Genomic DNA, 72,089 nt, shown 5'->3' with positions numbered 1-72,089 from the left:
TCTTGGAACAAAGCTGAAGAGACATCCCAGGAAAATGTTCATGTCTGCCATGCACAGGTGCCCAAGGCGCTGCTCTGCAGAGAGCCTTGAATTTGCTCGCACTAGCACCACAAGCCGAACCGTGCAGACTTGTTTGGTCCAGGCACATGGGCATGGAGCTACCTCTCAAATTCTGAGTTAAAGCTTTTCTCCTTACAGCTCTTCTTGTCCCACAGATGCTCTCAGACTCACTCTCCTTTTGTGGCCGCCTGCTCCCAGGCAGGTGGATGCTTTGGGGTGGGTTTGTCCAGAGCAGCAAGCCGTGACCCAGCAGCAGGACCATGGCAATGGGGATCCCGCTGCCACCTCCACAGAGATGTGGTCAGAGCCAGCAGGGCTGTGGGTCATCTCTGCGCTCCAGCATCCCTCCCGTTGTGGGCTTTCTGTGAGCACAGCTGGTGACTGGGGTAAAGCCTCCACAGCAAATTTGCAGAAACACAGAATCACAGAATCACAGAATCGCTGAGGTTGGAAGGGACCTCTGGAGATCATCTAGTCCAACCCCCCTGCTCAAGCAGGGTCACCTAGAGCATGTTGCACAGGATTGTGTCCAGACGGCTTTTGAATATCTCCAAGGAAGGAGACTCCACCACCTCTCTGGGCAACCTGTTCCAGTGCTCTGTCACCCTCACAGTGAAAAAGTTTTTCCTCATATTCACATGGAACTGCCTGTGTTTCAGTTTGTGCCCGTTGCCTCGCATCCTGTCGCTGGGCACCACTGAAAAGAGTCTGGTCCCATCCTCTTGACACCCTCCCTTCAGATACTTGTACACGTTGATAAGATCTCCTCTCAGCCTTCTCTTCTCCAAGCTAAACAGGCCCAGCTCTCTCAGTCTTTCCTCATAAGAGAGATGCTCCAGTCCCCTAATCATCTTTGTAGCCCTTCGCTGGACTTGCTCCAGTAGTGCCACATCCCTCTTGTACTGGGGAGCCCAGAACTGGACGCAGTACTCCAGATGTGGCCTCAGCAGGGCTGAGTAGAGGGGGAGGATCACCTCCCTCGACCTGCTGGCAACACTCTTCCTGATGCACCCCAGGATACCATTGGCCTTCTTGGCCACAAGGGCACATTGCTGCCTCATGCTTAACTTGGTGTCCACCAGCACTCCCAGGTCCTTCTCCGCAGAGCTGCTTTCCAGCAGGTCAACCCCCAACCTGTCCTGGTGCATGGGGTTATTCCTCCCTAGGTGCAGGACCCTGCACTTGCCTTTGTTGAACTTCATGAGGTTCCTCTCCGCCCACCTCTCCAGCCTGTCCAGGTCCCTCTGAATGGCAGCACAGCCCTCTGGTGTATCAGCCACTCCTCCCAGTTTTGTATCGTCAGCAAACTTGCTGAGGGTGCACTCTGTGCCTTCATCCAGGTCACTGATGAAGAAGCTGAACAAGACTGGACCCAGTACTGACCCCTGGGGGACACTGCTAGCTACAGGCCTCCAACTAGACTCTGCGCTGCTGATCACAACTCTCTGAGCTCTGCCATTCAGCCAGTTCTCAATCCACTTCACCGTCTGCTCATCTATCCCGCAGTTCCTGGTCTTACCTATGAGGATATTATGGAAGATGGTGTCAAAAGCCTTAAAATTCAGTTTGCAAGTGGGATTCGTCCCACCCCAGGTGTCTTCTCCTCATTTTTGGGCTAGAAATTCCCTTCATGTGGGCTCTACGAGCTGTTTGTCTGGGTGTCACTAACAATTTTCTGACAGAGGAGACTGATTTTTTAATTCAGTGGTTGGGGCATATTAGGAGGCTTGGATGGTGGAGGGTGTCTAGGAGCTCAACTCCAGGGCACCAAGTGCCACCATGGGTTTAACTCTTGAAGGGCTTCATCAGAAGAATAGTATTCATTTTTCCATGGATGTTATAGCAGGTCCAAGTCAGAACTGGTGCGCTGGTGGATGGGAAGATGTATGACAAGTCTGGTTTTAAATCAAAGCTGAGGAGAGCAGTTATGCAGGGACCAGGAAATGGAGGGGATGCAATAGTTCAGAGGGGACAGTGGTCTGGAGTACGCTCTCTGTCTCTGTCATAACTGATGTGATTTAAAATGCATAGTGCCTTTCTAAATTACTGTAGCTCAACCGCGATGAGTGAAACTGTGCCAATGTATCTCCATGGGAGAGCTAAGCGTAATGTTTTGCAGAGTCCTGAAGAAGACAAGAGTGGGAGAAGTGTGCATTTATCTTGCCAGTGCATTCTCTGGACCTCATCCAAAGGGAAAACTTCTGCATGTTGTCTCAGGACCTTTAAATCCCAGCTATGGCTCAGGTTAGAACCCCCATGGAAAAGTCTTAATGAATTTACCATGAAATTTTTTTTTTTTAATTCCTTAACAATATGTCAAATCCAATACACCATGCTAGTCTGTCTGTATATATTTCACTTATCCTATAGAACTTCATAGCAGGGATATCATTGTCTATCCAGCCCTCTAGAGTTAACCAGTTGTGGCACAACCCTGACTGCTCTGCCAGATATGATGTATTTATCCTCAGCAGGCTTACCTCCCAGCCATTAAACAATAAAAATATTTCAGCTGCAATAAATCATTTGGCCATTCTTTCGGTTCTTTGTGATAAGGAGACCACACAGAGCTTCCTTGCATTAAGACAGGGAATACATTGATTGTCACTGGCCACTCATGAAGCCAAGGCAGGCTTTCTATACCTCCATTTGTCCACTGCAGGCAAATATTTTTTCCCTGAATTTGCAGCTATTTTAATGAATGGCCACTGCAGGAATGCTCTTCTCAAATTTCTACCATTCATCCATTGCTGGGGATGGCTGTACTAAATCAGGTGTGGAGCCACTTTGACGGAGAGAGAGCTTTGACCCTCTCCCCAACAGTCACATGTGCCTGTGATGACAGACCATGGGGAAGGAGGGGGCACAATTCCCTACCCTGTATTGTGTAAGGAAACAAAGGCAGAAATAACTTTCCCAATTCACACATGAGAAAAAAAAATGCAGCATTTTGGCTTCCTCATATTGTGTTTATCATAATAGACTAATAAATCTTTAAAGAGCATGTTTTCTTGATGGTCACCCTCACCTGAAACAATGCATCATAACCTAGCTGATACCTAGCTGAATACTTTGCACAGTGGGATTAATAGCAGACTTTTTAAAACACGGGGAAATGCATAGGATAGTTTTTCACCTGGTCAGAGCACCCACTTATTAGGCATTATACCAGATTTCTAAAGACGCTGATCTTAGTGAGAGTTAGAAACTAAAAAATTTACAAAGAACCCTAAAGGCGGTACTGAAGTCATCTGTCAGGATCTTCAATTATTTAAGCATCCTCAAAAATCTGAGTCTTAAAACTTCCCCAGTGAAGCCCGAACTGAATCTTCACAGATAAAAGCTCACTTTTTTTCCTTGCACTACTCTGTCTTGAGAAGAAAACGCATGGAAAGTGGCATCACGTTTAGTTTTGCAGGGTATGTTCCCCTGAAGTTGCCAGGATAAAGGCAGTGCAGTGAACAAGCCACAGTCGCGCCAAGGAGGCTGAGGCTTCTTCTGAGAAATACAACATCTTGAATTTTAAAGGAAATTTAAGTAAAACAAAAAAACCCAAACCATTATTCAAAACTATTCTGAAGTCTGAGAACTTTTCCTTTGGTTGGCTGATTAGCAACAGTGGATAGAGACGGCAGTCTCGCAGGGGAATTTGTAGACCCAGAGGTCTGGAGAGAAGATGCACCATGAAATCCACACGAGGGGCTTTCTGGTATGAAGCGAGTTGACCACCATAAACAATTTGGTGAACATTTTATACTGGAATAACAAATTCAGAGTAATTTAGTTGTACTGAACTGTGGATATTTTTAAAAGAAAAGTGACTTCAGTCTTGAGTAAGTTTTCCTCTTCCAAAGCTACCAAATTGGAGTAATTACTACAGCATATATTTGCTTTTGTGCTGGAATAGACTATCCCCAGAAGGAAGCGGGTTGGAAGAGCGCTGCCCTGCACTTTGCTGATGAAACCAAGCGCTTGGGGAGGGGAAGGAACAGTTGTCTGGGAGCAGTGGACTCCTTTTTATATCACTTCTTTCGAACTTCATGGAAGGAGTCCTTTTTCATTTCTGAGAAGTTTCTGGCTTTTGTGGTATTCAGAGAGAACAGTTAGTCCATAACTGGTAACAGCAGCCAAGTAGAAAGGGGAGGCATTAAAGAGGAATCACTGAGAACTCTCTAAATTGCATTTCCTTAAAATGAAAGAGGACAGGATTATGATATCCTCTGGGCAATCTTGGCGTGGGCCTAAGACCAGAATGGTTCTTCACTGGCTAAATAATTTCATGTTCTGGTTAGACTACAGCCTGCAGCCTTGGGCAGAAAGGAAGCTGGCTTTTCCTTAAATTTTGTCTCTTGCTCTCAGGAGAGCTTGACACTGGGCTAGCACAAAGTAATTCCTTACATTTCCGACCTCGTACTCCAGTTTGATTACCTGCTGCATTAATTTGATGATGCCATGGTTTCAACCCCTTGTTTTATCAATTTAGTCTTAATTGGAACCCTGATGTGATCACTGCATTGTTCCGTTTTTAATTAACCCAGCGAAACTGTAGTACATTAACCCTTGCTGCCCTAAGAGTAAACTCTCTTGCTTATCCTTTCCAATAAAATCCATAAGTGTACCACAATAGTTTATTCTATCAGATTGCAGCATGGGTCAGAAGCCCAAGTGCACAAGTAATTTAAAATAAGGTATTTCCAGGCCACTTGTTTCTTCTTTCAAATTAACACGAATACCTCATAAACTTGGAGAGCGAGAGCAGCACAGAAGGGAGCCATGGAAAACACAAAGCTGACTAGGGAAAAAAGGCCTGTTTTCTCATACTTTCGATTTTTTCTGGAAAAAAACCACTATTGAGTACTGCAATTATTTCTAACTTAACTACTGACAGACAAAAAAGCTTCAGATATATGATTTAGACATGGACAAAATAACTGTTCTTACTGGTAGATGGATTTTGAGGTGATTCAGTAGGATGGCTTTAAATACTGGTCCTTGTTCATATTTATACATTACCTTAGAGCCAGCTTTGCCTACTGTCATGTTTGATAAGTAAATAGTCCACTTAGTGTATTGAAATTTCAACTGTTTGGCTTAGGGGGTAATAATACATTTTTAGGGCATTTTCCATCCCAGCCATCTGGTGTTATTATTGAACTTTTCAACGAATTGCCCGTGCTTTTTGCAACATGATCATACCTTTTATATCTTTCCCAGTGTGCTTTCTGCTAGCTGTTTTTCACAAAAAGCTCTAACACTGAAAACACAGGTACAAAGTAAGTCTGTGCAGTCCAGGCTCATGGACCTCTTTCCTTACTGCCCCCTCATCTTGAGCAGAGAGAACCTACACTTACTTATTTATATCCTTCTGGCACTGTCAAAGATTCTGTTTTCCTCCTTCAGGTTCCCTTGCCCTGTAAGTTTTATCTATTTACATCTTTTTTATATGAAACAGAGCCAAAACAACTCACGGAATACATGCATTTATAAATGAAAAGCTCTATGAGCTGGTTCTCAAATTGGATTTTCTGAATCAAACAATATGTAGAAAGAAGGGGCATAATGGTTGCTTTGTTTGCCTCAAAAAAATAGGATGTCTATAAATGAAAAGATGGGTAAGAAACAACCAGAAATTACCAGAATGTTGATGCAGCTCAATTTCAATCTCCGAAATGAGAAGCAAGAAAATGAACTGCATAAATGAATTGTAAGAGAAACTGGGGCATTGAATACAATGAGTCTGAAGTTGCTCTAATAAAACCATTCCATCAGATGTGTGCAAACAGCTAGAAAAGGAAAACAGCTGGTACAAATACTAGAGATCTCAGACCCTGAACAACAAATTGCTCACTGAAGTAACTGAAACTGCAGAAAAATGTGTGCAAGTTCAAGGAGAAAAGACAGCTGCTGACTGCACTGGTGCAAAGGAAAGGGCGGCTGCCAAAAAAAATCAAAGGTTATGAGCCATGAAACATCTACAGTGCAGACAGGACAGATCCTGTCTTCTTTGCAGCTCCCACCAGGACTTTTGCCATTTCTGGGAGCTCACAGAAGGGAAGAAAACCAGCGGACGAGGATTTGACAGTGCTGGTGCTACAGGTTCATGCAGAAGGAGCCGCTGCTGCTGACACGGCTGCTCAAAGCAAGGCCCTGAGGACCGTCCTGTGGCCGTGGAGATGCCCTGGAGGCTGGTGGGACCTGGGCTGGGACTTGCAGAGAGCAGGCGATGGCAGAAGCGTGGCTCTGTTCGGCCCTCAGTGTCATTTGCTGAAGCTGGCGCCATTGGCTCCAAGGCTTCTGTTTTTCTGTATTTGATGTGTTATTGTAATATTGTCAATATTTGAGCTAATTTTTGATGCAGAACAATTCCATCTGCTCTCTGCTTATGGGAATATTTTATTTATTGTCACACTTTTTCCAGTTTTCAAACTTACACTGCTAAGAGGGCTCAGAGATAATCCCGTGTATCTTGCGATTGGAATAGAGCAAATATAGAAAGGCCACAACACTGCTAGCTGCACTCATCCCTGCATAAATCTGTGCTTTCCTAATAAAGTGCTTTACAAACTAATATTATAAAGCAAAAAAAAAAAAAAAGTTTTTTTTTGCAGTGAAGAAAGCAGCTGGGTCATGGCTTGGTGTGCAGTGGGTGGACAGTAACTGGAAAAAAGCCTGGTTAATATCAAGTACAATGAGAACTTAACAGCACATTGTGGGAGACACTTGGATTTTTTAAGTCTCATGTAATGGACCTTCCTTCCTCTATTCACACATGCAGGGAATTTAATTTTCTGTATCTCCCACAGAAGAGTAAGAGGCTGAATCAACTCAACCATAAGAAATAAGATTCCAGAGAGTCCATATATTTTCAATTCAAAGCTCAGATCAATAAGGCATTCCTGTGCCTTAGAATAAAGGCTTGTAAATATGTACTTGCCACCTGATTCTCTTTGTAATATGGCCAGGGGGTATGTCTCAACAAGTGATAATTGGAAAACAACCACTTGTGAGAAATCACTTTCCTTCAGAGAGGAGACAGCCAAAAATAGAACTAAACAGATCACAGCCCAGGGCACTCCAGGATCTTTCCACATGAATGAGGCAGAGTGGAAATGAAATGGCAAAATCAGAGCTGATGACAACCTGCCTGCCTGCTAGATGTGTCCTGCAAAAGCATTTTAAAGCATTCCCAACTACTACCACAATACAGTCTGCATATCCCTGATACCCTCACAAAGAGGGGCATTTAGAGAGAGAGGTTTTTTGTTGTTTTTTTTTATCCAGCTGTACCCCTTGGTAGGTATAAGGTATCCTGAATTCCTTGGCTTGATCTGTGGTATCTGCTATGCATCTTTCTGTGCCAGGTACTACTATTTTAAGTTCAGCAAATCATTTTAGGAATAATGAAACAACCGTCATTTCCATCGGATGTGAATGCTGTGCCAGCCCTGGCTTTGCACTAGGGAGCAGGAGCTTTTGTGCAGGTTTGGAGCTTGGACAGGAGGACACGGGCAGAACAGGTTTCAAGAAGACAGGGGGTTGTGAAGACCATGAGACCAACCCCAGCGTCCATCTGGCCCAGTACCCTGCTTCCAACAACAGCCAGCACTGGGTGCCTGCATGTGCAGGTAGGACAAGCCTATGCTGATTCTTCCCCCGATGCAATCCCAAATGCGGCAACCAGGAGCGCTTCTCTGAGGCGGCTGGTATCTTTGTTTCTAACAGGTATCTCTGGATTCTTCTGCCAGGAATGTGTCCAGTCATCAGACTGACCACCTACAAAGACCAGGTGTCTTGATCAGGTCACCCTACAAAAATCAAGTTAGCTTATTCCATCACAAAATGTGGTCTCTTTGTTTCTGACAAAGTAGGGAAATGAGGTACATTCAGGGAGCATCAGACAGCCCCACCGTAGCAAGCTTGCTGGTATGCCTGGATAGGAGAGTAGAGGTAGATTGCCCAAGGTAGATGCAACTTGATCTGAGGTTACTTTAAGGAAGGATCAAACATCCCATCCGAATTTTTGCTCTTAGATGAAGACCACAGCAGATACATCCAGGATTTTTTTCAAGGTACCTGCTCAGCATGGCAAACTGATTCAAAGAAATTTAAATTGAAGAATTCAAGGACAAGTCCATTACATTCCCATCTTGCCTTCATTCACCAAATCAAATGTCTTGAGAGGAGAATGACCTTGAAAGTTGTAGCTGAACATGGAAATAACTAGCAGACAACAGCTAAAACAGGATAACAAAACAGGAAAGAATCCCTGAGAAAAACAAATAATACACAAATAATACACAGCAATAGATACTGAACTGTGATACTCATCCAGCAGCCAACTCTGTCTTGCTCCCTTTGGTCATCCAAAAAATGAGTCGGTACCTGAGACGGACAGCCAATTTGCCTCTGTATCTCTTAAACTCTGAAAGGTCCTGTCACTTTGATCTGCTTTGGTCAATCTGTAAAAGATTAAGAGGTGGGCTACCTTCTCAGCACTGCCTTTTTAATTGCACTAGCCATTTGTAGTGTTTGGTAGTTTTATATTTCAGAGGAAGGAGATACTTCTCTGGGTTCCTGTTTCCAGGTGGTGTGGATTGTGTTTCGGACAGACAGGGCCCTGTTCCAACTCTCTCAGTCTTGCCAACTATAGTAAAAGGGGAGCACGTAAGTTAACTGAGCAGATTGGAAAATGGCCTCATAATGATAATGTTTGAATGTTAATTGTGTTCTATCAGCATAAGAAATATCCATTGGTTCCCTTAATCCTGATAAATCAGCTTTTCAGTTTCTGGTAGTGTCACTTATAAGTCTTGTTTTAAACTGTCAGGCTTATAAATATCCTTTGAAGGAGAGCACTGGATCCTGTCTGGTAGCAGATAATGGCTTTAGGTTATTAAACCTTCTCTGGCACAGAGAGAAATAAGAAAGTCTGAGATCTACAGTGAGGGAGCAGCTCACGTCTGCCCAATGCCATCTCCTGGAATAGCCACAGCTCTCATTAGCATATGGCAAATCTGCCGGGGTCTGTTCCCGCTGGGTGATGAACAAGATCCTCTTGCTACAAAACAGTTTCTATTTGTTACGGCACTGGAGATGTGCAAGAGAAGGCAGTGACACAGAACCGGTTCCCGATCCCCTCTGGCTCCTCTGGGACATGATCTCTGGTGTTTCTGGCTGACGCCGTTGTGTGTCTCCCCAGATAGCCAAGCTCCATGGTCCGAAATTCCAGGACTGAAATAGTGACTTCATTAAAATCAAGGGGGAAATTTCCACTCACTTTACCAGGGCTGGGATTTCAGCCAATTTTTTTTTTACATGTGACAAGATACTCCACTTTTTCAGGGTGATATTTTTCCATGTAGCCAAGCTTCCACTACTATTGGATAGACCTCACCTGCCTTTGGCCTAGAACAGGTAGGACTTCCATATCTGGAGGAAGACAAAGAAACATTTGTCCCATAGTCAGATTTTAGTAAAGGGAAAAGAAGAAGAAGAAGAAGAAGAAGAAAAAAAAAAAGGAATAGAGGAAGGCAGAGCAGCAGCTGAGGAAGCAGGGAGATTTGAAATGATAAAGTCCCAGAGAGATGGAGTATTAGAAAGATGATAGGTCAAAGCTGCACAATGAATTTATCAAAAGGCCCTATTATTTTTCGCATAGCTGTATCATCCATCACCAGGATGTCATCTCTAAATGAGTGAAGTATATGGCAAACTGCCCTTATAATAGATGCGCACACAGGAGTAAAATGTCTTCTCCTATTTTTTGCTAGAACCTTTGGAATACCCTAAGAACACAATGGGATATTTTTCTGATTTCCTTTACCATATTAATGTTCTTTTTTCAGCATTTTATAATAACCCTGCTGTGAAGGTAGGACATCAGTTAGGTTCGTTGTACTTCCTTTATCAAGTTTTCAAAGATATACAGAAGATATCCCTCAAGGGATAGGAAGTTCTGATACTTGCAGAAATAAAATTTAGTATCTACTTTGCTGGTGTAATGGAAAATGTTATTACTTTCAGAAATATATTTCAGGCTGGGAGACAAAGGTTTTAAGCAGATCTTTTGGAGAAGATTGTGCTTTATTGGAAATGGATATAAATAGAGACTAAGTCTCTTCCCATACATTAATGTAGCATTCTTTGGTCTGCTTCAAGAAGTCTGGTCAGCTTGTGAAAAATCTGAGCTTTTGTAACTGACAATCAAGTTTACTGGGGAACATCCTACAGGTAAGCACAGTGCTAAAGTATCCTGGACAGTAGAATGTGTCTAGAAAACTAGACAAAAGAAACCAAAACTACCCAATTAGAAAATCCAGAGTAACTGAAAAAAGTACATATGACAAACACCTGGGCAAAAGTCTGGAATGCTGTAAAATGATGTAGCAACAGTAACTTCAGCAGAGGAAATGGGACTAATGTCTTGGATACATAAACACAGTTTTGTTTTCTGCTCTTCCCACAAAGCGTGGATAATCAGCTAAGACTTGATACTGTTGCCTGAATGTTAGTTAATGTCTCAGAATAAAATGCCATACACCAGTGTTAACACTCTTCTTGCTTGCCAGTAGCCTTGCAAAGCAGAGAGTGCAAGACATCACCAGTGAACTTCAGCTGTGGTGAGTCTCTTGCTTACACAAAACTTTCATTACCAAGAAAGTCTGAGATGCCCCTCTCAGTGTCATGAAGGGATGTGACACACAGAGCACAAGTCCAGCACAACCCACGATGGGCTGTAATTGGCACTACTGCTAAGGAAGCCGCAGGTGCTGCTCTGGCACAGCCTCTGGCAGAATACAGCAGGGCAATCTGATGTGAGGGTCACAAAGACATGAGTGCGGCTAGCTCTGCAGAGAAAGGGTTCTAATTATTACACAAAAAGTAGCTGAAAAAGTGCATCAAATCTGCCTGAGCCTCCAGGAGCAAACAGGTTGAGAAATGACAATTTCCAGAAAAAGAAAACAGTCTTTTTCTGGAAGATATCAGGGATGATGCTATTGTAAATTTGACACCACCCTCCCCCCCCAAAAAAAAAAAAGTCTAAAAAGCTTTCTGAGTGTAGGAGACCAGTTATTCTTCTCCAAAATTCTTCTGAACAAATCTGTTCTGCCATGTTCCCAATGTCCACCAATAAAAACTCCTTCACACAATTCCCCAGCCCTAATGTACTTCAGGAACACTGCCACTGTCTTCATCTTTCAAGATAGTCAACATCTTCCCATACTTCATACATCTACAGCGCAACTCTTCTGCCTCATGAGTGGCTCCCTGCTCCAGAGGTTTCCCGACACAGCTGTCTTGAAGCAAGCTGTCCTCCTGCCTGCTGTTTCTCTTAGGACCAAAAGCATCAGGTTCTTCTCTACGTCCCTGTACTCCACCCAACAGGTAGCATTTTGTACCAGGAAACAAGAACTGCACCTACTTAGATTAGCAAACAATATTAACGTACACTTTCAACTTGATGGACAACCTGAGAGGGCTCAGAGAAACTGGAAGATCATTCAAACTCTGCATCCATTGCATCAACAAGAGAAAATGGGAAACAAAGTGATTCATAGGAGGAAAATGCAGGAAGTAGCTAGATTTGTGGTGCTTCACTGATTTAAGAATTGCTGTTGATAGATCTGTGCCAGAAGTGCCCTTGGATGGGAATTCAAGGTAGTGGAGAGAGAGCAATTGCCAGAAAAGCTGGGAATAATAGTCCTCTAAGGACTTTCTTCTAAAGGACATTCCCCGCAGGGCTGTTTCCTGAGTGGAGAATGTTTAATGAGCTTTTATATTATCTCTCGAGTATATTTAGCTTCTAAGGGTTGTTTTTTATCTGTTCAGTAGCTTGTGTGATCCCCCTTCTAGCTGTGATCATCTCCAACGCAGCTGGCTTGGCCTTTCCTAGGAGGTTTGTGCTGCAGTACTTATCTCCCAGCCAGCCAGAGTCTCCTCAGACCTGAAAACTCCCCTTGCTTGATGGAGTTTCCCCATCCCACCTGGCTGTAAACTCCACCCTGAGACACACAGCTCCTTCAATAGGAAGCTGGTTGCTCCTATCATCAGTAGTTGCCACCACTTCTTGAATGTGTGGATGAGCTTGGCCCCAGGGATTTCAAATGAAGCTTCCAAAAATGCTAGTTAAATCAAAATCTAATCCAAATCTAAATCTAAACCAAGCAGGAAGCAGACAACTCCTTTCAAAGTTTTGCCACATATCTATATATGCAGGAGCAGTATTAATATAATATGTGGTCTTAGACCTGAGGCCTAGGTCTAACTAGCAAGGGCATTGGGCCCAAGAAACTGTTTCTGCCCAGAAGTCTTTTCAGATGTGAGGAAAGAAAAGGAAACTCAAAATCTGTTTTCTATGCGGCTAAACTTCTCCTTGGCAAAGAAAGCATATGGTATAAATGCAGAAACTCATTAGTGCAGACCTTTGGGAGACACCACGATTAAGCAAAACAGAGCCAGATGAACAGTTGAGAAAAACAACAAATTGCCAGGGCTGGGGAAAATAAGAACTGAGAGCCAAGTGACTACAGTTGCAGAATCACGAGAAATATATTTAGGAATGTGATTCCTGAAAAATAATACTTCTGAGAAAGGTTTCTGGTTCTGTGAGACCAATCCAGGCATGGAGGGTGCTGGTTAGATGTGTCCTCATTGGTAATACAGACTGTTAGGTTGGTAGCAGATAGCTGATGACTTTTTTCAGTGCACTGTCTCCAGCTCATATTACTTTAAATAGTTCAAAGATTTAAGGTCCTCCACTGGATCACTTAGTTTCTTGGTCTTTCATTTACTCTGAGGTCTTCTAAAATTAAAATACTCACTCCAAAATGCCATAAAGACAAGCACCTGTTCCCTTCCAAAAGGAAATAGGGAATCACGATGGAAGGTAAATGCATGTGACCTCACACACATCCTTCAGTCAGTAGGAGATTAACTCCTTTAAATCTTCATTTCTTGGCTTTTTGCCCATCATTACATGGTTTTCATCAAGAACTCATATCTACCAGACTTTATTGTGCTTCTAAACTGTAAACCTGAAACAGACAATCCAATTTAGCTGATTGGAGGGAAAAATATGTAGAAATTATAGTTTGCAAGAGATTATTTTAAATGCTAGCTACTTTTATTACATTTAGCTGGGATCTAAAAGCTGCTTACAGGAGGATGTTTTAAACAGGTGCAGACTATGTACTGTAGTAATGATATCTCAGATTATGAGTCAATTAGTTGTGTGATCAAACTTCAGAAACACAGAGCCTCATTGCTACTTGTACCTTTTGGTTTGGAAGTCTGTACTCCATATTCAGAACAGAAGGATTTTGAACTGCATTATTTAAAAGCTAAAGTTTTCAAATAATATACAGGGTTTTTTTATAGCAGACTGGTTCAATGAACATAAAATATTATTTTTGCTTTAAGTGTCAGTCCTAGCTTTACTATAACATTTCATGTTCACCTCTTTGGTTTTAAAACCTGGTGCTAACTTGGCATCTATTCATTGGAGTGGGTGGAAAAGAGCAATAGCAAAATGGAAGAGCATTCACCACTCACTTCTATGTGATGTACAGATTAAATTTGCTTTATTTTTTGTTTAAAAGTTGCACGGTTTTCACATTCCTACTATAAAGAATGAAGACAGCGTTTTTGTCCCTCCCCATGGGCCTTGTCTGGGTACTTTAGTCTAAATTTTACCCAAGTGACAAAGACCTGACCGAGCCTCAGAGCACCGGGTGCAAAGGACTCGATAAGCACCGAGTGAAAGAGCCACTCTCCACCTTATCCCTCGATCACTGCTTCAGGCAGGCCACGCTGTGAAGGGGAACAGAGTATTGGTTTTCCTCTGAAGCTGCGACATGAGGCGGTGAGACAAAGAAGCGAAATGGTGGGGCACAAACTGTGGTCACCTCACATGGGCTTCACTCTGGTGAGCCACAACCAGGCTAGCCAGTAGGACAGGCTGGGAAATTCCTGTACGGGAGAGGCAGAAGAGCAGGCACTTCATATTCCTGGTGAGTTGCCAAGTGCAATCTGGAGAGGAGTATTTACATGCATGCCTTTGCATAGTGTGTCCCTACCTTGAGCTAAGTTGGGGTCAGATACGGACTGTGGCAGGAGTCAGTATGCAGAGCCCAGAAACGTCACCCTGCAAGCTTTTTACCTCTGAGCCTTTTGTCACCCTGCCTTGTTTGGCTCTATTTTACTTCTAACCCCTGCCCAGGCAGTACAGCAGATATAAACCCCTCCCAATATCCTCGGCCAGGGGCCTCGCTGGCCCAGAGGTGACAAACGGAATTTCGCTCCACCAGCCTGAGAAATCCACTCTAGGGACCTTTGGGGCAACTTCAGCTTTTAAACGGCTTCATAAATAGATTGTAGAGGAAATTCAGGTGCTGAGGAAAGTGTCAGTTCCTATGGAGCATGCAAAGCATGAGCCCAAGGTATCAGTGAATCCACAGTGGCTGACAGTTCAGTCAGCCTTAGCACCAGGACGCCCATTTTGTCTTCCGACAGAAGAACGCTCATGCCAAGCTTTTCCCTACATACTCAAGAACGATGTGTGAGCAAGTCATCACATTACAGCCGGCTAATGACTGTGATATACTTCTCAAACAGTGTTATCTCCTTCAGCCAGATGGAAACATTGATACCATGTGCCCATCTTCTTCACAAATAACAAGTTGCAAATCACACATATCATATCGCTATGTATCTAGCCATATTGTAACCTAACTGCTCTTCACATAAAGTAAAAAATATTGGGTTAAAAAATGTTGTTTAACTGAAAACAAACCCATTGATACAAAAATAGAAGTGTAACACTTAGGAGACAGACTCATGTAACCACCAAAATCTAGAGTTGTCTGTTCTCTCCTTCTGGTACGGTCAGCATGTTTTGGTTTTGTTTTTCCACTGATGATGCTGTATTTGCATGCTAAGGAAAGGTTTGCTTTTCAATACAAAATGATTTTCTTGATAGTGAGCACATATGTCAAGTAGCCCTTGTTCCAGAAATCCGGTTCTTTAAGAGGAAGGATCTTGGGCCTAAAATTAAGCAAGAAACTCTCTGTTATCACTGAAAAACTGGGCCTCAAAAACCATGGAAATGGAAGGAGATTTTGAGGAAACAGTTTGGAGACAGCACGTTCATATTTGCACCCATGAATCTTTCGAACAGGCAGGTAACTCTGTGATACCCTTGTCCCAGCTCCTGAAAACACCGTTCAAGTGGGTGCATGGTTACAGATGCAGCCAAGCTGCAGGCCCTGGCCCTGATCCTCTCGAATTCACCTCCGCAGCTGGTAGACCTTATGCCTCCTCCTCTTTTGCAATGAAATCCCACAGTCCTCTCACTTTAAGTCCAGCCTCAGGGCTTCAGAGTCCTACGGCTCAACTTCACTTCTTCCCAGCACATCTGGCTAGACTTGGTACCTGCTGTACTTCCCTTGGGGGGGGGGGGTGTTAATGAGCTGTAAATTACACTGAACCAGAAGAGCCTTTTCATAACAGAAACAGTGCTTACTGAGTCATAAGAACAAAGTCTGCCACAAATGCAAAGTAATTTTAGATAAGGTTATATGCATACCTATCTAGCTAGATCTAACACTCTTATCTGAGGTAGGCTGACCCTCCTTCTCCCCTGGGCTCTACATGTTCAGGAACAATTTACATCTTCCCTCAAGGGAACGTCTCTTGGCAATCAGTACTGCGATTCTGGCTCGGAGTCTGAACTGCATCTAAAAAATGGCTCTGCAGTTGAGCACCAGAGATTGTGCTGCTTGCTCGGTTGTGCCTCATCAAAAGTAGTTCACTGGTAATCAGTAAAAACTGCACACCAGCATTGCTCTGATGATCATGTCACCACTGCCACTGAAATGATATAGATGAGACAGTGGAAGGACAGTAGCTTCAGCACAGATTATTTTTAATGGCTTCGGTGCTGAAATGAATGGGTTAAGAATTCCTTATATGTCCCACTTATATGTGGGCATACTGTTCTTGGGTTTGATTTTAAACCCTTTTTAATATAATGGCTATCTCCTCAGCACCAAACAGTCTCTGTGTAATTTCAGAAGCAAAGGCTCAGTGGTGAAGATGACCTAGATCCCAGCTCCAATTCACGCTGCAGGGAGCAGACTGCCACAATTAACAAACTGGAACCACTTCTGACAGATGTGAAGATGAAACTTAGCACTGGAAGCACCCAGCGTTTTCCGCACTTATTTCAGTCTTGAGAAATGGTCAAGAAAACCTGCAGTTTGTGTTGCTAAGTAGCTGCCACCATAACAAATCTTTTCATGCCTTTTCTGGCTCATTGCTGCCTCCCTCAGCTTCATCAAGACTAGTTACAAGCTTGCATTCACATAACTATAAAACTTAAAGTCTTACATTTAGTTATTTTTAGGATCTTTCATTGGTTATTTGACCAGTCACAGAAGCATTCCTAAATTAAGCAAATTTGGCTTTCGAATCCAAAAGCTAAGCTATTTCTTCTTATATTTTTTTCCTTACAACATTGACTATGGTTTCTTATTCCTTGAACATTTCCTCTGTTCTGGAGATTAGTCTTGTACTCAAGGAGTATGAAAAGCACTTTGATGTGTACACTAACAAATTTAGCTGAACTTTCGGTAAAAATGAGCAGTGGTGGAATGGTTTATAGTATCACTGCCCCTTCATTTCAGAGCTAGCAATCCGTTGTGATATATATTACACAATGCCTGCAAGTGCATTACCACTGTCATTTTGGCTTACCCTGAATTAATGTGAGGACTGGCTGTATTTACTTTTATAGAATGAGTATGAAGATAGGCAAATTCCCTTGCGCAGGAAGGATTTGATCTCCATGAAATTGTTAGATCTCTATAGGATCCAGCTCCCTGTCCTTCTAAGTCAGCCACCAAACAGCATTAGTGACTTGGACATGAAACCGTGTTATGACCCTGTCTAAGGTCAGGATCAGGTGCTACTTTGGTAACAGCAATTTTCAGCGCAGTCCTCCAGAGAGTTTGCATAGCTGCAGGACTGACTTGAAGTTTAACAGTCAGCAGCACCTTTATCCTCTGTGCTGTCCAGACATTTCCTTACCTTTATTCCTGCCCTTATTAGCACAGCTCAAAACCCTGCTCCCTTTCTGTCCCAGCCTCTCCCCCCCACCCTGAGGTTACATCCTGCGTTCTGGGAAACACGGGTAAAACCTCTGAGTGCCTCTGCGCTAACAACTCCCCGGGCTGGGAGTAGCAGGCAGCGTGACTACATACATTTCTCTTGGCAGCTATAAAGACTTGGAGATCCTGACGAATTTAAAAGGTCAGAGAGTGCCGTTCGGCTTCCTTCTGTCTCCCATCAGCACGTAAGTGGCAGCATGATTCTCTCACACCACAAAATCACCACATGACAATGCTCACCACACAAATGGAGAGACCTGAGGTACTCAGCCCCTCGCAGAGGCAGTAACCAGCTTATTGCAAAGGGGTCCTATAACCTCACATATAAAGTGGGGAAGCCTGTTACTCTTCATTTTGACAGAACTGCAACAAACGAACTATTTGGCTGGTTTTGCCAGCATGCCATATGAACGGCAAAGCTAAATAGGAAAGGGATCTAATCTCTGTCATAGAAGAATCTTATTTGAGAGGAAGCATTCACCTTTTGCCTCAGAAGAGTAGGATATTAATACTGGTCCCCAAGTCGCTAATAAATGTGCCAATGCATCAGTTTTAGCCAGTGCTGGGACTCCTAAATTCAAACAGCATTATCATGAACAATTTTCTAGGACTGTAATTTAACACAGATGTAAATTTGGCACAGCCATTCAAAAAAGTAGTCCTCCCCCCCTCCCCTCTCTATTCTTCTGCCTGGTGCTCCTTGTGTTATGCTGGCACAAGTTTTTGTATGGCTGCCCAGTGAACAGGATGTAGGAATTGATCCAGCTGAAAAAAAAATAATAATAAAAAAATCTTTTGGTGAATTTTACCCTGAATCAGTTCCCACCATCCCCCCAAACCTAGATAATTAATCTGTGCAAATAATTGTCGGCCCTACCTGGGCATTGCAAGGCAGCAATGGGAATGAGCAACCACAAGAGAAAGTGTTCCAATAAGGTAGTAGAATAGTTTAATTTATAGCGCACTCTTTCAAATGAAGAATGCTAGTGGTTTTAAACCCCCATCTGCTCAAGATGGATGTTAAATGTCATGAACAAATCTCACTGTTTCTCATTGCATGCATTCCTGATCAATGTCAAACAACATTTATAAACACCCATGATTAAAGGTCAACCACACAATCCTCAATTATTTAGTGTTAGTTTCAGGCTGTGTTGTAATGTTTAATATTTTTATTTAAAACATAAGTTGGGCAAACAAAAAAAGGGGGAAGGAACATGTAGAGACCTAGCTCAAGACAGCCAAACTACTTCTTGTATCCTTCCTGGCTGCTGGGAGAGAGAAATAGCTGGGGCCAAATGAAATTGGAGGGCGTGTTCTCCCAGAAAGTAGTTTCTGGCACTTTATTCTGCTTATAACACAGCATTAATGTTAGTCTTTGGCTAATACGAATATTTTCTGCTAGCAAAGTTTTTGGATGCAACTCCATACATGAAAACTTTTGAACTAAACCAAATGTAAAACAGCTCCCGTGAGAAGAACAAGGGAAAACCTTCCCTTTTTCTACTTCCCATTCTTTTTGTCTCTCCCGTGGCTTTATCAGGCATTCAGAGGTTAGCAAGAAATGCAGAGAATTCCCCTTTCTTCTTTGTGTGTGTGTTGGGACAACCTATTTCCCGGTCATTCAACTTTTCTACTTACTCATATTGCAGAAGTTCACAATACAACCTAGCCAATTCTTGTAGGTATAACAAAAGAAAATCTTTGAAAAACCACAAGCAAGAACGTGATAATCAATGGGAGAAATACGTTCCACTAGTAGTGGACACTTGAGAGTTTTGGAAACAGAAAAACTGACCAAAGAAACAAAAAACAAAGCAAAAAAACCCCCTCACTTTTTCACTTCATATATCATAACACATAGACATAGCTGGGCAATGGGATGACAATAAGGAGTAGACAGTAACTCTTAAGTTTTGACTTCCTTTATCCACAGGAATAAAACGACCAAAGCTGAAAGGACCGAAGAAGGGAAGGCATTCCAGTAAGTGCCTCCAAAAGACAGGCACAGCTCAATGTCCTTAAATCCATATGCTCAGCTGTACAGCAAAGTTCCTCTCATGAAGTTGCACATGTCATCACTGCCAGTCAGAATAGGATTTTAAGACTGGCATGGTCAGCAACCTAAGCATGAGCTGCAGCGATACTTTTGGCCAACTACTTTTAGCTAAGTTAGAACTCGTATTGTAGTGTCCTGTGAATTAAACAGCCCTCTGCATATCTCCTTATCAGAAGAGCTGCTTAACCCTACAGATGCAGATAACATCCCCCTGCCTAACATCCTGCCTTCTGCCCCAGTCGGAATGGGAACAGAGCCCTCTCACGGGAGAAGCTGAGCAGAATGTCTTCAAGGTGGTCAGACATCTGGAGAGGGAATTAATTTCACAATTGCAACTTCCCTTGCAGCAATGCTTTCCTTAGATTTATGAACTGTTTCCCCTTTCACCCACCAAAAAGGAGTAATTCGGAAAGCAGGGCATTGATAGTAGTCACCAATACAAATACTCAGGTCTGCAGACAGAAAACCTGCTGCCAGTGGAGAAGACAGAGCAGTAAGGGAGACTTACTCAAAGCAGCACCAGTGAAGTAAAATGCCACAGCCAAACAAACTATAGACATTCCAGCCTGAAGTAGCAAGGAATACTTTTTAAAGTAATGGTATCAGTGAAATCCATTTAAATCTCTCACAGTAAGACTGGTTTCTGAAAAGAGAAGACAGCATTTCTCACTAAACTGTTAGGGCAATGACCTCTTATCTACTAAAAACTAGTTGAATGCTCATGGTTAATTTTTTGGAACTGTTTAGGTATTTATTCAAAGAATAGCTATAATAAAATGCAGATGCTTTTTTGTGTTTTTTTTTTTAAGCACCTCGATATCATTGTAAAAAGCAGTAATCATACAAAAGGAAAGCAGAATAAATGCTGTTCAACAAATAGCCTTTTTGCACCTCATCTTTGTCTGCACAGTAACGAGCAATAAGAAAATAGATTCCTTGTCACTATAAGAGAAATAGAGTGCAAAAGCTTTGTCTATCAATATTCTTTAGTTCTATTCAACTGCTGATCAGTATATACCAGTAAAATCTACTTTCCAAGAAAAGTAAGTTTGTCAGTACTACTTTGTAGGCCACATTCAAAAACTAGTAACAAACCTGTATGTTATAAAACAGAGCTTGCATTCATTGTCTCAGATCATATTCAGTGTCATTAGGAATACATGTTTTTGTAAAATCAGGTTGTCATGACTGCTAATCACAGTGCTGTACCACAAAGAGCAACACAGATGACAAAAATGTCCTAGATCTATCTATAAAAGAGAAGGTAAATGCAGAAAAGCTATCCTTCGTTCTGGACCAAGTATCTAAGTTTCCATACTTTAGTACTAAGTTTCTCTTACAGAGCTTTAACCAAAGAAATGAAAAATCAACTCCTCATTTTCCAGTTTGGAGATAAGCTGTACACATATGCACACACTCAAGCTAGCTCAGTACAGGCCAGCCTGTATCCCACAAGACTTGCAACACAAACTAAATCAGCAAAACTGCTTCCACAGGTAGCTCGGACTCAAAAGCAGTCACTTTTGTGTGGAGCCCAGATTAGGTTATCTTATTGGATCCAGGCTGGCTCTGTACAAGCTTGGCAGGTAACCTGAGTGACTCCATGGGAGCTCCACTGCTTCTATAGGCTTGGATCCAATGTCTAGACCCACAAGTAGTACTTGTATCATCAAAAGAACTGACATATATCCACACGCAGAGGCAATTCTAGAAGCAAGTGAACAGCAGAGCTAAAAGAATTCAAGCTGAATGTTTTGGCATTCAGAATGGACTAGCAGTGAAGATGGATTACATTTTATAGACAGTCTCCCCTAATTTTCCACACAGACATTCTTAGCATAGAATGCTTGAACAAAACCACAGTATAGCCAGTAAAATAAGAAGTCTTCCTTCCTAATGGCAAGAAATCTATTTACTTATTTAAGCCTAAAATCTCTCAAAGAGCTAAACTGTTACACTTCCACTCCTAATACCAAAATAAGCAACCTGTAAATACTAGTCCCCTACTACGTAAATGAAAGGTGTTCCAACAAGATACAGAGCTAATACATAACAGCTTATAACACAACTTTTATTAGAAAAGTTATACATAACAGCATCAACTATTTTCAAGAATATTAACCTTGAAAAGCAACAAAAACAGACTAAAAATGTCTAACAAGAAACTAATGACCTTTTCTATAATTAAACATTCAAGTTATCTACAATGTCTCTTTTTACAAAGGGGAAAATCATGGTTTTACAGGCACATCATGTTGAAAATAAAGCTGCAGTAACTTTATACAATTAAGTTTTTCAAGGATTATTAAAACATGGTCATCATGTAGTCTCAGATTTGTTAAACATTCACATAATTTTACACTTGAGTATACACTGAAATTTCAGAGTCCCAAAATTATTTCACAAAAGTGCCAACATTAAAACCAGAACTTTCAGTGTGAATAATTTTGCCCTAAAAAAAGTTAAGACAGGTTTCCATAATCAACATATTCACATAATTTCTGGTGCTACCTGGTCTAACAGTAAAGCTTCATTCTTTATAGTAAAACCAAATGGGACTTTTTTGCAAAGCCGATAAAATATTTTGAACACAGGAGTGTGCATTATTGGAAAACTGATACTAAAACCATAAATATATCCAAAGAGCCGTTAATACACTACACATTTAAGTGGAAGTGTGCCTGTTTGTACTATGTATTCAAGTTTGCTGCCCTTTCAGTACAGGTGGTAACTGAATTTAGCATCTTTACAAAGGCAATTACTCAACTTCTATTCTTATTTTCATACACCTGCTTAATAAAAATCAGATAATTTACAATCTAGAAGTTTTGTTTTAAAAAGTCTGTAGTTTATATACAGCTCTAACAAACCTAAAGCATTTTGATATCTTAAAGATTTAAATGAAATGACTAGAGTTTTTATTTGATGCTTATTAACAGTAATTAGCCATTATCAGTAGTGGACCATAATGAGGTGATAAGTGAAAAGGAATGTTTTGTCTAAAATGCCTAGCATATGTTCTGTCCTTTCATGTACGTAATAGTATCACTTAGAGGAAGTGCTTTCCACAGACACCCGTTTCCCCTTAGCATCAAGGGCTACAAAAATCTGACTGCAAAAATGCAGTGACAAAACAAGCTGACATATCAGGCACTACCTTTCATATTGGCAGCTGTATGAGACCCCCATGGTATTCACAAAGATACTGAGAAAGATCTAGGGAAGGGGAAAAAAAAAATCACTACTGTGAGAAGCAGACTGAACATTTTAGACAAGTTTGGCAAAGTTTTTAATCAGACAATAGGTTGGCCATTCAGTTTTACTTGTATAGGTTAAAAATATCACTATTGAATCAAGCTAGTCAAATTATAGTAAGACATTTTCATTGATACTCAACATTACATGCACCAATATTGCACACATCTGCTCCGAGTTGTTAAAACAATCTTTATCTGGGTCCTTGAGCTGTCTGGTTTCTGCAGTTGGAACTCAAGCCACCCCACCCCCACCCCCGACAGCAGTTTCACTAAAAATTTAGGTGGCAAATTTAAAATACACCCCCCCCCCAAAAAAAAAAAAAAGAAAAAGAAAACCAAGGACTTTATACAGACAATAAAATCTAAATTTTCTGCAATGGTCTTGCGGGCCCTACAGATGGGGCAATACATGTACGCACTAGTGAAACGAACACTAGCTCTGCTCTATCTAACCATTCAAATAATATGAAATCTGGGACCAGGCGTTGCAACAATGTCACTGTAAGGCTCCTCCTGTGTTAGCTCTATAGCTTGCTGTTTTTTAAGTACCAGGAAACTGTAGAATTTTGCAGCAGCTTGCTTTCTATTTGTATTTCTGCACAGCTCAAGCAAACTGATAGATTCTGCTCCAGTCTTCGCAAGAGCTCTCTGAAAAACACCAACATTGATACCACAAATGAACAAAAAACTACACACAAGTAAGAATGTCCAACACCAAGATTCTGTTCATTAGCACCCCCAACATGCTCTGATGGAGTTGCAAGGACTAGACGCAGGACAGGGACATTACACAATTTGTACATAAAAGGTTCTACATGGATCTTATTTGACACCAAGATTTTCTAGAGACGTGGGAAAAATCAGTCCTGAGTTTGTGTACTTATAGTCGCATATTCCATAAATGCTGTAATATAGCAGAAAGTTGCCTGTTTGGGTACCAATAGCCAGCCAGTCTCTTTTGACTACAGGACAAATATTTCTCAATAGTAATGTCAAAGAAATCTGTTTTAATTCTCAAAATAAAAATAACTCCAAAAATATATATTTTTAAATGCTAGATTATGATTAAGCGCCAAAGTTCTTTAAAAGGGGCATAATTTTCCCAAGGTGAAAGCCTATATATTTCTAAAAATCCTCTTTTTGTCTGACACTGAGCATTCAAAAGTCACTTATGTTTTTTTTTCAAAGCATTGGCCAGAATAAAAATAAAAAAAATAAAAAAATAAAATCAGGAAAAACTACTGAAAACTCAGCAGCATCTTTAAATAAAAAAAATAAAAACAATTTAACTATAATGGAAATTCAGAGCTACAATAGTGACACTGAGTTTCTGTCAACAGAGATAGAGCCGTATCAATTTGACAAATAATGGGAGAAACTTTGGAAATGAAAACTAGCTTAGAGAAATGGGACTCAAACGCTTCAGTGACATCTGAATTTCAAGAGCTGCCAAAATGATTTAGGGGGAAGGGGTGAAAACCCCAAACCAGACTAACAAGCAAAGGTAGTCCAGGAATATATGAAGGGTACATCCAGTGACCAATACACAAACGTCAACCAGTCTACACGGAAGTTCAGGCGTGCACAAGGGTTGTTCAAAAATCTTATCAAGAAAAAAAAACCCTTAGTTCTAGCAAGACAATCTGTTCTACAAAGATTAACTGTCAGCGCAGATTGACAGTTACAGTGTGATGCCGCGTGCTGAAATGTGCACCTCAACCAAGGTCAGAGCCCCACTTTTGGGGGGAATTCAGCTATCATAGCACAGAAGTTCTCAGATTAACCCAGCTGGGAGTAAACATCCTGTAACAGTTTTATCCCTAGACCCTAAGGAGGTTTGCCTGCAGTTACAGAGCACAAAGGCAGAAGTGCTAATGTTTCATTACAAAAGCACAATCAAAATCAATTATTTTAGAATTTTAATTTCTATGAGTTCTACTTGCATACAAAATGTGGCTAAGGCTGGAAAATACTCATTAACATGACCTAAAAAGTGAAAAAAAATTGCTTCAAATATCCTCTGGAAAAGTGACAATTATGTTATTATTTAATCAATTACAAGCTATACTTATGTTTATTCTAACACAGAATTAGTATTTTAGGTCTGTAACATCTACTGACAATAAAGCTCTTACTTAACCCTTTAACTCATGGGAAACCCTCAATAGGCACATTCAAAAGGTACTTTAAGAGCAAGTGAATTATCATGTGTACCTGAAGCCCATGAAGCATTTGTTGAGTCCTCTTATTCCACCTCCTTTCTTCTTGATCCTGATCACCCCCTGTGCCATCTTCTTCCTGCAAGCAGCAAAAATTCACATCCACAAAAAAAATAGATCTTTTCATCCACTTAGCTATGAAATGAAAAAAGTATTTCTAGATATCATTGCAGCTTTTCCTTCTTCATCAAGTCAGAGATGATTTAGGCAGAATAGTAAGATAATTTGATTCACAGGATACAGCCAGGAGTGGGAGGAAATGGAACAGAGGAAGACAAACACGTAAGTTCATGTACCTTAGTACAGTTGTTTGCCATAATGTTTGTACCTCAAAATGTCATGCTGACACTCAGTAAGACAAAAGTTCAGTCACAACAGCTGAATGAGAAGAGACACTTTAGTCTAATCTGGCATTGTTAGTATTGAACATGATATCGACAATGCTTTTATTTTACAAACATTAAGAAACAGACATTCTCATTTCACTGTGCAAACAGAGCCACTGCAAAATAAAATAGGTTGCTTAGAGCTGCAAAGGTTGGCTGTAACAAATCACCTTGCAAGGTCTAATGAAACACTTCACCAACACAGAACAGTGCTTGTTTATGGAAGATATGTTACATATTCAGCTTTTAAATAAAAGGTCTATATTTCAAATTAGCAATTAAAAATTGCCACAAAAACAACACATGCAAGCAAGATCTATTTTGTTTCAAATCTTAACAATTAACACTATTAAGTGAAGTGAAAGGAAATAAAGGTGAGTGAACTCAAGAACTTCAGTGGTGCAGAAGAATAATTTGCTTGGCCAATTTTTCTATTTCTCAAAGTTAAGTTAGCATGCATTTCCTCCTTTTCACTGTACTACTACAAGGCACTATTTTTCTGCACACAGCAACAGCTTTTTACACTGCTTCCTAGCAAGGTGGTCAGATCATCTCGACTTAAGCCATTCATGGTTTTTTTTTGTGTGTGACTCACCATACAAGAGAACTGCACATGTCCAGGTACATTCTTTTTGTAACAGTAAAGCAATTTTTAAGAACAATTTAAATTTTGTGCCTTTTTTGATAAATAATAATAATCAATGAAGTTAGAGAGCCACAGATTATTAAATATTTTAGTTAAGACACAACTTCAGTTACAACACTAGGATATGGAAGATTTTCTTATAAAAATCTTCTTTTATTAAGTGGCATGAAACATTACAATGAAATTATAAAAGTAACTTCAAAAAACTTTTTGCATAAGACATCATAAATATACATGGAGTGGCTTAATCAAACCATGCATGAAAATACAAGCACCCTCTAATTCAAAATAGGATGCATACACAATTTTTAAACGGTCAAGGGAAAATTTTAGATTTTAACATCTACCTTTTCACAGTTTATTATTTCCCAAGTAAGGAGTGAAGACTTGTTTGTTATGCCATTTAATGAATCCAGAGTCAAACAGTGCTGAGGGGAACACACAAATCCTTTGTACACAGCCTGTTTTTTAAGAGCTCAGTTCTTACCTCTTCTTCTTCTTCCTCTTCTTTCTCCTTTTCCTTCTCCTTCTCTTTTTCTGGCAGAAGTTCGAGCTCTGGTATTAGCTGACAGATGTTTTGGGGCTCTTCTGGAGGCATTTCTACAGGTGCTATTTCCAGCTGTTGTGATGGTGGGTGCTTTAAGAATACACAAAACAGTTTAAAGAAACAGCATCAGTTTCAGTGCTTTTAGAATTGAAGTTGATGCTACAAACCAGTTTCACAAAGTATTGTTACACATAATCCAGGTCTTACTATTTGTCACATATTCCAAATGTTTTGGAAAACTAAAAGCATTTTTCCTTTGTTTTGCTCTTCATAAATGTATTTCTAATCCTCTAGATTCAACTCAAAACAGAAATTAAGATATCGCTACAAGAAAACATGATATTCCAACACCTTCATTTAGTCCATCACCCAAATTACTGATCTAATTTCACAGGATTACACACTTCAGATCAGCACATACAACTTTAAAATTCCACATAACCAGATGCAAAAACACACTTTAACTCACTGGAACAAAACAAAACATCTTCAGAATATTGGAATGATGTTCTTTGCCAAACAAGCAGGAAGTAATTAAAATGCAGGCACTTTGTAAAGTTTCCAAAATCTCATACAAGTGACTGGTGCTCAAGTATCATTCTCAGAAAAGATTTATAACAGGAAAATCCAGACAAGCTATTTATCAGGATTTATGTAGTCAATTCTAAGGATAAAATCCATATCCAGCATTCTTCCCAAGTCTATAAATGGATAAGTTTTTGCCAATAAAGTTACTCTGGGACCTGAAACTGTTTCTACACCTACCCCAAACCAGTTCAAAATAACTTCCACTTGAAAGTCATACAGTAGGTATCTCTACACCTGTGTTCCTGGATGCCTGATCTAGTTGACTTGCTTCAAAATTTCCCAGCACATATTATCAGCACTGACTTCAGCACGACATACAACAACAATTTCATTTAGGGCCATGGCCAAAAGAAGCAGCAGCAGTAACCACCCCTCTTATAAGATTTTTCTTCTTTAGTAAGATAAGTAACACTTAGCACTCTCATTCAACAGTGAGCAACCTGTTAGCTAGGAAACATAGGAAGAAATATGAGAAAGACAGCGTAATTCAGGACTGTTCTCACGAGGTGAGCCCTCTCCAGCTTCCCCCTGCCCCCAACTGGGTTTCCTCCCTCACAGCACCACAGCTTTAACAGGAGGTAGAAAGAAACTAGTTTCCAGCTCTATGCATAACCCAACTAGGAAACATTTCCTGAAGATCAAAGCTGTTGTTTGAACCCTTAGCCTCGGAAGGCTGAGTAAGAGTTTGCGCAATTAGCACCATTGTTTCTTTGTTAGTGAAACCAGTTCGTACACACTTGCCGCAACAGAAAGACTTAATAGCTTTCTCAGCAACAGACTTTACTCCTTGAAGACTTTTTCCTGAGCAAACCAGTGCTGTTTCTCTATCCCACCTGTGTTTTAAGCAGAAATCTTACTAAAACATTTAAGAAACAACACCATAACAGCTACCCAGGGACAAAGATTCTGATATAACTCCAACATATCTCAGAACATTGCAGAAAGCCAGTACCTCAAATCTGTGTCAATTCCTGCTCAGAGAAATCACCCACGTTTAAATTCTCCAGCATAATCTTACTCACAGGTAACACTGGTTCCGGCTCCACTTGCTGCAGTTTGCGTTTTACACCTGTTTGAGGTGGCGGCGGTGGCATAACAGATTCTTCCAAGTTGGTTCTGCTGCCTTCCATCATTGATTCTTGTAAACGACTTGGTTCTTCTAAAATAGGTTCATCTGTATTCCACAATGAAAACAGTTTTAGATACTTTGGTACAGTTTAAAACTACATCACTAAGACCAATTTGCTATTAATTTGTAATTCAGCACCTAAATAGCTTGCATAGCTTTTGTAGCAACTTAAACATAATCAGTGCAGATGTGCATACAACACATTACAATACCCAGTTAATCCACTGGATCAAACTGAACCTCTTAAGTCTCTTTTGTACCTAGAAAAAAAGCTGTTTTAAGTCACAGACTGTATATCAAGCTATGCAACCAATTACAAAGCCCTGCACTTCATAATCTTTGATGACTTAATATAAAGCATAAAAGGAAAAAATAAGCTCTGGAGGAAAGCAGAGAATCCTTAACAAGTCACAAACCAATAACATCTCGTTGTTGTTGTTGCTGCTGTTGTTGCTGTTCCTCTCTGGGAACCTCTGGGTTTTCAAAGTCTTTAAGGAACTCATCAAGGTTGTCAGCTTCTCCACCTTTCCTCCTCTTTCTTAGGTCTTCTGGCACAAGGGGTGTAAGACAACGAGTAAAGAGCTACAGGAGAAGAGTTTGATTATTCACTACTGTGGATTTCAGTGTCTTCTCTATTTCATTTCAGATCAATTATTGGTCATCTTCCCTTTCCAATTTCTAAGTTCTTATTCTAATGTAACATGTAAAAAAAAAATCCAGTTTTCACGCATTTCTGTAAGTGATAAACATTTTAAGTGTTGGTGATCTCAGCTGTTTTTTGTTTGTTTGTTTTTTTTTAACTTCATAAATACTGGTATTACTATGTTGCTACTCAAATACTAATATTTAATATACACAAAACAATTCTGAATAAAGTTCCTTTAGAAATGATCTTTCTGAAATACATTACCTTCAATAGCCTATTGTTCCACAAAGGCTGGGCAGGCAGAGAGAAAAGCTTTTCAACTCCCCCAGTTTCTTTCCACATCATCAGTTTCTTGGTGGGAGGTGCTAAGTCCAAAGTAGTAACAATATCAGAGTAGTCGCTTAATTGGGCTCGAATAGTCTTGCTATCCAGCTCTTTCACACTGTCCACAATCAGCTTTCTCTTCCTCTTTGCTTTGGTTTCCTTGACTATTGAGATTTTTAAAAAGTAGTAAGGGTTAGCTCAACCAGGTATCACATTGTAGTAAAAATCTTGCAGTCTCTCTGTATGTCATATTTGTCCATGTATGAAGCAACCTCAATAATTTAAAGCAATGCTAACTTTGAGAGAAGGAATGAAAACCTAAAAGCACTATAAAGAAGTTAAACATTATGTACACTGTCCCACAGCCTACTAAATCTTCTGTGCACGCTGACAGCTCTCCTGAATGTCCCTTAATCTCATCACAAGCCTCAGCTGCACATGCCTCCCTCCCTCATGGCTTGCTTGTCAGGATGGTGTTCTTCATGAGCAAACCCTTGAGATGCAAGATCCCTCTGACCAAAGAACCAAGTATTGCACCAAATCTTTCCCCTAAATCCTATCTGAACTTCGGTAGTGTTAATGTGGATAGTTATCTTACCTGTACCTCTCATCCTGCTCTAGAATGATTTTAGTGTAAACAGCTTACAGCCTGGCCTTCCTGCAGCAGACCCTGAAGCTCTGGCAAACGCTGTCTTTGCTGGTCCCAGCTGATCAGCTGGGACCTCTGTTGCTAGCTTGCCACCAGAGGGCAGTGCTAAGGCTTTTTAATTGGCCAAGCAGTAAATCTGGGCCTGGAGCTTAGTCTGAAAACACAGAACAAACTACATTTTTTTCCAGATCTTAACTTAAATAAAGCAGGGATCTGTTTATGTTGAGCCAAATACAGTATCATTCAAAATAAGAAAATATACTGAATTAGATAAAAAGTGGAATTTTAAATGCAAAGATACATCTCCTGGATTCAGCAATTCATTAAAGCTACGAATCACTAGAAGATGAGCATTCATTCTAGAGGTAATGTTCTCAGCCTAAACAGTCACTCCTGGCTATCAAATACAGGACACTGAGAATTCTGCTGCACTGCAGATACTGTGTTAAGATTAAAGATGTAATGAGGTCTATTCCAATACATTGCATTTTAACACTTTCATCAAAAGCTACAGAATCATGCTGCTATCCATGCTTGCTGGAAAAGCTACAAAGTAGTACTCTCCAAGACTGTCATTGTAAGCTACCTGCCTGGAAAGCACTGAAAGGCTAGAATTAGAATAAAAGGAATTTGATACTCAGCTGTTTGATGCTTACTTCCAAAAAGTGAAAGACAAACAAGGCTAGACTTCTGTTTCCACTCCACTGAGCTAATAAAGTCTCTGATGACCCAAGTAAAATATTCCCAAATAGCTTACTCACCAGTTATGTCAATAGGCTCCAGAGCAAAAGCTTCCTCTTCATTGGGAACGAGCGTTGTTTGATCAGTCATAGTTGGCAATGGTTCTACTGGATCTACTGAGTCTGGGCTGTCTGGTCCACCCACTGCCAATTAGAACAAGTATCTTGCACTATATGTCAAAACAAAGAAACTGTGCTATCTCTCCCCTCCCCTGCACCTTAAAGTGGTTCACCATTTCATGTTTTTCAGCTGAACATACTTTTTATGGAATTAGATTTCTAATTAGTTAAAAGTAAGCAATTCCAGATCTAGTGCTAGATCATACTCACTTGATACATTATCATCATCATCCATATCATCATGAGGAGGTTGCTCCGGCATCATTACTCCACCTTCTGAGAGTGCTGGTGGGTCATCAAAAATACCACCATCATTATTACTGAGAAGTTTGTCATCTGAAACAATCATAAGAAAGAATCAGCTCTGCATACAGAAATTCTTGAAGCAAGCATAGACAAATTTATGACAACATAGATAAAGACAGTGTAAAGATTACATACAGATATACTTTGAATGCTGACACGAAAGCAGGTAGTATTGTTTTCAAGGTGCAATTCAGTTCAAATTTTAGTTTACAAATAACCCTTATTAGAATACATTGTCACATATTTGCATCTTACTAGGTTCCTTATTATTTCAGAGAGAAGCATTCAATACAATTCTTAAAGTATTCATTAAACTTTTGGAAGGAGACTAAAAACTAGAAGAGGTGCATACTGATTTCTCTTTAAAGAGTATTACAAATAGAATGGAAAAGCTCTAGATAATTTAGTTCATACTTGATGTTAAAATATGCAGCAGTTAATATCAGCATCATTGACATTACAGTAGCCCTCTCAAACTAGAATTCCACTGTAGAAGGCACAACTTAGAGAGGGAACACAGCAACAAAGGAAATGACCTCTCTTCTCTCACCTCCTACACCTGAGGCAAAGGCAGAACAGAGGAAAAACATGTTAACTTCTCAAACATACCCAATATTCCACCATCATTTCCTTCTCCAAAATTATCATCTTTATATTGGTCTTCATATTCCAGGTGATTAGCTTTTTCATTAAGATGACTGGTGCTCTGTTCAGGTTCCAGCAGGAGATTGGAAGCACTGGTGCTCACTAGCATGTCATCCTCAAATGCACTACCTTCCCTCATCATCTCACGATCATCCATCCCAAAGTCACCTGCAAGAATATCATTTCACTGATATAAATGCCAAAGAACTGAGATGTGAGAGACTTAGCTAATCAACCAGGAAATGCCCAGTCATAAGACTGAATTTTGTCACTGTTTTAATTCTGCAATTTTTCTCTTTCAAAAAAGGCAGCAATCTCTACCAATGTTATGCTTTTCATGAAGTCATCTACTTGTTTTAATTTAAGAGCTTATGACAAATATAAGAAATGGTCTTCAGCAATACTGTAGCTCTGAACAATGACAAAAACAACTCTTCGAGACATTTTTCTTATACTGATTTGAAATTGATTGTTACAAGACTCTATTATGTCTTAGCTGCACTGAAACCAATGACTCTTCCAAAAGGAGTTATACCTTATACCTCAAGCTTGGGCTTCATGTACCAGGAACAAATCAATACAACAGAAGTTAATTATAGATTATACTTTCAGTAAAGATTTCTAATTTATGTATTATATTATCATACTTGGGAAATCATTTTATCTTTGGATATTCAAACACAACTGCTTCCAGGCTTTGATTCAGATCTTAGAATGCTGTGTTTGAAAAGATACTGAAAGTAGTATGAGGAAACCAGTCACCACTGCAATCGCTCCAACTTTAGACATCTCGTAACAGTTTCTGAATGAAAATACACTTAAGATTAAAATGACTGCTGACTTTATATTCACATCACATTTTAAAAACTGCAATTGATACAGTACTTTGCTAATTAACCTGGCTGAATATTTTGCTGCTTTATATAAGCAGCTAGCAGCCTACTGAATATTAGAGAACAGAATTTTTGGGAAAAAAATGCACATATATACACTAAATATTAATTAAACATAAGAAAACACAGCCAGTTTAGCCTAATTTGGTTTTGTACTAAGAAGTTAATTGTAAAACTATAATTTTAGAGCTATGAAAACTAGGTTATTAACAACATATTAATATAGAAGACATTTTACCAAAGTCGTTATCCTGGAGAATACTGATGTTGCCTACTTCTTCCCTCATTGTAATTTCTTCCACTCTACTCTGGTTCAAACTGAACTGCTGGGCCACATCAATATCACTTGAACAAACAGAAGGCAATTATTAAAATCTCCAATCTTTAAAAAGTTAACAACAGATAAAGCTTGCTTAGATAAACATGAAATTAGCTCCTAAAATGTAAACAATACAGTCAATTAATTAAATAGCTGATGGTGAATCCAAATAGAAAATACTACTCGAAACACTAAGACCATTCACAATTAAAACCTATCATTCAGAATTGTGCGAGCTTCTGGAAAGCCTATCAGTAACCTCTCTTACTCCTTGTTATGTTGGGGACACACTAATTTAAAAGGCCAAATTAATAAAGAAGAGCCCTACCCTCAACTAAATTTCGAAAGCTACTAATACAGTTTATCCAAAAGTATACCCAGTAAGAATATGAAGTTAATACTCTTTGTGATATATGAAGGTAGGTACAAGGTAGGTAGAAGGAAGACCATAGAGTTGTTTAAATGTAGTGTGTATTATAAATTGAATATAAACCAAACAGAACACTGGTTAAAGCAATCCGTATCCTAGCAGTTCCATTATAAACAACCCACAAAAGGGCAGCATCAATTTCTTAAATGTTATGAACTATTCCAAGTTGTATACTTGTTACTATGTTTACAAGTAACTTATTAGTATTAAAAAGTCGTAAGAATTACAAGCGCCACTGCAGAAGGACAATCAGGATATTTCCATAAATCTTGTCTACCTTGAGAATGTACATGATGTAGAGTTCCTTGTATAGAAAGCAAAAGAAAATGAAGATACATATCTGAGTATTTCAAAAGCTTCAGTCATAACGACAGTTTTAACTTCAGTTAAAATTACATACTGCTATAAACTTAAAATCAATACAAAAATGATTATGTACTTGCTTGGTGTACTAAAAGACTTATGAGTACAACGGTTACCTGAAGGCTTTTTTTTTTTTTTTCTTAATTCAGCAATGAGTTTGCTGTTTAAAACCAGATTCTCCTCCACTAAAAACAAACACGTTAGCATGGAATAAAGCAAAAAACAAGCTTACTCTAGATCAGGAAGTGGTTGGTCAAAATCATGGAACTCCTCAGGTAAGGTGATAGCATTGTAAGCAGCCTCTCTGTTTTCCTCTGGCAAATCCACAACCCCTGCAGAAGAACAATCAGACATGAGCTCCCATTCCTTACCAAGGACTGCATTAGTTTTTTCTGTGCCTTCAGCATTATTCTCTCTGCACTACAGACAGTGAGATACTTACCATCTTTAAGCTGATAGAAACTGATGCTAACTGCCTTTGAAAAATCCTTAGATGTTATTATTGAGCTTCAGTTTAAATTCAAAATACACACTTTGTGCTGCTGGTATGCAACCCTGGAAAAACTGCAGTCTTCAAGCGCTCAGCAGTACATTTGTGTAGCACAACACAGAGTCACATAGCTAACAAAGGTATCACAGGTCATCATAACACCATGCAATGCCAATTCAGAAACCTGCTGCAAAGTCATTTTATTATAATGCTCAAGATGAGTTAGTTCTACTTTTTTGGTTTGGGTAAAGCAGTGGCAACACAGTACTACTACTCTCTGCTTCTGGTCATTTAGTTAGCGCAGCTAGGTCTGAAAGTTCCTCTACGATACCGTACTTGGGCTGCAGATACAAGTCTTATGCTTCTGCATTTAAAATAGTTATATTACCCTAAACCGTATACATATTCATACTCCTGAGAGGCTTAATCCACTATTAAATGAGCATTCTTGGAGCATGAGTATTTGGCATCACACAAAAACAGTGCCAGCAGCAGGTTTTCTTTAATGACAACCAGAGGTGCCTCTCTTTTATTCAAAGGCTTAGAAGCCAGGACACTTGAAGTGCATGGCAAATGCAGTTTCAGTTCCTTCTTTAACTCACAGGCGATTTCAGCTGTATGTTCTACCTTCTGACCCACACATTACAGGCTATTCAGAGGTACTGATACTTCAGAAACACTCTGCCCACTGACTTCTCTGCAATGGATAACTAAAGAACTACTGGCCAGAAAGAACCGTAATAAGCACGATTCTGTAGTTTACTGATCTTGGCACTTGGTTAGGATTGAAGAAACCTAGCCCCTCCTCTCAGGGCTATTCAGTGTTTTCACCTGTCAGCTGCTTAAAATAAAACATGTAAGTGATTCTTAGAGCAGGCAGGATCAAGATAATGTCTAAGCCACAAGGCTAGTAAACCGAAAAGAGAGACAAGTGCTTCAACTTGATTCAGGTGAGCATGCTGCTTTTTGTAAATTTTCTTCTAAGGTGCTTCACTCTTGCATGCACTCTGTTGGGAGTGGGGAAACTGGGAAAACAGACTGCCTTGTGAAATTAGACAAATCTATGTGTTCTCATGGCCCAGGCAAGTTAAATGCAGTAGTCAATGAATTGCCAGTAAAAGCTGCACAGAGTTCAATGCCTGGATCACAATGTGAAGATCAGGAAACAAAGATAAAAACATTATATCTATTAATTTTTCTAAAATGTATTGTGCTGGCTTTCAAGACCTGCCTTTTAAAAAGGACTTCCTGAAGTTCAGCTCTTAAATCTACTACACTCATGAACTTAGAAAGGTAGAATGTGATTCAGAAGCAGTGAGTATCCAGCAGTATCACTTCCACAAGCTAGCTGGAAAAAAGATCCCAGGCTGGAATTAAAGAAACTATCATCTGTCTAAGCCAAGTAATTCACTGCTGAATGGAAAGTCATTGTAGGTATTAACATGGCTCTCCGCCTTTATGGAAAAACTTAACAGACTAAGCAACAATAGAGGGGAAACAGTTATACACTGTTGCACATACAAAAAGATGCATACAATCTTTGTTATATGTATTACAGTTCACATTTCTTTCAGAAACCTGAAATTAAAATTCAAAAGTAGTGCTACTTTATAAAACTTACTTATATTTTTCTTTTGCACCTGACGGCAAGGGAACCTTTTTCCTTGATGGAAACAAGTTCCCTTCTTTGTTTCTATTCAGTACATACAACTGGTCTTTCTTAGACTTGTGACAGAAGATAAAACCATCCAGCATATTCCCATTTCACTTACTACACTGACAACAGCCAAAACCATAATTCAGAATATTTTACTGATCAGCACTAATAAGAAAGCAGTTTGGTTCAGAATTCAATGAAAAGATATTTTTCAGTGTACATCTCAGTCACACGGCCGGCTTGAAGCCACGCTAAAGAAATAACTTCTAGTACTTCTCCTATGAGGACAAGAAGGTACAACTGTATACCTGCTTAATAAACATTGTTATGTAACTTAATTTTTCAGACAATGCTTATCTAAAGACAGGTACCTGGACGAAAAGCCATCTTGATCTTAATGAAGGCTTCATTACAGTCTGCAAGAAGATATTTTGCTTTCCTGTGGTAGATTCTGACAACTCCTAATAAGAGATGTCCTGAGGTTCGAAGTGCCATCTTCACCTAAAAGCATATTGTAAATCTGTGAATTAAATGTAGCTTTGGTTTTTTCCCCTTTAGTGAAATTTGTCAGCCTTACAAGAGTTTTTCAGTAACATCAAACATACAAAACAAGTATAAAAAAAATCAGTAGAAAGCTCTGAACAAAGAAAGAATTCAAAGGGTACAGTTATAGATGATGTTCTATAGATATCTTATGGATAACCCAATAAACATCTGCAAATTAATAGCAGCCCACCCCAGGAATTTCCGAACATTGTTCTGACTGATAAAAGAGATGACAAGACAAAACCTATTTCATGACATCTTCTTATGACATCTTCATTACTTTAATCCTGAACATAGTGAAAAATATCAAAAGCTGGACAGCAAGACATTAAAATTTATTCTGTTCTCCACATTTACTAACCAAAAAGTAGTCTAGAAATGATATCTAATTATCTATCATCTCCTGTTGACAAACTAAGTCCTTCACTTAAAGGGAAAAATAAATAGTGGAAAATTTGGGGTGTCCATAAATAGGCAAATGACACACTAAAACAAGTTTCAGTTCCTCTTAAACCTGTCCCTCTCATCTTTAACCTCACTGCTTTACTATGTAATCAAAAGTTTTTATGAGCTGCAGGAACAGTAAAACTGATGAAAAAATTCCAGGGAGGGGCCCTCTTCTTAAATGTCTTAGTCCAAAAGGACATGAGACCTTTCTTGACACGTATATGGAATAATTATCTCCCAGAAGGACTAAGACATACAGGTTGTAAGCTCAAAGTGTAAGAACTCAAAATTTTTATTATATAAAATATCCTTCTAATAATCCAGATGACCGATTAAAGTCTTACACAAAGTTAAATAGAGAAAAGAATGCCTAGTAATTTTTACTTTTTCTAAAAGAATCCTGCAGCCCATTAGTGACTCTGAGTGTTATCCTTTTCTTTTTAACTTCTTTCACAGCTGACACTGAAGGAAATCATTCTGTTCTGGAATGATAAATATTTTTGTGATTGTATTATACGTATTTTTCTTATACTTAACAGTTCTTCCAGAATACAGAGTAGAACTACAGAAACATTGTTATATTTGTTTCAGCCAAAAGAAAAAACAAACATAAAACCACAAAGTTTTCTCTTTTGTAAATAGGTTTGCCTTTAAAATATTCAAACATCTATTAATCAACAAAAGTCACACCATATCAGTCCATTAGTTCTCAAATGGACAATTCCATTTTTATAAGTAGAAGAGGGAAAGAGAGAGAGAGAAAAAAAAAAAAGCATTTACAAACACGAGTTCCTCAAAATTTCTCTCCAACTTCACAATAGCTATAGAATTGTTCTATTCTTCCAGTTTTGTCCCCACCTGTTGGCTTTCCCTAAAACCAGGCAAGACACTAAAAACTACATTAAAGCACGGCTTCTAACACTACTGTAGAGTATTTTTACCACATGAAAACTATCCTCACTTCACCAATAACATTACATGCTCCTGTGATTCTTTAGATCTTTTTACTGTAACTAAGTAGAAACTTACTTCCTATTTAGGTCACAAAGCATAGACAAGAATATTTCAGGTATTATTTTAACAGCTGCCAGTAACAACAGCACTGTAAGACAGTCATCGTAAGGCCTTTGAAAGTTACTTGTTAGGAAAGCCCAGCCTTTCCCTCTTCCAAACATTTGCTTCAAAATTATGCATGGTACATCAAGATACAAGTCCTCCATTTATGCAAAGCAAACCATTTTATAGCCAAACGGTGCAAAACTCTAGCATTAGGAAATTGAGGGGAAAATACTCTTTAGAATCAATTAGTTAATGGAGTGTTGCCCATCTAAACTGACCTTTCTGCCCTTTAAAATAGCAACATTAAGAATTTTATGTTTCAGTGACCTAAATAGTAACTACCACCTATATACATAATTTCTTTTCAGTACAAGATAACCTTACATCAGTGCAAGATAGATACCTTTGGTGAAATGATACTCTCCACACTGCTCTCCAGATTACATTCGAAAACATGGGCTTTGGTTAGCTTCTTATCCCAGTGGGCTGCCAGCCAGATTTTGGCCAGCGGCCCACGCTTGCTCAGAACAAAGTGGGCGTAGAACATGGTCCCAGATGTCTAAAAGAAAGTGCAAATCTGTAAAGAGAAAGGGAAATATGTTGTCTTTTTAGAGATTTTTTTCATGAGAAACATCCTTCTCTTATGTGCAGTAAGCAAAGGATATGTTTGCTTTCCAACCATTAAGATCAAACTGCTTGTACCAAATATCTAAGGTGATGAAAATTATAGCTGGTGATCATTTGATATATATATATATTTGTTACAATTGAAATATGAAACAGGAAGAAACATAGTGACCAGTCAATGGTCTTTCTTCAGATTAAGATCATTTACATAATTAAAAAAGCTTACCACCCAACTAGAAAAAAAAAAAATCTTAAAACTCAAATATTTCAAGCAAAGTTAATGGTGAAGGGTTATATGGAACTCATGTAATAAACAGATGTCTCAAAGGTTTTCCTGCCCACTTTAGTTTTCTAGTACTTCCTTTTCTTTCTACACTAGCTTTCAGTATTATACTGAAATACTCAGTATAATACCACTACTACCAACATATACAGTACATTATGTCTAACAGTGTATTACAGTATAGCATCCAGCATGATAAAAAAACCCACAGTCCTAAGCTTTTTAGATTTCACATTTTCTTAAATGGAAAGAACCACTATGTCTTCATTTCTGAACAGACTACCCTTTTCATTTCAGAATCCAGTTAGTAACACTTCATTTTATATTCAAGTGTTGACAAAAATGTTAAGAAAACTGACCACATTTTCCTAATCTTCCTGAAGATTCCAATTCCATTTCCTCCTTCACTAAAGTGACTTCCTTTCATCTACTTATCTAGTAGCTACCTTCTTACTGATGATACAGATGCCAATATATGAGGCCCTGGGGAAACAGAACAGCATGATGTCTTATCTAAACATGCCTTTGCCATAGATGAGGTAAGCATATGATTCAGTTCAACTACAAGCTTGAGAAAGCAAAAAGTTTGCTTTGAAGAGGTGAAAGATTCCCCAGAAGTAGTTTTTCTTCAGCAATATCCATAACCAGGCAAAAGGAAATGAAAGAGAACAGGAAAGATGCAACAAGCGCCTCTCAGTTTTGCCTTCTCTGTGCCTACAGAAACATTTTCAGAGGAAGCATAGCAATACCACAATAAAAGCATGGCAGCTCAATCTCGCAGTGTCAGTGTGAGGAGCACCAGTTTCTAGCCATAAAAATAGTGCTTCCCAAATGCATGCCAACACAAGACATAAACAAATATGGAGCATTAGGAAACACAAAGGATTGGTAAACATGATTGCCAGAAATAGATCCTCATGAAGTCAAGTCCTAAACCATAACAATTTACTTGTAGATCCAAGAAAGAAGTTTCAAAGCAGCTGTGGTAGATCTGTTGATATTTTTAGGGCATGTTTCAGAGGAAGGAGCACCAATTTGACTGCTAGAAAAAACAGAAAGTGGGCAGAGGCACTGACTGGCATTATTGGCTCAGTGGAAGCAAAGCCAGCCTCTAGACATCTGGATAACAAATGAACAATTGTAGACATAAAGGTTGGTCCTTGAAAGTAAAGGCCAACAAGCCACTTTTTTATTTTTAAAGAAATGGGAGCTGAGAGAACACAAATCATAGGGAAAATGATCCTTGCAGCCTGTACTATGTATCATTCAACAGGTAAGATGATGAAGGTTTTAAGTTTCAGCTGTATTAAAAAGAGAGAAAAGAATTGTTTGGACAACAGAACACAGATCATCAAGCTTATCAATCTAAGCGACAGGTTGATTGTTTTTTCTGTCCATTATCAAGAATGCACACAGGGCAGGGGACTTAAATGGAATAAAAGCCATGTTCAGTCTGAGCTAATATGGTAGATAAAACATTAAAACCACAGTGAGGATAAGTTTGGGTCATAACAGAACTGCAAGTTAAGAAAAAGTGAAAAGGTCCTTTTCATTTGTTGAGATGTCAGCCTAATGACAGTGCAGCACAAAGCTGGAAATGAGCAATTTTTTCTAGGAAGCACAGCTGGACAGTTTTGTAAGTCACCTCAATCAATAACAGGAATCTAGAGGAGGAAATTTATTTATTTATTTATTTATTTACTCCCTCTTCAGTGTTTTCTGGAAAACCTCACACTGTTTTATCCAGTCCTTGTGCATTTTCAAAGGCCTGATAGCACTGCAATATGTGCAGCAACACATCCTTGCAGAACCAGCATTTTGGTCTCTTGAGTTGCTACAAAATCCATGCACTACTCTGGTAACAACAGGCTTGCACAATGTCCATAAATGTGAGGAAAAATATGGGGGAGACACAAATATTCACTTAAAAAAACACTAGTATTACTGTGTTACAATCTTCCAGAAACAGTTGTAAAAGAATGTACTTTGATTCACTGAGGTTGGCACAATTATTCACTGATGTTTTACAATAATTAAAAAAAAAAAAAAATAGCATGAGCTTCAGAAAAGATCAAGCTTAGAATTAACTGTAAGCCTGTAAATATTTTGAAGATTTGCAGTTTAACATGAAAAATACTATTTGGACAACTCTAAGAGAAACAACTTATCACTTTAATTCTTCAATAGCAACGACAGTGCGAGCATAATACAAACAGCTAGCTAAAAAATCTAAGAGGAAATAAGATTCCCAAGAAACTGAGGCGCCAGAATCACACTGGCACCAAGGGTAATGATATAACAAAGGGGTTTTTTTGTTGTTGTTGTTTGTTTTTTTTTTTTTTTTAAACAGACACACTGTTAACTTCTTTCGGTCTTTGAAAGAACAATCATTGAAGGTGAAAACACTCCCCATAAGGGGACTGTACATATGTGGATAGGTTTCAAAACATCTGCATCCATTTGCAATTAAATCAAAGATTAGAGGAGGTTGAAAAACACTGCACAGAGTGAAGATGCACAAACTCTAAATGGTCACTCATGTTTGCAGCATTTCCCAGGTTTGGCAACTCTCAGTACTTGTCCTCCCTGGAATTACAGATCAAACTTAACACCTGTAGGATTAGTGATAAGATTATATTACTTGTTCAGGGTACTGAAATACTTTGAATAAGAACAAAAAATAGTTAGAGCCTGGCTGTTTCCCTTCACACATTAATGTAGTGTTGCCACAGAGAAATACATGAAGAGAAACAAACAGTGACTATCAGCCTAAAAATAGTTTTAAAACATGCTTTGATCTGAACCTGTATTATCTGAATGTTATTAATAAACAACAAATAATACTTCTATTCACTGCAGTACTAACTTTCTATATCACAATCTAAGTCCCTGCCACTTCTAAGTTCCAGCACATGATCTGCAGGATGATAATACCCGGTTACAGCAACTATATGAAACATATCTTTACATTTCTTAACTGCAGCACTTCAGCTACTGTTGTGTGGAGCATCAGCTCAATCCCTCACAGTAGGCCCCAACGGCTGTTCTCACTTTCTTCAGATTTTTTTTTCTTTCTTTTCAGCTAATCCTTTTACTTATGCCATTTTTTGTCTGATCCTTATTTCATAGGGCCGCGTGCCGATGCAGTGGCATGAAAAGAGAAGAAATAGATTTTCTGGCATAATTCAAGACTGGGATGAATGTTAAAGGAACTGAGTTTCTTGGAGCGGCAGAGTGCTCAAGTACATGCATTAAACATATGTCATTGGCTGCAAAAGCAATTCATAAGAATCCTTAAAAAAAAAAAAAAAGAGTAGCTGATGGTTCTTAAAAGGCTTTTATATATGTGTGTGGGTGCACATGTGTGTGGTTATATGTATGTATATGTGTGTGTATAACATATATAATGTAAAATATAACTGTCATTTTTTAAAAATCAACTGAAGACAATCCAGGACCTTAGAACTTGCTCTAAGAACTTATTCTTCTGTCTTGCACTGCTGTGAAGCAAAAATAATATCTACCTACACAGGACTGGGAACAAATTCTGACCCCATTCAACTTGTGCTTTAAAAAGAGTTTAAACTTCATTTTAATTAACTTAGACTTTTTTTTAAAATATGCCACAATTGTCCTCTGATTCCTCTAAGTCTGTGGTTTGATAATTGTATAATCTTAATTTTAGAATTTTGCTTTCTATAGAAGTGTATAAAAAGACTATAATTCTATAAACAAAGTAACTGAGCATGTAAAGTGAAACTAAGAAATACAATACAGATAGTTTACAAGGTCTGATTCAGAATCCACTTGTTCCGTTTTCCTACCTTAGTATCTGGTAACCGATACTTCTGAAGAAACAAGAAGAAAATTGGGCAGGCACTACATATGGAACTTCATCTTAACCACCAACTCACAAATATGAGGTCTTAAAAGTCCTTCTGCATGTTAGAAGGGGTAAGTATTTAAACTCGGAAAAGTACTCCCTCATAGTTTGAGTCCCATCCTTCAAGAGATTCAGAAAGAAGCTTAATGAAGAAACAGTTGATGTTAATGGAGAGGGGAATTCCTACACTCTATCTCATTAAATCCACTTTCCTGCTACCCTACTAAGCCACGTTAGGTATACACACACCAGTTCAAATGTTAAATCTTTAGCTTCTTTTTACTGTCACCTACCTCTGCTTCTGTTGTAAAGCTATTCCAGAGCCCCATTCATCCACTGATCAACAGAAACCTCCCATATTTCAGTTTAAGTTCAGTCACAGTCAGCTTACTTCATTTGTTCTTATACCAATATCCTCAACTTAAGTATCTTTTTTCCTTCTCTGCCGTTTTCTTTCCAACATTTTCTCCCTGCGCTTTCCCTGTTTTTGTTCTATTAAGATAAACTGGTCCTAGGTAATCTGGGGAATGGTAAGTGTATCCTACACGGAAGTCTTTCTGTGCACCTGCTGCAGTTTGAGTTAGTCTTGCGAGACCTCAGGAGTCCAGAACTACCCTGTGTTCCCACTGAAGCCTCACAATGCCTCCCACAGTGCTGTCCGTTCTTCCCCAGCTGCACTAGCAAGGCCCTGCAGGACACATCCTGCCTTCCCTCTACATTTGCCCTCTCCCTCCTACATCACACCCAAAAGCAAACCAAAGTCTTCCAGATATCGAAGTTCTTCACCCAAGTATTCTTTTTATTCAGCTGCTCCCAAATAATAAAAATTTCTGTTATGAACTGAGAGCTTATTAACTCCTGGTTAGTCTGACCCTGCAATTGTACTTTTAGTTATTGAATTTTACCTTATAATCCAGTCCCTTCATCATTCAATGTTTCATTTATGTCTAAAACTTTCTCGATACAGGCACTTCCTAATGTTGTCTTACTAGCAAGTTTCATTAGTACACTTCTTCACACCTCCACTGATAACTCCTTGCAGTCCAATGCCTCCCTTTTCAGCACTGCCTTGCTTCAACTCCATTCTTCAACCACCTTTGTAATTCTCTTGGTAATTCTCATTTTTCTCCATTTCAATATATTTCTTTGCGGCACCATTGCCTTTACTGAAGTTCAGTGACAAGTCACCTCCATTTCTTATGTCCACAAAATCAATTATTGAAAAAGATGAAATTGGACTAGTCCAGCATGACATACCTTTGATAAACGCACATAGCAAGTTCCATTTATCTCCAGGCCTTAGTTTCTCCATCAATTTTTCATTCTAAAATTCTACTGCTGAAGTTGCACTACCAGGTCTGTAATTGCTCTAAACACACCTCTCCATTATAGGTACCGCATTCTCCAGTTACGATATACTACAAACTTACATAAAATTGTTAGAAACAGAATGCCACTGAAGTTGCTCATTCAAAAGTGAGATCTTTTAGAACTATCACATAGAGCTTGAGTTTACTGAACCTTACGAGTAGTGTCCCCTGCCCTCAACATCTATTTCCATATGTAACCCTCAGCAGGTGTTCAGTCTTTGCACCTAGATCCAATATGTCCATTCATTCAGTGGGAAAGAATCTTACCAATTTTAGGCCCCATCTGGATTATCCCAACCAGTTGTCTGAAATTCCAGTTCCAAGTCCAACTAATATAGACTCACTTGCAGAAAGCCTGTGCTAACACACTCCTTAAAGGCAGTTAAGTTGAATAAGATAATAGAATTCCATATATTATTTTCTGTTGCAGTAGTTTTACTCCTCTGCACTGTTCACCCAAGAGTCATAATTCAAAGACTAGTTTTCTGACATTTGCCTCAAAAAGACAAGTTAAAATGAGGTATTAACTGAGGCAAATATTTTCATTTCTGTGGGAAACCTCATGATATGTGAAGTACACTAACCCTGATGGGAAGACAACACTAATGTAAGTTTATTGTAGGTCTCACTAACTTTTTGCTCCTCCTTTTATTTTTTCTACCAATTTACTTCTTCTGTACAATTAATATTTTAGTTCAATGGTCTCAGTGTTTGTAAGTTGCACAGAATGTCAAATATTTACAAATCGAACTTTACAAAACAAAACTAAAGTCTGACCATACGAATGTTTTGATGTTTCCTCATTTCACATGAATTAGTTTTATTGAGGAAGGTATTACTGAAAGAGTGTGTTTAATAGACGCATTTACACAATAAGGGTCTAAATGATAACTTCTCAGAATTTACAGTATTTTCTTCTTTTCCATTTAAATTTAACAAAAAGAATTTTCTCTTCAATGGTATGATGTCATAGTGACGCCAAACTTTCTTTGTTATTTATACAAACACAACACGTTGTTTTAGATTTAACAGAAGCCTTTCATACAGCATCAGAGAGAAACGTTTCCTTAGAAAGAAAAGCAAAATTTAGATCAAGGAGTCCACAAGAGGTGCCATGGAAACATCTTAATTCTTAAAAAGGTAAGCATTTTAAATGCGACTTTTCTTGTGGAACAACAGTTGCAGTACCCACAAGATAGTGCATATGTTAATAATGTGGACTATGAGAATAGTCAATAGTCTGCTATTATCCAAGTGAGGAGTTAAATTACACTAGAAAATGAGAGGCAGATGAAACTTTGCTGCCCTCCAGACGCTCTCCCCCTCCGCACACAGCCCCGAAGAAAGGCCGTCTCTTCTGCAAGCCCACAGCTAGGGATCGGGGACCACACAGGTCCCCGATCGCTGTCCCTTAGGCTCCGCTGCCAAGTGCCTCTCCGCGGAGGAGACGAGACCGCGGAGACTCCGCGCACGGGACCGCCTCGCGCCCGGAGGCCACCACCGCCCCCCCAGCCCCGTGCCCGGGCTCGGGTCGGGTCACCCCCGCCGCCCGGCCCCGCGCCGCCGGCAGCCCCGAGCGCCGGCCCCGGCCGCGCCGCGCCCCGCCGCCCTGCCCCCGCCCGGGGAACCGCAGGCGGCGCCGCTCACCGGGCCGCCAACCGCGCCCGCCCCTCCCGCCGCCGGTCGCCCGGAGAGCCCGGCCGAGCCGCCGGCCCGGCGCCGCCAGGCAGCGCCGCTCCGTGCGCGGCCGCGGCGCCCGGCTAGGCCGGCAGCGCCCGAGTGCCCGGCGCCCGCCGCGCCCCTCCGGGCGGCGGGGAGCCGGGGCAGGCGCGGGTGCGGCCGGGGCCGCTCCTTACCCTGGTCCGGCGCAGGGGAGGCTGGCGCGGCGGCTGGCGAGGCCGGGCTGGGGAACCGCTCCGCTCCTCCTCCCCGAGCCGAGCCACTCACTCAAACAAACAAGATGGCGGCCGCGGCCCTTCCTGCCGCCCAAACCCGCCGTTCAAATCGGCAGGATGTTTACTGTTAAAATGCCCCCCTCCTCCCGGGGCCGCGCCGCCGCCCAGCGCGCCTGCGCGGGGCAACTGCCACTCATGCGCCGCGCCGCGGGGAGCCCGGCCGCCCAGTGGGAACCGCCGAGCTGCGCATGCGCCTGTCCCCGGCGCTCCGCTTCGCGGCCCGGGGAAAGAGGCGGGGCGGGGATGACGTAAGGTCGGATGAGTGACACCAGTGCCGCCGGGGAAGGGGCGGGGCGAGAGGGGGCAAGTGCGCCTGCGCAGTCCGCCCCGCCCCGCCCCGCCACCCCACCCACCCCCGCCCCGGCGCCGCTGTTAAGATGGCTGCTGGGAGCTGGCGGCCTCGCTGGTGCGGCCGTTGTGGCGGTCCTGGGCAATTAGCCTGGGCGGCGCAGGCCGGAGGAGGGGGATCCTGTGTCCCTCTTTCTTCAGGGCTCCTCGTGCTGCCTCTCGTCCAGACAGCCGCCGTTGCCTGCACTCTCCGGGTGCAGCTGCTTAGGCCTCTGGCAGGTGGGGGGGCCTGCCCTGGCCCCGGGTGCTGGGCGGCTGGACCAGGCCAGGCCTGGGGGCCCTGCTCGGTTGGGGCTGTTTATCACGGCCTGTCAGCTCAGCACCGGCTGCATGTGGGCATTTGCTTGCTTGCACGTGGCTCTTGGTGCTCTTGTTACCAGGCAAGTGAAAAGTGCAATCTGTATTGCCTTGAGGGTGACTTTAAAGCTTTTGTTAATCTGTAAAAATGGCTCTTTAGCTTAAAACAGATATCCCTTATTATGTCCTGCTTCTCTAAGGAGGTTAATATACCAGGTCTTATTTCTAAGCTCTGCAGCTTACTTCTGCTGTCTAGGGTGCTGCAGGTGTTTCTCTTATGTTTTGGGGGTATTTGGTAACCATGTTCCTCCCTTGGGAACACCTGCATACACCATGCATTTTCTTTGTTTGAAGTAATTTGATTTCAATGCAGCTTAGGTTTTCTAGTTTTGAGTTTCCCAATCTATGATAGCCACCTGTGATATGACAAAGAGAGGATTGTGGCTATGACTGGAGTTAAACAGCAGGACTAGATAACTAGTAAAAAGGAAGGGAAAGCAAGGAGTTTATATTTCAGAATAGAATTGTTCTGGCCTCTCTGTAAGGCATTAGCAAGCCTGAAGCTGTGAGTACATAAAATAATACTCTGAATCTACATGAAAAAATCTTTAGCCCAAGGAGATCCATGATACATAAGCCTTATTTAAATAACTTTACAGAAACAGTTTGTTTTTTTTGTATAATAAGGTATCAGTTTATGAAAAAATGGAATATTAAACTACCAAGAAAATCTACTTCCTACCAAGAGTTTTGAAATATTACCATTTGTAAACCTATCATATCAGATAATATATTTTAGTGGATGATAAAATCAACAAATAATATGTAAAAATATGCAAGCTCAGTCTGTTGAGTCTCTTTCCTCAGACTCAATTTTGCAGTTTTCAGCAGTTATTTTTTTAAAATAATGTCTCATTAGAATCTTTATTCAAAACAAACATTGGTTCTCTGTATGCCCCACATAGAGTTCTGCTAGGTATATTAATGTTTCAAGGGTGTCTTCTGCCAGAAGACATCTGCTGTATCACCACTACTTCCCTCAAATCCCCATGTGAAATGTTTTAGTGGTCCAGGAATTGAACCGGGAAATGTCTAGGTTATAGTCCATTGGACCACAGATTAGGAAATTTTAATGGATGTAGCAGTGCTGATGGATTGGATTGGGTCAAATCAAACATCCACTGAAAGTGTGGACCAGCAAAGATGTGTCTTGTGCTGCTATAGGAAAACAACCACTCACAGGAGAGAGAGGAAAAAAAAAAAGCTATACCAGCAAAATTGTATTTTTTCTTGTTCGACTGTGTCTATAATAGGGCTTCTTCAAGCATAACCATGTGAGTCGGAAATCTAAACTCTTTATACTCTGACCCACATTGTTACTGAAAAGTCTATAGCATACCCTTGGCTTGGCTCGAGTGATGCTGACTACTTATTTCAGAGTTCCATGCATTTTAATAAGAAATCCTTCTTTCTCTCTCTCAGCAGACATTGAAAATTAAGTGGCTCTTAGCCAAAATTGTTTTTCTAGCTAGTGATGGCCAGTGTGTGGTAGTTGCCTATCTAGAGAGTGCATCAGATTGTCTTTGACTGATAGAAGTTGTTAACTTGGGAAAAGAATTATGATACATTTTTTTAAATTTTCATTAACATTTCTGTAATTATTGCCCATTTTTTCTAACAAATAATTAAAAATGGATCTCAGTATTTTTTTTCTCGTGCTCAATTCTGCTATGCTTGGGCAAGCATTATTTTCTATAAAAGATATCTTTTTTGAAATCAAGTCTAGGATGCTTAAAGTTAGCTTGTTGGTAATACTTACTGTCTAAATAAAATCACAAAGCTAGCACATAGGTCCAGTCTTTTCCAGGTGACTCTCTGTAATCAGATTTTTGCAATTCTCCCAAAGTTTAGTTTCCAGTCTTTCTATACTTAGTTATTATTAGGTTTTAAGAGTGTGAATACATACTTCAAAGAAGCAAGTATATGCAAATCCCAGAGAGTTTATAATCTAAATTTAGTACAATTTAAATTTAAAGGATTTGAATTGTTATCACGTCTGTTTCTTATGGCAGGATATACCTACTGTGAAGATCACTGTAGCCTTGTCCTCTAGCAGCTTCTTGTTCATATTATAAAATTACTTCAGTCTAATTTATTATGGCTTATTTTTGCCAAAGTGTTTTAGATGGGTGCTTTTCTGCTTCATCTCAAAAGAGTGCTTCCCTCTGTCAAAAGCAAGATAGTTCCTTTGCCTGATCCAAAACTGAGGTTAATTCCTGATATAAAAATGTTTAGTTTTTACTGTGGAAATGAATGTTCTTCATGACCAAGTCAATTATTTAAACTTCAGCATAATTTTTAGATATTCTGCTAAAGATGAAAACAGCTATAATACAGTAGACAAGGAAGACCAAAATACAACATATTGGAACTTACGTATATTAAGTCCTATCCACTGACCTACCAGTTTTAAAGAACATAAATCAGCTCTCTGCATTATTAATCACATATCAATTAGCACATCTCCTTCAAATGTTTATGATAAGATCAAATACTTTTCAATGGTAGAACTGTGTACTTTGATTCTCATGAATATCAATTCTTTAAAAAATATATTTTCTCCATTACTAATGTTCATTTACAGTTTTATTTTCACTCAGATTGGAAAGTGCCCTGAATGTCCTGACCTTTGACAGACAGTGTGACCCATCTTGCCTCAATTTTTTTCTAAATACAACTACCACAAGAAAAGAAGCACATTGTTTGATTGGTATGCTGCACCCAGTTCTTTGCTGAATTTTTTCATCTGGCTCTGCTCAGCCACTTGCATTCCAGATGGTACTTAAAAAAGCAAGCTGATTATGTATGCTCTTGCTGGCATATAGTGAATCGCATTATGCAGTGACATTTAGAAAGAAACTGAGGCAAAAAGCCTATTTTCATTTGCAGCTTTGATCAAGTGTACCTATCAGGCAACACACCCATAATTTTCAAGTGCAGAACAGCTTAGTTCATATAGATAACTTTCTCTTAGAGAGAACAACATGTAACTCCTTTTGAATATCTGAAGTAATCATTTTTTCCCAATAAACATGCAATTTTGACATCTAGGTCCTCTCAAGTCAGACACCCATCTTCCAGTTTCTTCCAGTCTAAGCCATTTTGCTCAATTGCTACAAAGTACTGGCAGCAAGGTTGCCAGATAAACTGCTTTTGTGAACCATCAAAGAAGAAAATCAGGACAGTCAGAGTCATAATTCTATCACACGAGCTAGGAGAAAAATTATCATAATTTGTAATTTGATTAGAACCCACATACTCTTAAAAACTCAACATTTCGAGTCAGGTAGTCCAAAATTTGCCCAATGTGTTGGATCTAGTCTGAAGAACAACTTCAGCCTCTGCTGAAAGCAAGTTGCCTCTGCTGCAGCTGTATAGAAGAGTGAGGGGATGCTTGAAGAGACCTGCCTATGGCCAGAAGTTTTTAACTGCAAGCCACAACTGCCTCAGGTGATCAATAGGTGGGATGGTTTCTGAAACTGGCGTTCAGTGTCACTGCTAAAACAGCTTGATACTCTATTCTTAACATTACAATACAAACATTTACACTCATACAGCTTGTCGTTTGACATACAGCTTGTATGTTAGACTTCCTCCAATTAAAGAATGTTTTTCCTCAAGCTTCTGAGGAATTCAAATTAGTAATAACAATTTCTTCTGTAACAGATCTGATATTCAAAGATGGTAAATAAAAGAAAATATACAGTCCATTTGGTCTTCAGGCACAATTTGAGAAATTGTGACTATTTTTAAAAAGGAGTTACTTTATGACTCAGTATTTGTAGCCATGTGGATGCAAAAAATGAAGTTCATTAGATCTCAAGCTTCAAAGTGATCAGGTGTAGTCTGTACCATACCTAACTCCCTGGGTATATGGTCCCCTTGAGAATAGAGAGCCCTCACTTCATTCCATTTCACTCAGACTTTGAGCAGAATACAGTTGTTTAACAGAGCAGTTTCTCAGCTGCATCAGCTTTCTTAGGCACAGTAGAACTGAACTGGTGCTGTCCATGAGCAATCTGTGGCTCCCTGATTTTTTTTATTTTACCTATTTTTGGTATGGACAGTTCTAATTGTGGCTAAATGGGAATAATTGAAAATATTCCATTCTTGCCACTTCTGCTTTTGGTTCACAATACATCCTTTTGCCAGTAGCTATAGACAGAATGGTTTTATATTTGCTGGGAATTCTCTGTGTAGCCAAAGATGTTTCTTTCCACTTCATTTTGTTTGTGGAACACAAAGAGATATAACTGAGGCAAAAAAAGTCTACCCTTGTGAAATGATAATGGAAATTCAGTTCTTGATGTTGCTAAAACTAGATAGGTGGGATGTTGGTAAGATCTGACACAATAAATCTTGCAACACATAACCAATACAAATATGACTGTCAATGTCATTTCAGAGTCTGATTTTGTTTCCTAGAATGAACAGCATTTTTTTTCCCCAGCTCAGGAGAAGTAATATAAGAATTTCAAATTATCTATAGACTCAACATTCTTGTGCTGGCCTTTGTAACTCAGTTATGTACAAGTCCACTTCTGTTGAACATGTTTTCTTTCCATATTATGGCAGTAAAGATTTAAAAGGTTGTTGTTACTCAAGATAGCTTTCCTCCCTTTCTTTTCCCAACACATTTTAGTTCCAGTAAAATTAAATATGCATTTTGCCAATTGTAAGGTTAACTTTATGAAAAAAAAAATCTTTGAATTGCAGCTTATCAGAATAAGTTTCTCTTATGTAGCAGGTCTTAATAGTATTCAGTTTTAACTAATAAACACCAGTAATGCTTACTTTGACCTGTAGATTTCAAATGTAGTTGCTGCTCAGTTCCAGTCTTTCTCTTCTCCCCTGTTCTATTACACTCTTCCCACATATCTCAGCCTTTCTCCTCCCAACCTGCTAGCTATAATTTCTGGTTGTTTTTAACTTCTAAGATTGATCAAAAGGATGAAATTGATGAGGAAATTTGCTGGTAGCGGCTGGTCCTGAGAAATGAGCAGAGAGCTCTACAGGGAGGGGAGAGACTGAAGTCAAACATCGGAATGCAAAATAAACATTGATTTTTTAAATAGACTTTCAGTCGAATCCATCAACCTTACACATACCTTGAGTGCTGATGCTCTACAGCATTTTAGTTGTGAACAGTCTTATATTAATGTAGGTTTTCATCACAAAGTATGATGCTTTGTGTGTACATCAGATCTCTTTCAGCATGAGGATATTGATGTAATATTTGTCTTGGGAAAAGTTCAATGTTAAAACAGTTATAACGTCATTTTATCTGATTCATTGAATCAGAAAGATATATAATCCTGATATATATGAAAAGTATGTGTCACTGATAATGTCTGAAAATATTCCCAAGATACAATACACAAGTATTTATAGTATTTCTTACCCATTATAATCCACCATACATTTTTCTGAATAGAGAACTTTTTAAAAGGGTACATAATTTAAATAATTTAGGAATCATGATACCTTCTTTAAGTGGCTCTGAGACTAGTACACCTCTGGAATATAAAATACAAATTAACTAGAGTTTGCCATACTGTAGTAATTGGATGTATTAGTTTTAGAATTCACAATGAGAGTGTTAAGCACATATTGTTGGTCAAATTCTAGTTAGTTTGATTTTACCTCCCTCCCTTTTATCTAAATTCTCAGCCTCCTGTGATGTCAATTAATATTGTTTTCCATTTCTTGACCTAAAAGCTCTTTTTGTATATCAAACTATGGCTTTAATTGTCTATTTTAGCAGAGTTATGCTGTGTTGGTAGGCATAATTCTTTTGAGTTAAAATTGACAAAGAAGACAAATCTGATCCTTTGGCAGATGTGAACTTGTAGGCTTTCCAAGTTGTTTTCCTATGTTCCACCTTTTGCTTGAAATGGTAGCCGTGGTGTAGTCAATGACTATTCAGTGAGCTTTATGCTGAAGTACAGCAAGATGTGGCAAAAACATTTATAGTTTCCTGGAGAATGGCAAGCCCTGAAACACGCTGATGCCTATTAACTGATAGCACCTGTCTTCATCACAAGATTTATTAGAGGTGAGCTGTCTGTACCTCATCGTGACTTACCAGTAGCAATGTAGAGTACTGAGCTTTCAGATGGAAATAACCACAAGTTTCAGCAAAGACAAAGGAGCTTTTATGTTCTGCTGCCACTGAACCTCTAAGGTAGGCTTTGCACTGATCACCAGGAAAGTATCCATTTTCCTTCTGGTTATATTAGCTACAGCGCTAATTTTATTTAATGTTTCTGTACCTGTCAGCATTTTTGACAAGCCTGGAAACTGTTTTGCACAGAAGTTGTTCCAACAGCCATTCCCAGTGTCATTTTCTGTCTCTCTCAATACAGCAGCAGGATGTAGCTGCTGTTTTGAAAACCACGACTAACAGTTGTGTCTGACTTGCAAAGCTGCAGTCATCCAGTCGTGACGTGTCAAAGAGAGAAGCACAAGTTGCACCATACCACCAAATGTCATTGAAATGTGGGTGACTCTTTTGTCCATTCCATCCAAAGAGTATGGAAAATTCTATTGGGATTATAGGTTTAAATTGTTATAAGGGATGTCTGGAAACAAATCCTACCATCTAAAAAAATTGATTCCATAATCAGAATTATATTGACTTCCAGCCTAATGGGGTATCCCTCAGGTCTTCATAGAAACTGTCCCGCAATGCATCGTGTTTGAAAGCAGAGCAAAAGAGAGCATCGTACCTGTTCCCAAAGCTGAGTATGTCATTCAGAAGAAATTCCATTCTCTGCTTAGAAACAATACTTCACAGTGAAGTAGAAGTCAGCTATTTGCTTGAACATGGATGAAGCATCCTAATTAGTATGACATGATTATAATGAATATTCTTAATGCGAAGTAACTTTTTCTTGTAGGCAAACCTGAAGTCTTAGGAAAAAATGTGGAGCAAAGATTCTGAGTCAGACTATGTAACATTTATGGATGTTTGGCAAGATTGCCCATTGGCATAAATCAGCCTGTCATTAAATCAAGTACTGAAAGTTAGTAGAAATATATTATTTCATATCAGATGGTATCAGGTCTTAAAATCTTTTGCTTTTAGGAACTAAAATGCAGCCTTCTCTCTGGATGAGCTTTTCCTTTGGCTATGCATTTTTCATTTGTGATTTCTTTCATTTCACAATTCACGTTCATGATTATGCTGCATTTTAAAATGGTCATTTAAATATTTTTCAGTACAAATATATAGGAATATCTGTTGAAATTTGCTCCTGGATATTTTTACTGTTGTATATAGCTATGGCTATGTTTGCTTCTGTGATCAAGTAGCAATTAATTAAACTACTTAAGTGGGCTAAATGATTTACAGAGAATTATAATACAAGTTAGAGCAACATGGTAGATCAAAATAGCTATTAAAGAATGAAGCCAAGTGCTATTCAGTCATGAAAAACTATACCTTATATATACAGTATAATAGCTATACTATCCAATTTCCAGTTCTATTAAAAGCGTCAGCATAGTTTCTCTGTCTTTATAATCATAAATGATTCTTCTAGGATATTGTAATTTCATTCTGTTAATAATAAAGATTTATATAACATACCCCCCAACAATAAATATCTATAGATAAATGAATTATACTTTATATGAAGACTACATTTATAAATACTTTATATTGAATTAATAGATCATTAGTAAATGTTATAAGCAAGTTACAGCTACATCTAGAATAAACCAAAGCTGTCTGGAAGCATATAAGTAGAAGATGTTAGAGATTTTTATATACCAAGGTCATAAGCAAGCTGTAGTCCTATTGGCCAATATGGTGGTCTTGAAGATTGACCAGGATATAGTTTGTACATTTGGAGACTGATGAACGCTTGATAACAAGAAGAGGCTCCTCTGTTTGTCACTCTTGTGGGGACAAATGGCATGCCCTGGAACAGATCAAGGATAATTATGGTAAGCTGGGGTAGATGCTCGAGAACAAGAGTCCAGGAGATCCTCAGTGAAACTCTGTGGTGAGGAGTGTAAAGGAGGGGCTCGAATGCACAGAGCTGCACCAGGGAACGGCCAGTGGACCTGTCAAGAGTTGATGGAACAAGATCAGAGGAGAGACCAACAAGGGGAACACTGGTAGGCATCTGCTACCAACCAAGGGAATGTGATGGATGAAGTCTTCAGAGAACTTCAGTCTTCTGACCATAGACCCTGGTCTCTTGATTTAGGAGGACTTTGACCACTCCAGTATCTGCCAGGAGAGCAGCTCAGTGGTACAAGATTTCTGGAGTGGATTGACAATCTTTTTATTCAAATGCTGGCCGAGCTGTCTTGGGAAGGCTCTCTGCTACTCACACACAAGGAAGAACTGGTCAGGAATGTGATAGCCGATGGGAGCCTTGGCTGCAGTGACCATCAGATTGCAGAGTTTAGGATCCTGAGGGAAGTGAGAAGGGCTCTAAGGCCTCTCTGGTCTCTCTGACTGTGTCAGAGTTTAGGGGAGAGATATACACCCATGGTGGAGAGGGACTGATATAGGTCCCAAGAACTTGCATATGTCCACTTAAATATGTGTGTAAGTATGTACTTAAGTGGACACACAAGTCCATGGGATCAGATGGAGTGCCTCCTAAAGTGCTGAGGGAGCTGGCCAGTGTCATTGTTAGGTTGCTATCACCTTTGAAAGATCATAGTGGTTAGTTTTTGACTAGAAGAGGGCAAATGTTATACCTATCTTTAAGAAAGGAAATAAGGAGGGTCAGGGAACTAACAGGCTGGTCAGCCTCACCCAAGTCAGTAGGAAAAATATGGAGAAAGCCTCACAGAAGCTATTTCCAGACACATAAAGAACAACAGTTAACATGGATTTACCAAGTGTATCTAATGCTTCTAATTGTCTTCTAATACAAAAAGATTGGCCTTGTAAATGAGGAAGAAACGGTGAATATCTTTCACTTCAGCTTAAACAAGGCTTTTGCATGGTCTCCAACAATATCCAGGTAGCCATATGAAGGAGACCTGAACTGAATGAGCAGACTCCAAGGTTTGCGGAAAACTTCCTGGAGCATCAGATTAAAAAGGTAAAGCTCAACAGTTTGAAGTCTAGTTGGCAACTGGTTATGAGCAATGTTCTTCATATTTTGATACTGGAGCTGATACTGTGAAATGTCTTCATCAGTTGTCAGTGCCTTGTGGGCACTAATAGGCCTTACTGGCCTTCACCAGCCTCACCTACTACCCACACCCTGTGCCTGTGGGCCTGGGGGCTCCATTTCAGTTCAGCCCTGGGCCCCCAGTTCCAGCCTGAGCTACTTTGTATGAATTCTGGGCTCCAGCCCTGTCTCTGACCCTGCCTGCTGGATGGCCCTCAGACCTATGCTGTAGGTAGCTTGGGTCCTGGGTGGACCCCTTGGATGTACCTTCTGACTGGGCTCCCTGCATAGACTATGGACCTGGTTCTTTGCAGTGTTTGGGGGCTGTCGATGGACCCTTTTTCTAGCACCTGGCTCTGCCTGCTGTGTTCAGCCCCTGAGGGACTGTGCCCTGTTGATGAGGGCACTGCCTGCACTGGAATCACCTCAGCTCTCAACTCATCTTCCTTAAGTAGCAGCCCTGCTCTTGCTGCTTCCAGACATCAACAGCCTGAACAGTAGGACAGAATGCAACCTCAGCAAGTTTGTGGACAGCACCAAGTTAGGGGAGAATAGTTCCTATGCTGAATGACAGGGCTGTCATTCAGAGAGACCCCAATAGGCTGGAGATGTGGGCTAGCAGAAACCTCTTGAAGTTCCACGAAGGCAAATGCCAAGTTTTGCACCTGGGATGGAACAACCCCATGCCCCAGTATAGGACTGGCACTGGTTGGATAGGTAGCACCTTGCAGAAAAGGACCTAGGAGGTTTGGTGGACAGCAAATTGAACATGAGTCAGCAGAGTATCATAATGGCAATTAAAAACAACCACATCACTGGGCTCTTTTAGTAACAGTGTACTCCACAGGTTGAGGGAAGTGATTATTTCCATCTACTAATCACTGGTGAGGTCCCATCTCAAATACTCTATGAAAGTTGGGCCCTGCCTTATATGAGAGAGATGTCAACAGGCTGCAGGGACCACTAAACCATTTGGTGATGGAGCTGAAGCACATGACATACAAGGATAGGCTAAGGGAACTGGATTTTAGCCTAAAAAAGATGGCTAAGGTGGGATCTAATAGCAGTCTTCCACTATCTAAAGGGGGCTTTAGGAAAGACAGAGGCAGACTCTTCTCTAAGGTGCACAACAAAAAGACAAAAGGCAACACTTACAGGTTGTAACTAGGGAAATTTTGATTCAAACAAAAGGAAAAAGTCTTTACTGTGAGTGTGCTTAGGCTCTGGAACAGGTTGCCCACAGGGATTGTGAATCTGTTTTCAGAAATACCTGGGTGTGTAGGAAATAATGTTCTGCCTCAGCTGTGCATGGTCTCCCCTCAGCTCCCAGCTCATCTTCCCTCCTGCTTCCCGAAAATGGGAGGGGAAAGTGATGTACTTTTAAACCATACAGATTTCACTCACGTACTCTCCCACATACAAGCCCCAGGACACTGTATATCCAGGTGGTCTGTCCAGCATGCAGGGATCAGGATGCTGGGATACAGGTGGTCTGTCCAGGATTGCTGGTGGAAGACAAGGACACTGGCTACTGAGTCCTCATCTTGTCTGCTGGGCTCTTTTGTAGGTTGGGAGCCATGTGCTGATTTTTGGGTGTGTCTTTTTGTATGCTTTAGGGCCTGACAGTGATTAGTTTCTCCATTCTGTCCCACCTCTCACCTCTGTGAATTGTGGGGATTTGCACCCTTTGTCCCTTGCCTCCGATAAAAGCAGCTTCTAAGGGTGTCGACTGCAAAAGGCCGGTTGATGTGATGTAATCAGTGTAATGTGTCCATGAAAACAGCAAATGCAATTATCAAATGTATCAGTCAAAGTATTTCCAATGGAGGTGTTGATAGCATGTTAATGAAGTCTCATGAATGCCTTGAATACTGTGGCTACATCTATTGTTAGTAATTAAAATGGGCTCATAAGCCTAAATTCCACTCCACCCCCTCATCCCACCCTCCACCCCCCAAAAAGCTCAGGATTCATCCAAAAGCATCTACCTGAAATGACTCTGGCTTGTGCTATTCCCTGGACCGTGCATTATCTGGAGGAATGCTAGATGGCATGGGCTAAAATTGTGCAAAGGAACATGTTAGCATTTTAATAGTATGTATGATCATGTACCCAAGACCATGATCTGGCCCTAGTTTACAAGTGTAATTATAGTCTTTACAGTTTTCCATTTCTAGGAACACAGATGTGAATTGCAGTAATGGAAGGTGGGAGTACTAAGAGGAACAGGAAGACTATTTATGTCCAGAGAATAGAAGGGATTGGTTTATTTAAGTTAACAAAACCAGAGAGGGATATGATGGCTTTTTGTCAAGGGAGGTAAATGCCAGAGAAGGTGAAGATTCAGTTCAGCCAACTGGCAATGCTTACTCAAGGATAATTTGATATAAACTGTTCACAGGAAAATTGAAGCTAGAAATTAAAAGAAAATTTCTGACCATCAGAGGAACGTGACTTCAGGACAGGAATTTAAAGGGTCAGAAGAACCCCCTAACTATTTTTAATATAAAGCTTGGTTAATTTGTGAAAGTGATAATATAACAATTGCCAGATTGTATCCCATTCCACATTTCTAAAACCTGTGATTTTTTTTCCTAAACATTTAGATAATCCTTATTCAGGAAGAGCATTTCTATTTCAAATATAAATAACTAAAGTATGTTTAGGCTATTTTGGTATCCTTGCAGTATAAAAAAAATGCATTAGTAATTTGTCTAAGCTGTCACCTTTTCTAAACTCTCATACTGTGTTGGGGATGATTATACTCTTTCCTAAATTATACTGTGATGGGCCTGGTTCTGAACTACTTTCTCAAACACAGCCCGCCACAAGCTGTGAGCGACTAGTCAGCAAAGGAGCAAAACAATCCAACCGAGATCAAAAGAAGGGAGGGGTTGGAGCTGAGTGAGAGTTATGCAAGACACACTGTAAGACAAGTGATAAAAGAGGAATATACAAACCATTAGCTTACCAGAGAGGCAGGATGCCAGGAAACAGTAAAGTTTTTAATGCCTCCAGCCACTATCCAGAAAGATCAATGGAAAAAAAAAAATCTTATTTACATCTTCGGGATTTAAACTTTCCAGTGGAGTTTGTCATGCTTAAGTTGTCTAAAAGGCATATTTATTCTAAGTTAGTAGACTAGGCCTCTTAGCTTCAGAGAAAGTCAATAAATGGGTAAGACTGTCAAGGAGATGGGATCATAGCCTGCTCCTAATTTGTAGTAGGCTGCAAAGTTTAGCCACTAGTGAACTGTAATGGAAGATTACAATGGAACCAGTAATACAGTTAGAGGGCAATATATATAAATCTAAAGCAAACATGAAGCATCTAATGCAAAACTGACCCACGGTAGTCAGAGTCACACTCAGATAAAGGGCTAAATAAGGTATATAAAAAAATTGATATTGATATAATGTACCCACATTTAGACAAAATTTTCTCTGGTAACATAAACCCTATATATGGGGGCATAAGGCCACTACCTTCTGAAAATGAGGGGAGAATCTCTCCTATATGCAAGTTATTTCCAAATTGTCTGTCCCATAATTGTTCACTACACTATTACTAGTCAGTGTTTTATTCTGTGATACAATAATAACACGTTTTTATATGGAATATACATTGCTTTATCTAATAGAAAGGGCGGCAACATGAAAGGAGTAGCAGAAATTAATAAAAGATGCAGTAAAATGAATTGGCTTTGCCTTATTGGTTTCCCTTCTTTGTAGCTCTGAAAACTCATCTGTTACATTTCTGAACATCTTTCAAACTCACCTTCAGTTGAGGTAATATAAAAGATAAAAGAATTCTTGGCTCTGGTAATATTGTAGGTATTTAGAATCAGTTTTAACTTGCTGTAAGAGTTTTCATACACATTTACAGTGGTAGACATAGTAAAAACTTTACAAGTAATAACTTCAAATCTAAATACTGCAAGCCAAGATATCATCATCTGCTTAGGAAAGAAAAACAGACTTTTCACTTTTTACTGTTGTTCTTCCCTTTGTCTAAGCTGCCCTTTGTGTTGCCACCAGAAATATCTTTATGTACTTGAAATTTAGAAAAAGCAGGGCTAATCAGGTCTAAATATATATATATAATCATGTATGTGTGTAAATATGCATGTGTATTTGTCGATCAATTTTTTGTGATCTCCTTGGCGAAGATCAGTTCAGTGAAAAGGCTTGTGCGTGATACTGTGAGGATTATGGTTATTAAACAGGCAGCTCCAGGAGCAGCAGAACTACTTCTCGTTTCCTACCAATTTGTCTGTGTTGCCGCATATTCCTCTTCCCTCACCTGGGGGGGATGAGCCTCATGTCCCGTAAGCCCTTCCTTCCCACCTTGCCCCCAGCTTCCTCCTACGGGCAAGGCAAGCGCAGGCAGGTGCTGTGGCTGCTCCGGAGCCGCTGGGGCGGCCGGTAGCCGAGTGTGCCGCTGCGGTGAGGGCTGCCGGCAGGCAGAACGGAGCCGCTCGCTGGAGCTCACAGTGCAGCCTTCTTTTTGGCACAGGCACTATTTTTTTCTCTCTTCGTTTTGTTTCCACTTTGTTTCCGAAATCTTTCAGGAACTTCAGGCTCTGGAAACTTCAGTCCCCTTGTCAAATTTGTTTGAAACTGGCCGAGTGGTTCAAAGGTTATCAGGGAAGGCTTGACAGACACCTTAATTGAATAAGCCTCATTTCCTTTCAAAGGCAGGATAACAGCTTGTTCTGCTGTTAGCAGGATTTCAGAGAGAAAGCAGAAGACAGATCAGTAGGACAGTGCTCAGACTATGCCAAGATCCAAATTCCTGCTCCAAGCTATTGAAAAGCTAAAGCTCCTGAAGTCATGTAAACTGTTTAACATGGAGTAAACAACTATTTTCCCTATACTGTTGCTCTCTCTGTTCCAAGAAGGAGATGAATTGCCTTTGGTTGAAATTTGGAAATAATAACCAATGTATAATTACTGTCTACCAACCTACCATTATTCTAATTTCCCTATAACAAATCCTGCTGATCTCAGACTCTGATGTATATCAATCTCGACATCAAGAGCTGATTTTTCAGCTGGTAACTATTTCTATTACTGTGATCATTTAACAGGCTAACTGGGGCACAACAGTCCCAGTTTTTTCTTGCCTTTCTCAGTAGCGTTTTGAGGATGAAAGCCATATATGTATGCACACCCACTCACATCCTATTCTGAGGTCTTTTATTCATCCTCAAAACAAGGTTTTGCATAAACCTTATACAAGCTTTCAGCACAGGAGAAAATTTCACCTAGTCAGCACATTTTTTTATTAAAATCATGCAAAGTTTGTCTTATATAAAAACACATGAGTATTATTTGCCAATATTCCTTTCAAGACAAAACTGATGTCACTGAAGCCCACCTAAGTTCTGATTCAGAATCTAAATATTCCCAGAGCTGTCATGGCTAATAGGCAGAAATCCCTTAGCTCTGAGCTTTCCAATAAACTTCATATATATAATACAACCCCAACTCCCAGCAGTTAAATGCCACACCCTCTTATAAATTTGGGTTTGTTTTTCCTTCTCAGTAAAGTAAGTTTACCTTTATTTCTCACCTTAGCATTAAAAAGAATTAGAGTGAAAGTGTGGCCCTTGGTAACAAAAGCACATGAAAATTACTGGTGATGGGCAAATGGGCAAATGTCCACAGTGACCAAGGGAGAGCTCACAAGCCAATTTATAGGAAATGACGTGTAGATACTATAATAATGTGATGTAGAGATATAGACATCTCTGTTCTGTCTTTAGGAAGAAACACACCTCTTAGTCAGATTCATTTGTATGAATTACACTGTTTCACATGCATAATTTCTCCTTGTGTGTTGTTTGCTTATGTTTTCCTTAAATTTTAATGGAATCCTATTTTTAGCATAGTGATGAAAGGGAATGAATGAACAGGATGCGCCTTGCCATGAGCATCTGCATGACTTTATGGACAGTTTGGTACGGAGATGCAGACATGGAGGATGGGGTAGGGAGGGCTCTGGTTTTGACTAAAGGGCTTTGTACAGAGCAAAGCTGAGGGACTGAGCTAACCTGGCCTTGGGTCGTTGCACTGTGGGGGCCAGACTAGGTTAGTGGCAGCAGTGACCTTACTGTGCCATGGTCCAACAGTACTGAGACAATGACAGTCAAACTAAAAATAGCAGAATAACCAAGGAGCTGCACGTCAGAGTAGGACTTGGATTAGGGGAAATTGGTAAAAGAAAGGTATTTCTTCATTCAGCTTAGTCTGCCTACTCCTGTGAGTGGTGTTCCAGGTGAGCAGAGTTTGTGGGGTGGGCAAGGAGGCTAAACCATAACAACTTGAAATGGTGGGGTTAGGCAGGATCCTGCAGCCAGGATCACACTGCTCTACCTCCAGGACAAGCTGCAGGCCAGAAACACTTCAGCAGCTTTTGTTTGATACACCAGCTCTGTGCAAATCTCCCTGCACCACACTCCTGCAACCAGCAATACTGGGGAGTATGGTGCAAAGACATCTGAAGGGCAAATAAAACCCCAAAGCCAAAAGCTCTGCGCTGAAATTAATAAACATATCAGGACAACAGTTGGCTCCAACACTTCGTGCTGCCTGATGTTTTTAAGCTGCCACTTAAAAATAAGCACAAGTATACTCATTAAGGACAAATTATTTGATTGGACACATGTAGATGACTTAGCAGAATTTGTGCTAAAGGCTGAAATCCTATTGTAAAATTACTTTTAATACAGTTGATCACATCCATAATGTCAACATTTAGTTTGGTCTGCTCTAAAAAAGTCTCTAAGTGCTAACATTTCTGACAGTTAGGATTTACCTTATTAGTGTATTGCTTGGTTTTGCTTATCTTATAGTAAAGTCTGGCATTCCAGTTTGTGCTGTACTGTACCTGTAGAAGTCCACAGTTAGCTGAATTTAAGCTGGGATGCACCCCGAGTAATGTTAACTACTTGTTCAGGATGCCTAAAAGAAAAGCCTCACTCTTGGCACCTGCTTTAGTCACTGAGCAGATCTTAGGTGGTCTGAATAGTCCTTGAAAGTGCCTTTCTCATATTCTTCTTCTGGAGAATCCCCCAGGGTATGGCTCACTCTGGGGAATGTGTCTGTCTTCTCCAATCTCTATAGAAGGGTCCTTAGGCAACCTGACTCCTCCCATGGGTGCTTTGGTGAAGCACCTAAACAAAGGTGGAGTGAATCTGAGTTTATAGCTTACAAGCAGCCTCAATACAACAGCACATTAGTGGTGAGACTTATCTCGCCTCACTTTAGTTATGTAAAAGTTAAGATAGTCTATTCTTATGAGTTCACTTATGTGAATGTCTTCACATTTAGTGGGCTCACACAGGTACAGCCAGAGGGCAGTTCATCCTACTTGTGCCTGACATGTGTCTTAGGATGGAAGGTTTTGCCCTTGGAAGATATTTTTCTCCTTCCACTGACCAGAGAGGTTACCTAGAAAACTAGTTTAAACTAGATAGCCAACTTCTAGATAACAAATGTAAAGATAAATACACCCTCGATGGCCAGATACAGGTCCGTCTGGAATGTTTGCTGAGAGATTACCCCTGATAGCTCTGGGTGCAAAGTTACATTTTAGGAAGAGATCTGCATAACAGAGTTACACTGTTGTAGCTGAGTAAGATTGTTCTACACAGAAAAGAAAGCATGAAGAGACTGTTCTTACAACTGCTTTGTTTTCTTGAGCTAGATCTTGATTTGAACATCTATCAGAAAAGACATGTAAGCACAGAAAAGAACTTCCAGATTTTGGGTCACCTAGTATATTTTTTAAGTATACCTGCATGAAAAACTCTCTCTCTAGAGTTTGTTTTCTACAGCATCTTTATGTATCTTTGTTTTTTTTCTTCCCTAAAACAGTATAATGCAGCTTTTAAGATCATCATTGAAGCTAAACTGGTATCTCACTCCAGCTCAAATGATTTCTGAAACTGTTTGTACTGTGATAGTGTGTCACTTCATGGAAGTATCTTGTTCCCTACGTGTGATATTACATTTCTGAGATGCCTTTTCACTTATAGCACATACAGAGCACTGAGAAGACATGAGACAGAAGGCATCTGATGTAAGGAAATGTGGCAAAGTCCTTTACAGAAAATTGCAGGCTTTTTAAGGTGACTTGCAGAGAATTTTTTAAGTATGTTTGCATCCTGTTTGTTTTTCCTTAAAATGTACAAAGAAAACTTGGAATGTGTTTTTTTTTTCTTAAAGCCAGAAAAAATTTCATAAAGGTAGTGTCTTTTCAAAGAGGAAATTTCATGCCTGCTATGAAAAACATAACAGCTGTGAGAAACACATACCCAGCTCAGAAACCCTCTTTATGCCAGCAGTTTGTACTTCCAGCTCACTCATCAGTTTAACCACAAACATTCAAGTATCAGCATATGTTTGTTCAGCGAGAGAGAGAGGCCCTTATAGTCGTGTGTTTGTGTATATAATAGGCAATTATTTTGCAGCCTGAGCAAGAATGAAGAGCAATAATGTTTTCAATAAGCATCTACCTGTTTTTCATAGAACTTAGCTTTGGGAAAGGCCACTAGTTAAACGAGCTGATATCCAAGGCTATATCTGCATATCCTTTTAGAAACCAGGGGATAACTCTGAAGTTTGGGGATGGGAGGGGAGAAGTTTTAGAGGCCTCTTTTGGACAAACAGAAGTGGTGATGGGAGAGAAGAGAGCAGAATGACATGTAACACCATTGCAGGGCTTGCTGCTGATGACTGCACACATGCAGTGGTTACATCTTCCTACTAACTATCCACATTCCCTGGAAATCATGGACCTTGCTAGGGTTTTAGTTGGACTTTTGTCATGAGGTAGAGTGGTACAATTCGTTTCCTTCGATATTACTGCTCTCAGCCAGGAGTTAAACAACTTTAAGAATAAAGTTACATTTAAATTAGGCCTCTCCATCACCTCCTATTTCTTTTCAAAGTTTTCAGAGGATATTTTTCTTCATTGGAACTTGGGCCACTAGCACCTCAGAGGATTATTGTTGTTTGGGGTTTATTTTATTGTTGAGACTGCTGTGTAATCTTCTGATCCAAGAAGCAACAAATATCACAAAAGCTGAAAACACACTGTCTTTTCTGCTCTCTAGGGCACCTATCCAAGACAATTTTGCCTCTGGAGATAAGAAAGACAAGAGATACATAACAGATACACTGATTTATTTTCTTCTGTACTAAAGCTAAGGACTGGCAATTCAAACAGAGAAGCTGGGGGCTTGATTCTGTATTACATCAATTTTACACTGAAATAAAACTGATATAATGGAGTAAAGAAACAGGCCTAGGATGCATTATATATGCCAGACGTGGGCCTGGGGTGTGAGGAATGATTTAACCACTCCTGGTGAAAGCAGTTCTAGGGAATCCCTGCAGAGCTGAAATAAAACAGCAACTATTTAGTATTGAAGATTATGATAATGTTAGAGATTAATGTCAGAGCTTATCCTGTAAAATCTTGCATATGAGAACAAGGATGCTTTTAAAACTTCTCCTTTTGTCAGTGAGGCTGTGTCTTTATCCACACAGTAAATTCACATAGCAACTTGCCCTGCTGCTGAAGGATCAGCAAACCTCCACCACCTCATATATAGTGTCCTCTGCGTGCCCTCATGGCATGTGTACATGGCACACTTCCAGCTCTGCCCTGCCTCTTACCAGGCATAAGTGACCTTGGGCCTCGCTCTGTGATGCTGGTACTCAGGTGCAGCCTTCTTGTGATGAACCTCAGCTTCACATATCCCTGAGAACCCCGACCTTGGTTGCTACATAGTTTTTCCATAGTTATCCTGTGCCACCTAGGAATGTGAAAAAAGCAATCATACCACTATCGAGCTAGGTCCACCGAACGATCAACCTAAGCACAACTCTGAAGAAGAGAGTTTTGTCTAATGTCATCCATTACATACCATTAGAAAGCATTTTTTTTGACATTTGCTATCCTCCCACTAGAGGCCTCTGTTAGCATAACTATACTGGCACCAGCTTTTTAGCTGTGATGGGCAACAAAGCAATGTGCCACAGGGTGAGTGATTCTGAATTTATCCAGTACTCAATGATATCAAAATCATTAGATACCAAGACTCATGGTATCTGCAGTCCTGGTCTCTTGCCCGGTTATGCGCTACCTTGCCTAGTCCTTCCTCTGATCCCCAGGTCCTGTTGGGAGTATCGCAGTGCAGGGAGCTCCTCTCCTCCCTCTCCGTTTCCCTCTCCATTTCCCTCCACCTCTCCCTCTCCCCCTCCCCTCCTTCGCCCTCACCCTTTCCCTTTCCCTCTCCCTCTCCCACGCAGGATCAGTGGGGTCTGAGGTCCACAAGGAGAGAGAATTGCATTGGGATAACAGGTCCAACACTCAGGAGAGGAAGGTGAGTTGTAAAGCCACCTTACAGGCTGAGATCTCCCAAGGTCAGCTCCTAACTGCAGCTAGGTCAGATCAGCTTCAGGAAAAGGTTAACAATGGGAAGGAAATTATTTATGCAGTAAGAATTCATGTTAAGTCAGTGGAGGAAGCACAAAGTACAAATCTGTAGGCCCCACCGAAATTCTTCTATTAAAAATACTAATAGATTTTTAGAATGTATATGATTAGACAAAAATAGCACTCTAATGGTTTAAAAATAAATGAAATGTAAATCCAAAAGCCCAGAATTCCATTTGTTCTTTCTCGGTTTATTTCTTCTTGTTTATAAAATGAGCACATACCTAGTTTTGTCACTTAGCTGCTAGTTAAGGGTGCCAGCATAAGAACGTTGAAGAATGAAATCCTCTGATCAGTCACAGAACAAATGCAATGAAAGTTTCAAAAATTCAAGTTACCATGCACCTTCACTGCAGGTTCCCTAGTAATATTTTGAACAAGAAAATATTTCATCCTTGTGGCCATTTAGTTTTTAACTGCTAAAGCTTCATACACTACCGACTGCATGGCCAAATACTGTGCTGGTTTTGCCATGCAAGCATTAATTCATAAAGACTTGTAATTAGATCACAACTAATTTGCTACCAAACAGCCAACAATTATTAATGAATTTCAGTCATTAAAATCCAGCCAGGATTTGTCCTGGATTTCTGGTGCCCAAAATATTTTCCGGCTCAAATGACTGTTCCTGAGTCATGGGGAAAAAACCTGCAAGGTCTGTGAGTTGCTGTATGTAATGCATGTTCTTTTCTGCACATTTCTGAGGTGTCTAAGGATGCCAGGTCTTTTTATCATTCTCAGTTACATATGCTTTTGGTTTTCAAGCATTTCATGTCAAATCTCACCTGTCAGATCTTATCACCCTCTTGTACTTCCTTTAGCTCTTCTCGTATTGAAGATTTCAGAAACAAGTTAGAAGTACTGTCAATATCTATATTAGAGACAAGAATAGGGAAATTATGTCTTTCTGCATTTCTCTGTAGGACAGACTAGTGTAAAGGAGATAAAACATTTTTTGGAAAGAGATTCTGGATCCCTTTCTGACTAAAATTTTCACCAAATTCTTGCTTTTTACTAGATATAAATGGATTTGAGCTGTGGTAAATTCACATGCTCTTACTCATCAGATCTATTAATATATTGACACAGATCCCCTAAAGGTTTGGTCCACCCAGCTTCCAAAGGAGACTAGGCTTATATGATCATGCTGCCTGTCTCTGTGCTTAAACCACACAGCCATTTTCATCCAGAATCATAATGATACAAACTTCATGAAAACCAGTGGCCAGGTCAGATTCTCCCAAAGTGGGAAAGGCTGCAGAGTGAGCTCAATAGTTCCCTCTTCTGTTTGGGCTACTGACTAGTCAGTCAGCACAGTTATACTGTAAACCCCTAAGAAATCAATCTTGTCAAGCAGCAATACAGAAAAGTATGTGCAAAGAATATAAAACCATTGAAAAAAAATTGCAAACTTCCTCCGACCATGAAATTTTTAAACAAAAAGCTGACTACTGTGTTTCTGATTTTGTGTAGCAAGAAAATTTCAAATTTTTCAAAGAAGATAAAATTCAGTCTTTCAGTGTGAATGATTTGAATGGCAATCTCTTTTTAAAAAGTTATTGGTTGTTTAGCATCTTTAACAGGGTCAGCCTGCAAATGATTCTGCAAACAAAATAAGCCATTCCCCTACTAAAAGAGCTTAAGTATGCTAAGGCATACAATGGCAGATGGCCTTTTGTTTAAACACATTTCCATTCACACATTTTTCAGTATTTGGTACTCTTCTGCATAAAGAATAGAGAGTACAATATGTTTAGAAAGCTCTTCTTACAATTTCTTTATCTTTATCTTGTCCCATTGCAGGGAAGTTAGGTACCACCTGCAAGAATATATTTCTTATTGACTGAAGGAAGAGTGCCCTAGCATTTTCAGGGTTAGATACATACAACCACTTTATATCTCAGATGAAGACATGAGCCAGTCTGAAAAACTGGTTCACTACTGCTGTAGGTCAATAACTTATTCTACACTCAACCAATGTAATATTGTTAGCGCTGCTAACTTCACCACGTGCAACGAGGATGTGACAAATAGCAGCTCCATACTGTGCTGGCACTTAAGTTATAGGTATTTTAGGATCTGAGGCAAATTTATAGCACTCATAAGGGGACTGTAGCCTTCACAGCAGTACCAGTATAGCACATGAGTTGCACCTAGCCTTGGAACCAGGGCACAAATTGTCCTTTCCAAGTCACAAATAGAGCCTGTCTCTTCAGGAGCCCTTCTGAGCAATATAAACTGTTTGGTAAGCCCCAAGCAGCTTGGAAGCTGGAAGTTGGCCTCCTTTGCCATGATTATTTAATAGCTGGAAAATTATGAAAGGCCAGTGGTTTTTCTCAAGCTACTGACTTCCTAAACTAATAATCTAGGCCCAAATTCTCCTCCCAGACCGTCTCAAATAAATTGACAGGCACTGAGGAATCTTTTGGGGGACTAAGAGAAGTCAGAAAGATCCTGCCTTGATACTTCAGCCTGAAGGCTGGTATAGTGTCAGTGGTCCCTGTAGTCTCCTCTGAAGAAGAAAGATTGAAAATAGGGGTGCCCATAGAGTTCTATTCTGTAGCTTACAAGGAATTGTAAGTCCATTAATCAACCCTAACGATTCTCCAAAATATTTTCACTTCAGTGCTAACAGCTAGATTGCCCCATAGCTGAGACAGATTTAATGATATTTTGTCTAGTTCTATTGCACTTTCAGTGACTCGAAACCTTCCATGTAAGTTAAACTCATCTCTCCTTCTAGAAACAAGGTCAAATATAGCATCAGTTTAATATATGACCCTGTATCTACAGAGACTTCTGTATCTTGCAGTTGTAGGGGACAGTTTCAAAGTGTGCAATCCTTTGGTGCTATTAAATAGTGAAATCCCCTTCAAGGCAACAAAAACTATTCTGATCTGTCTCAGCTTCCATTACCCAGTTGACTGCTTTTCTACTTCCTCCGTTTTGTCCCTCCCTCAATTAAATCCAACCTCTCCCTGCTTTCCATACCTTTGAGGGTAGGATTTCTTTGGTCTTATCACTCTCTACTCCCTTATTCCACACAGACCTACTGCCTTTTTTCTTATTCCTCAACTGTTTCTTTGCTCTAAGTTCTCTGGCTTCTTTCAGTCAGCCTGAAAACACAGTTGTGCTTTCCTCCCTGAGCTTTTCCCACACCCAATTAGACTTTTGAACATTCATTCCCTGCTAGCATTTATCAGACGTTCTTTATTATCTAGCTTTAGTATCCACTGAGACCACCTTCACCAATGTTCTTTCCTAGCCAAGCCAAAGGGTTTCTTTCAATTCAGATTCTCCTTAATGCTGCCTTCAGGACCACTGACACTTCTCCACAGCTTCTTCCTTTCCACCTTATCCTTTTGTGAGTCTGTGCTCTCTGATTTCTACTTTTACCTCAAACACTGTTCTTTTCAGCACCTCCTTTGATAGATCCACCCACTCCCTCTCCGCTATCTGTTGGCACCCTTCAGATTTTCACCCTGATTCCTCCTCCTTTTATCTTTATAGTCTCTATTTTGACTAACTCATCCTCCCAAACAGTTTCTGTTACTTATAGTTTTTCCCCCTGTTGTGAATCTTTGCTTCTGACATACCTTCTCTGATGTCACTCTGCCATCTCAAACCCTCTTTCTCTTCAGATGTGAATTTCTTAGCTGTCCTGAATATTCTCTTTTCTCCCTTTTTTGTTTATTTAGAATTTCATTGTCCTTCTTGTTTTATAGTCTTAGTGTCACCTTTAATTATTCAGCCTTTGCCTCTCCAACTCTTGTTAAATCAAATAATAATTTTATTCCATGTGACATTAGCAAGTCTACCGATGGCAATTTATCTTCATTGCTAAGATATCTGAAACCTGGTGGAACTGTGGCATGAAGTCCAGGTGGAGACCAGTCAGTAGTGGTGACCCCCAGGGATCGATACTGGGGCCAATACTGCTTAACCTCTTCATTAATGACCTGGATGATGGGACCAAATGCACCCTCAGCAAGTTTGCAGATGACACAAAAGTGTGAGGAGTGGCTGAGACACCAGATAGTTGTGCTGCCTTTCAGAGGGACTTGGAAAGCCTGGAGAAATGGCCAGAGAGTAACCTCATGAAGTCCAACAAGGGGATGTGCAAAGTCCTACACCTGAGGAGGAATAACCCCGTGCACCAGTCCAAGCTGGAGCCTGATCAGCTGGAAAACAGGTCTGCAGAAAAGGACCTGGGGGTCCTGATGGGCAACAAGTTGAACATGAGCCAGCAGTGTGCCCTTGCGGCAAAGGCCAATGTTATGCTGGGCTGCTTAGGCAGTGTGTTGCCAGCAGGTCAAGGGAGGTGATCCTTCCCTTCTGCTCAGCCCTGGTGAGACACATCTGGAGTGCTGTGTCTAGTGCTGGGGTCTGCAGTACAAGAGAGACATGCACGTACTGGAGTGAGTCTAGTGAAAGGCCACAGAGATGATGAGGGGACTACAGCATCTCTCATATGAGGAAAGGCTGAGAGAGCTGGGACTGTTCAGCCTCCAGAAGAGAAGACTGAGGGGAGATCTTATCAGTGTGTATAAGTATCTGAAGGGAGGGTGTAAAGAAGACAGGGCCAGGCTCTTCTCAGTGGTGCCCAGTGACAGGACAAGAGGCAATGGGCACAAACTGAGACACAGGTGATTGCTCTTGAACACGAGAAAACACTTCGCTGTGAGGATGGCAGAACACTGGAACAGGTTGCTCAGAGAGGCTGTGGAGTCTCCATCCTTGGAGATACTCAAAAGCCGTCTGGACACAGTCCTGGGCAGCCTGCTCCAGGTGACCCTGCTTGAGCAGGGGGTTGGATCAGATGATCTCCAGAGGTGCCTGCCAACCCCAGCTATTCTGTGATTCTGTGGTACCAGCCCATTTTTGTCCTCATTTCCAGTCATTCTTTTGCTGTTATCTAAACAAATTTTCTTAACTCATCTTCACTTGCTCTTTTCTAATCGTGTCTTCTCCCAATCTGAATCATTTCACCTGTTTCCTGAATCTTACCACATAATTCTTGTGAACTCATTGGATAATCTTCTCCTCCAAGAACCTCTTTGAATTTATCTACAATTTATCTACAATTTCCTCACAAGGTCCTCATTTCCTTGACTCCTTTGTTTTTTTGTTTTTTTTTTCTCCAGGCTTCTTGCCCTCTGGGGAGGAGTAAATATTCTGGGTCCTGTTTCTTCATCCTATTTCTGGCATTAGCATGCTGATTAATGCCCTTAATGCTGTCTTGATGCTCACACCTTGCACTATCACAGGCATGCCAGAAGGACTAAAGACAAGCAATGCATTGAGGCTTCTGAACTGAATTTATGCTCTTTTGATTCAACATTGATTTATTTAAATTGCTCTCCAAAAGTTTCATATTAGTGCCAGTGGCCTTGTCCACTTGTGGTTAGCATCCATTTGTCTCACCAGCCCAGGGAGACGGAGAGCAAAAAGACATCAGGGAGACAGTTTTTCTATGTTTGTTATATGGGTTATGTTGGATGAGGGAATAGTCTTATATTCCTTTATGAGAAAAAGTAAGTACTGCCCTGTAGAAGCCAGCTGGGAACATTAAAATAGTGCAACCAGAACATGTAGCCAGCATTTTACCCCTGAAATAAGCAGTATGGCAAGTATTATCTTAGTCTTTTTATGTACTGTTTTATAGGATTGTCCTTCATTTTATCTTATAGCAATAATGTTCATGGCATTCTAACAAAAATGGCTTTTGCAGTTATTAAAACGCTGAGGTGTTTACTCTCAAATTCTTTGTTGCAGCATTTTTTTTTTCTCCTGAGCACCAATCTTTAAAGAGATGCATCAACAAAATTCAGTGGTACTGACTTAATTTTGCCACTTTCTAGTTCTAATTACTCAGATTGGTATAATGTTCTGGTGCAGACAAAGCTTCATCTGCATTTTTAAGGATG

General features: G+C 40.1%; 1 protein-coding gene across 2 annotated transcripts; it reads right to left on the bottom strand.

The window, feature by feature from the left end:
* Window positions 1–21,334: 21,334 nt before the first annotated feature.
* On the bottom strand, window positions 21,335–45,927 carry RAD21 (RAD21 cohesin complex component). 2 transcript variants are annotated; one of them, XM_067290223.1, is made up of 14 exons: window positions 45,710–45,925; window positions 38,094–38,267; window positions 36,010–36,139; window positions 33,724–33,823; window positions 32,618–32,724; window positions 31,451–31,654; window positions 30,746–30,871; window positions 30,437–30,559; window positions 28,967–29,190; window positions 28,473–28,638; window positions 27,950–28,101; window positions 26,280–26,429; window positions 24,756–24,839; window positions 21,335–23,189 (listed from the first exon to the last, which is right to left on the bottom strand). In XM_067290223.1, exons 2-14 carry the CDS (start codon window positions 38,235–38,237, stop codon window positions 22,998–23,000), a joined length of 1,902 nt encoding a protein of 633 aa, XP_067146324.1. In that variant the 5' UTR covers window positions 38,238–38,267; window positions 45,710–45,925; the 3' UTR covers window positions 21,335–22,997. The 2 variants fall into 2 exon arrangements, with proteins under 2 accessions (XP_067146324.1, XP_067146325.1); XM_067290224.1 differs by lacking the exons at window positions 21,335–23,189; window positions 24,756–24,839 and adding an exon at window positions 24,846–24,942 and having other exon boundaries at window positions 45,710–45,927.
* Between the last annotated feature and the right edge of the window lie 26,162 nt (window positions 45,928–72,089).

This window comes from Apteryx mantelli, chromosome 2 (assembly GCF_036417845.1).
Source record: "Apteryx mantelli isolate bAptMan1 chromosome 2, bAptMan1.hap1, whole genome shotgun sequence".
NCBI classification, from domain to species: domain Eukaryota; kingdom Metazoa; phylum Chordata; class Aves; order Apterygiformes; family Apterygidae; genus Apteryx; species Apteryx mantelli.
The sequence above is the reverse complement of the archived record's forward strand: the minus strand, read 5'-3'. Positions and strand labels throughout refer to the sequence as shown.

Excerpts from the sequence above, each read along its gene's own strand:
- RAD21 (XM_067290223.1), bottom strand. The coding sequence starts at position 38,237 with ATGTTCTACGCCCACTTTGTTCTGAGCAAGCGTGGGCCGCTGGCCAAA. Across the intron at positions 32,725-33,723 it reads CAACCACTTCCTGATCTAGA|TGATATTGATGTGGCCCAGC; the intron begins GTAAGCTTGTTT and ends TGTTTGTTCAAG. Across the intron at positions 28,639-28,966 it reads GGAACAATAGGCTATTGAAG|CTCTTTACTCGTTGTCTTAC; the intron begins GTAATGTATTTC and ends CTTCTCCTGTAG.